Source organism: Primulina eburnea, chromosome 12 (assembly GCF_022965805.1).
Source record: "Primulina eburnea isolate SZY01 chromosome 12, ASM2296580v1, whole genome shotgun sequence".
Taxonomy (NCBI): Eukaryota; Viridiplantae; Streptophyta; class Magnoliopsida; order Lamiales; family Gesneriaceae; genus Primulina; species Primulina eburnea.
Window position 1 is genome coordinate 34,185,308 of NC_133112.1, and position 51,899 is coordinate 34,237,206.

Genomic DNA, 51,899 nt, shown 5'->3' on the forward strand with positions numbered 1-51,899 from the left:
TTTTCGATCTCACATCAGAATTTTTAACGTCATATGAGCATTGCCACATTAGCAATTGGAACATAATAATCTAAAATTAAAATTTAATGTATCAAAACTAAACTTTGAAAATTTAATCGTTCAAAACTCAAAATTGAAGAAATTAATAGAATTTTTTTTGCCACTAACCCAAATTGGTTAGAATTGAAACCCAACACATAAGTTCTAGTTAAGATCTAGCTTTGTTAGATTGAACCCAAAGAAATATTTTGATTGATGATTTTTCACCAACTTCCTTTAAAAAATAAGACATGAAAATGGACTTAAATTATGAATTCTATTTTAGGGTTTTGATTTTTTTTGTGGGCATGACTCTTTACCGTTATTTTTAACTGTTAAATTGACGGAATGACCGATTCGATCAAAATTTTGAAACACACAAGATTAAATGGAGAAGACCAAAATACGAGAGCGCGCAAACATGAGTGAGACTCACGGATCTTAATCTGTAAGACATGTCAACCATACTTATATTCACAATAAAAAGTAATATTTTCATAAATGACCCAAATAAGAGATCCGTCTCACAACTACGACCCATTAGACCGTCTCACACAAGTATTTGCCTTCAAACATTTAAGACTTAACCAAGAATATTTTCCCTCCTTACTCGAGTCAATGTTACGATTATAAAATGTGCTCGATTTTTTTCTGCTTACATAAAACCCTCTTTTCTTTTTTTTTTTTTTCTTTTTTCTTTTTAATTTTAGACCCTCAGAACAATTATTGATTGTTTTGAAACAGTTTTTCTAAATGGATGTAATTTAATGAAGTAGGTCAGATTCCTTTCGATTTAGTGGCAACTTTATGTCATCATTAATGCTAATTGATCGCATTGTTTGGACTTTGGAATACAAAGCACGGGGATATGAACGAAAGTAGATTCATTTCACGTAAAATAATTAGATAAAATAAAGGTTAAACAAGAAAATGATTTTAAAACAATTACAAATTACGCGGATGTAAGTTCTTTATATTTATCAATATAAGTGATATTTTATAATTTATATAATTGCTATATTTACGTGAAATACATTTACTTATGTCACTTCTACAAACCAGAAGTATTGATAGGAATATCGGAGGTTCTACTTCGTCGGATATTTGTCTGAAACAAGAAAAATAGCCCCACGAGTACGAATTACAAACAAAGAATTGCCAACTTGAGATTGAACAAAACCATGTTTTAATAATGTGGAAGAAAACCTTGAAAACCAACTTTAAGGCTTGTTTGAGCCTATACAACGACTGGTGTAATTCGCAAACTGCATTTCGGTTGCCCTCGTCGAAATATTCCAGAAGCAAAGACATACACATCTCATCCAAATCAATGAATCAGGGTCATGCAAAAACGCATTGTTTGTATCATGTTTCGATTGTATATTGCATTCAAGGTAATTCACCTCAAGGTACCATCAGCCAAGAACTTAGCTTTATAAACTACTTACACTCTGCTGACATTTTCTTGGTGGTAGAAACAATGGTCCAAGTGCCATTGCTTTCCAATGCTTGCAATTCCTATATCATGGCCTGTTGCCACTCGGCTGTCACGGCAGCTTGGGAATAATTTCGAGGCGCAAAAATAGGACAAACATCAACAAAGGCTTTACAAGTGGTCGACAATTTATCTGAACTTACGAATGAGTCAAGAGCATGTGCAGTGGAAGTTTTGGACAGGGAAGGCACATTATAGCACTGCTATCACACAAATAAGCAGGTTTGTTGTGTGCGTTGTGTTCTATCAGATTTTGGACAAATGTGAACATACCAGAGCACGAATCAACCAAATCGGGATCTGGAATTTTGTGAGCTGGTAACACACTATCAGTAAATGTATCAATACCATCTGGATGAACAGAAACATTGTTTAAATGTCAAAAATGTGGGAGGAGATAAGTTGCTATTCATAAACTTTCCAGCCATGGTTCGCCGGAACGGTTGCGGTGCTTTGAACGACAACTACCGTTCCGGTTCCAATGTTATGTTGCGGAATGCTTGTATAAAAAAATTAATAATTCAAAAATTGGTAAAAAATTTAAATATAATTATATCATACTAAAAATAAAATATATGAATTTATTATAAATTAATATATCAATACAAAACTATTTTACAATAATAGCACAATAACAAATACACACAAAAAATCACTGCTTTTGAATCTTGAGGATGTTTTCGGATCATCAATGATATTTCTTTGGGAGCTTTATAACATGCCTGCACATTTCCACTAACAATTGCAATATGTTCTTTCAATTTTTACCTTGATGCTTGGAAATTGAGATAGGAAAATTTAAACAATAAATTAAAATCCCTGAGCTTGAGGTAGAAGATGAGGGAGAGAAAACCTTGGAGAAAAGAAGGCTTGAATCGATGGAATGATAAGGAAAAGAAGAAAATGATTAGAAAGCCCTACCCAATGCAATATATAATTCCTTTAGTGCCTGAAAATGCGTTTCTTTTTTTTTTTACAGATTAATGGGCGCATATGCGCGACTTTACGGGCGCATATCGCGCATATGCGCCCCGTTCTGCCTAACACGCGCAATGGCGCGAGATCTGGCGCATATGCGCGCCACATTCTGCCGAAAAACTCATTTTTAACTTTCGAATTAGCAAAAGTGGTCAACATGAAAGTTGTAGCCCTATGTGTTTTCCTGCATCTCCAATTAGCCTCATGTCATTTGAAGGCCTGAGTAAAAGGTTATGCTCATTTTCCTAACATGTGTCAATGCAAGAATAACGATACACATGACACACTTCGGGCCACTTTTGGCTCGTCTTCCCTAATGATTTGAACAAAACTCAAAACATGAAAGTTATAGCCTTATATCTAATTTTTCTAATGGAAGTATCCTCACAACAATTGGATCAATATACAAGACATTATACTAAAAACCACAACCACCGCCACATTTCCCGTTCCGCTCGCCGTTTCGTTCCGCATCACCGTTTAATCGCCACTAAAAAATCGAAGAACAACGCTACAAAACGATCATCGCTTTGCCCTGGAACTTTGGAACGGCGGTCACCGTTCCCATTCCGCAACGGCCGTTCCGGCGAACCATGTTTCCAGCTACATTGCATTGTTTGTCTGACTATTAAACCAATGCACACATTATCTGTCACGTCGTATATATATTTAGGCAATCCTGAATATAATGCTAAAACATCCATCAATTGATAATTAATAATGTCTGGTGGTTTCCCATATGGATAAACTGAAGATGAATAGGACTCAAAACACTTGAAGTGTCATGTCACATAGCAACTCATTGAGGTAAAACATTTTCAAGCTAAGCTAATTTCATGGCATATAATCAAATGAGGCGACCGTACCTTCAACGATGGAGGAAACAAATCTAAATTCAACCAGACAAATTGTTTCTAAAGGGAATGATAGCTATTCCATGAAACAAAACAGCAGCTGTCGTAAGGGAGATAAGACGTACAGAAAACCGTGATAAATCAGCCGAAGGTCGCCTTAGCCCAAGCTTATTATACAAATGACCAACCAAAAGAAAAAGAAAGTTCAATGCTTTGTTAACTCTTAAAGCAGCAAATACGGAATAATAAGTGGAATTATGTGTATTAGAGAAGAGACGGCGACTCCATGAAAATCTCCAGTAGCCATGAAATGAGTTTTTCATGATTCTTCAAAGTTTTATACGACATGCGGCACTGCATCTGCTAAAGATGTTTGCCTCAAAGTTTTCCATGCAAAAATGCCACCAGCAGAAATAGAGAAGTTATCAATTTCAATCTATTATACATAAGGACTAGTGGTGTGCCTACCTCTTCAGCCTTGAGTCTCACCATTTTACTCATGTCATTTAGAAAAGACCGAACAACTTCAGGTGATGAAGCCATAATATCCTTATGAGTGAATTCAGCACAAGATTTACTTCCCATTATCTGCATATATTGATTATTTTGCATGATAATGAAAATGGTATTGATTTCAGTTCTTTGACAAATGTTCAAGGTAATTGGCATCCAAGTAAAAAAAGGTTCAAAAAGTAGTGACTAGTGAGAAAAAAATTGCATAACCCGTCGTGAAATAATCGCAAGTTCTAAATGGTGATATTCAAAATTAATCCTCTACACCTCAAACTTGGGATTTCATTCACTATGAACATTACAAATCCACCTTGTTTTCTACCGCCGTCGGAATTTGAATAGCCCAGATCAATTAATAGCTCAGATCAGAGCCAATATGCCGGGTACTTTCCTTACTAGCCGGGCATTTCTCCTCTTCCCTGGTAGTCAATAGCCCGGGCCTTCGTCACAAGCACACGAGTACCTTGCCACCCTGGCCACCTCGAGAATTGTTCCACACTCGAGTGTGATTGATACAAGCTGTCTAATTTGTCAGAACAACTTGGGCTTGAAATATTCTAGAAGTCATCAGAAAATATAGTATGAGCAGCCGACTTACCATACTTAGTAGGTGGCATGGGAAACGAGCTACCTACCCCCCTTTTTTCTCCTATAAATAACAGGTATACTTCTCATTTAATGATACTGAAATCCTTGAACTCTCAAGCACTCACATATATTCTCTGATATATTTGCTTGTGTTCATCTTCAACCTACTAACTTAAGCATCGGAGTGGCTACGTCGGATACTTCTCTGACGCCCATTCACGAGTTCCTTTCTTATTTGCAAGTGTTATCAAAGCCATTATCTTCACTCAAATTCCTAAATACTAAATTATTGATTTGATCCGGTGGAGCCGTGGAGCCCCTTACCCGACTCTTCTATTTCATCGAGATCACATCACATGACATGCTGCAAGAATCTTATCCAGAACTCCCAGGTTTGCACGTGGAGCAGAATTTCTCTGCATTAAGTATTGTCAACATCCAAAATTGATCTTATAAACCTGATCTTACAAGAAGAATGCTGACATCTTCATGCTGATCGATGCAATCAGAAGATTCTTACAGCAAGAAGATGTCAACAAAATTCAGCAAATGGAGCTCATGCTTTAGAAACAAGATGCCTCGGCCAAAACTATTGGCTCAGTTGAAGCTCAGCTTGGTGAGCTGGTGACCCACTTTCTGAATAAAGCAAATAAGGGGGAAATTAGCAGTTGGCCAGCTCAAACTAGCAATAGAGTGCCAGCACAGCCTAGCAGACCACTCCAATCAACATCTAGACCAGCTCAACCAATGTTCTCGACTCCAAGAGTGTCTAGTGTTCCTAGAGGCAGCGGTAGGAGCTGTAGGAGTGAATTTGAAGCCATCTGGCTTAATTACAGTGAAGCTCTGTAGCAACAATCTCAGCCAAGACAGCAACATCATCCATAGCAGATGGAAGAGCCAAAAACTCACCTTACACGTAAAAGAAAGCATCCAAACAATAGATAGATTTTGTTTACTTAGAATTTTTTTGTAAAGGTCTTAATTCTCTGATAGAAAGCACTATAATTGTAAATAGTTATGATTATAAATAAAATTGTATTATTATGGTCTGATTTTAGCAAATCTCTCATTTAGTTAAGATCAATATGATTTACTGTTTATGTTTATTGGGTGCTTGAGTATTGTCTTCATCCAAAAATTGGAATTTGTCGCATATCTAACGGTATGATATTGTCCATTTTAAACCAAAGTTCTCATAAATTTACTTTTGGACTTTATCCAAAAGATCTCGTACCAAATGAGAAATCATTTCATCGTATTAACTCAAGATCTTCGTCATTATCTTCTAATCCAACGTGATACTTTGATTTCATTCTCAATCAAAACATTTCTTTGATTAAAAGTGAGCACTTGTTAATCTCAACTTATTTCGACAGTGAATCTTAAAATAAGTAAAGGTTAAAAATAGGGGAAGTTGGTGAAAAATCCCCAATCAAAATATTTCTTTGGGTTCACTCTCTATCCACAAAATTGTGGTATTATGTCACACAAAATGTGGTACACTTCATGTGGAAATGTGATACACTTCCTATGAAAATGTGATACTAAAAAAGTACCCAAGGAGTGAACACAAAAAAATTCGACAGTTAAAGACGGAAAGCCAATTTATCGCAATAACATCACTATTGACATTTACTTCTTGTAGTGTACCTAAAGGACAAGTAAGTTGGAAGTTGTAAGAAGTGGGAAACTTATTTAAATATATCAAAATTTTAAGGGTCTTTTTTTATTTAATATTAAATTTAGAAGATAAAAACTTGTGTGAGACGGTATCACATGTCGTATTTTGTGAGACGGATCTCTTATTTAGATCATCCATGAAAAAATATTACTTTTTATGCTAAGAGTATTGTTTTTTTTATTGTGAATATCGGTAGGGTTGACCCGTCTCACAGATAAAGATTCGTGAGATCGTCTCACAAGATACCTAATGTAAATAGAAAGAGATAGTTGTAGATGATCAAATATTTTCCAAATTAAGAATTTGAATGAATAATCAAATGAACAAGCAACCATAACAAAATAAACACTTCGTGAAATGAAGCATAACCAAAGCAAAGATTAATCAAAGTCCAGCATTGAAGGGCACGGCAGTGGCAGGCAGCCAAGATCGCCCCGCAATGAAATTCCCCACCGTAAACCTCCCAGCCTCCGTCGGATTTGTTATAACTCGGTAGCCCCTCCACCGAACCCTCCGACTAGTCCCGGAACGCGGACCAATATTCCGATACTCTCCATAGTACAGCGTATCCAGAGCGAAGTTTCCATCCCACTCCAGCCACCCCGCCGGATCCACCAATGTATCCAAATACGTCTGCAAATAAACAGTCCTTGAATACTGCTTCCAAGGACGTCCCAGAAATGATCTAAAAGAACTTAGAACAGGCACCAACTCAGGCGAAGCCATGACTCTTGAACTATGGATCGAAATCCCGGTATTCTGATTCGGGTCAGTTCTGCCTTGGGCTGTTACAACGTTTTTCTGCTTGTCCATGGGGCGGCGGGCGTAGATCATGCAGTTCTGGAGTACAACGGCGGCATTTCCGAAGATGAAATCGACGGTGCCATAAATATAGCATTCTTTGTAGAATTGGCGCTGCGAATGGACGTAGAGTGTGTCTTGGTAGCCTTCGAATGAGCATTGGTAGAAGACGGAGAGGTCGGCTCCAGAGCGTAGGGCCACTGCCTGATGGTTCTGTGGACCGGCGGTGTTGCGGAAGGTGATGCCACGAGCTATGAAGCCTTCGCCGGTCACCGCTGAGAGATTTTTGGAATGTGTGAGCCAACTCTCAAGAATAGTAATGCATGTGAATCAAAGAAATTAAGGGCATTTGAATATTAAACGAACAGAAGCATTTAAAACAAAGTAATTTAAAGTCGATTGTTATACTTTTCCTGAGCATAACTTATATAACATAGAAAAAATTTATAAGAGTATCTTACGATTCAATTAATTTATGACACATATCTTATATTCAATCCGACCAATGAAAAAAATATTATTTTTTATGTCAAAAATATTACTTATGACTCCACGTATTAACCGAGTCGACGTGTTTCACAGATATAGATTCGTGAGACCGTTTCACAATATATCTATTTTTTATTATATAATAATAACACTAACATATTAATTCTACTTGACACATGATTAATTAAATCATTTCTCATTCAATGCCTCGAAACGGGAAAAAGGGCCATATTTCAAATTCAAAGTAACTAATTAGTTACTATAATTATAAGTCAAACAATAGGGAGGTGGCGGCGCGGCCGCCAGAGTGACTCACCGACGGTGGCGGAGTTGAAAGTGGTTGAGCCGCCGCCAACGCTTCTACTTCCGGTGATAATAGTTTTCTTTAGTCCATCACCAACAAGCATAATATTCTTCAATTTAGTATCCAAATTCTCCCTATAAACACCCCTCTTTACATGTATAACAAACCTCCCACTTCCGCTCCTCCTCCCAGCTGCATCAATGGCTGCCTTAATAGTCCGGTAATTCCCCGATCCGTCCTGTGCAACCACCACATTCGGCCTAACAGACCCGGCCTGCAGCAGCCTCCGGTCCCCATGCGAAACCCATGTAGGAAAGCCACCCTTATAGTAATCACTTGTTTCATGATTAGTGCGATTATCACCAAGAGCCAAGCTGTTGCATATCAGCTTGGAAACATCGTTGGACATCAATGGCAGAAAGAAATCAGAAACTCCGAGCTCCAAGAACCCGGTCCGGCAAGTGTCAAGGTTCGTAAGCGAAGTGCTGAGCCATGTCTGCGCATCAAAATCAGTGCACTTGCTGTTGGGGTCAATAGTTTTGTTGAGCTGCTCGATGGCGCTTTCATACAGCTTCAAGCAATCAGCCCAGGCCGCCTTTTCACGCTCATTCCGGCACTTGGGGCCGAGGCTTTTCGTGTTACTTTGAGCTATTAACGCTCGTTCCAAAGCCAACTCAATGGATATTTTTCGGAAGTCAGCTTTGTGTTTTGGCAAGAAATGGCGCGGATTATTACTCAAGAAATGCTTGCATGGCTCGGGGTATGGGGTTTTGTTGCACCACAAATCAATATAAGGGTTTGAAAAGGACAATGCGGGGAGGAAGAAGGACATTAAAGCTACTAATGTGAAGAATCTGAGCTCGATCGCCATTGATGAGCTCTGGTTTACTTTGAGTTTCTTCGTGTGTTACTGAATGGGCAATAGACCTGAAAAAGCGTGTTTATATAGATGAAGAAATGGAGGATTACAGGTTGTCGTGTTTTGTTCCGAGAAGGACATAGTTGACTATTTTGCGAAGGCCAATTCAAATGCAAAAATTGGAACACGAGTATTCTGGATGGATTTCTTAGTTGATTAAATATGTTATATTTAATTGCCAGCTAAAACTTATGTTACTGTATTGGGTTTAATCGTTAATTGTGATAAAAAAAGGGAATATTTAAGTCAATGACCTTGGTGAGGCACAAATTTGATATATGATCACCTCCTCTTTTTAAATCATATAATTTAAATTTTTACCCATATATAATAGATGTAATAGACAATCGAGGATATGAGCTATGTGCACTGAGATTTTGGATATATGGCTCAAATGAAAGTTGTAGAGATTTGTGTATCTTCGAAATGAAAGGAGCATCGTTTGATTCCATCAAGAATCGAGATCGAGATAGTTATGCACATTTTCTTGAAACTGCTGATCTGTTACAGATTTATGTTTGCGAATTGGTTTGCTTCCATGTGTTCTAGTAAATTCTGGGTATAAACGATTGCGATTTTGAATATGCTTTCAACTAGAAAAACTTATATATCCATTTGTCTTTCATTTCCAATTGCTAGATATTGATTTAAGTCAATAATGAGTTATACATTGATCAAATGAATATTTCATGCTACCCCTGCAGGCACTGCCTGCAGGGGTGCATCCAAGGGCCAGAATTTTTTCTGGCCCATTTTATTTTATTTTTTTTTTTAATTTTTTCCCCCATGAAATGAAATCCTGGCCCTTGATATGGTGTGGGGCAGTGCCCCACATCCAGCATCGAATCAAAGCCAAATCTAGAAACTGTATCAAATCGTGTTGTACATGGATTCTGTTTTCGAGTGTAAGAGCCTGTTGAATTGATCGAATCTCACTTTGATGTTTTCTGATCTAATATTGGGAATATTCATACAAAAATCTACACACTTTAATAATTTTTGGAAATAAGTTATATTATTTTAGCTTTGTTAGAGAATTGTGGCAACATTGAGAATTTTTGTAAATATTTAATCATTTCAGGACGAAGATTTTGAAGGAAAGTTGATAGTTATTGGGACGTTATTCAAAGTCGGTGGTAAATTATAAATTATGCTTACCGTATTTAAGCGGTTCATGTATTTTATACGAATTATATCTCTCGTGGCAAAAATTTGTGTTATACGGTCTAATGTGTCATATTTGTGAGATAGATCTCTTATTTGGATCACCCATGAAAAAGTATTACTTTTTATGCTAAGAGTATTACTTTGTATTATGAATATGGGTAGGGTTGACCCGTCTCACATATTATGATCCGTGAGACGGTCTCACATGATACCCACTCATCTCTCGTTGATTTATATGTTTATTTATTTAGCATATTATGCTATTTAGTTTAGGACATGATATTATGACATTCACGTTGAACTCTATCATTCTTCTTAACCGTGGTTCTTTTATATTGTATTCCCGATACACGTGGTTATCTCGAAATCAACGAGTGACTTTCGAGCCTAGTTCTTTATGAGATCGAAAATATGATTGTCTATTTATTTGATGCATTTTCTTTTTGATATATGCATTTGAAATATCATCAAACATAGTTCGTTATTGTGTCTTCCTGTTATATTATTAAATATGGAGGCTGAGTCGCTATCAGAAAGAGTTAGAACATAAATTAGTCTGTTTTGAGAGTGTTGTTAACTAGGAGTCGCAACATGTGATTACTTACTAAAAGAATAAGGGGACTTAGAAGAATTACAGCATCATTAAACTTTTAAAAACACCTTAATTCTTGTTATATTACTTATTGCTTTATTTACTCTTTTGTATACCATACTGTTTAAAGCCTCGCTGAAAGCCATAATATTTCAACGAGTCCAACCAATATTTTTCCTCACTTTGTTAAAACAACACAAAGATAGTCAGGTGTTATCGACAGGGGCGGATCTAGGATGTGGGAACTGGGGGGGCCGCTTAGTTTATTTTGCGACGGTTTTTCAACTACCGTCGCTATAGGGCGACGGTTTTTGAAAAACCGTCGCAAATTTTGCGACAGTTTTCGTCACAACCGTCGCTAAGCAAAAAAAAAGGTTTCTTCAGGTTTCGAACTCGGGCGGATCAAACGTTATAATTGGCTTTAGCCACTGAGATACATGGACATACCACTCATTTTGGGGGGGCCATATGTATATATATCTGTTTATATATTTAGTTTAAAAAAATTAATATATACTAAAAATTTTTTTTAAATTTTTTGGGGGAGCCGTGGCCCCCGTTCGCCCTACACTAAATCCGCCCCTGGTTATCGAGCCATATTGAGATTCTTTATGGCTGTTAATCCAAGAATTAAATAGCAAAGAAAAATCTTGTTATTTGTGTATTCACCTTTTCTAAACAGTTTCATCAATCTTAACAGTATTGACATGATTATAAAAATTGCTGACATGACATTAGATATTGTTGATACTTCTAATTATAATGTGTTGGGTTAAGCGTGCATGAGTGAGAGTAGTACTGAGATGAGTGACTTCGTGAGAAGTTCTTGTTATCAAGCTACTGACGTTGCGTCGCTTGATCTTGTTGGCTATATTGTTGGATATGATACAACACCAGTAGATAAACACACATCTCCAAACTCATGGTCTAATAACCTAACCATTATCACTCAAGTAGATGCACTCTATGCAGCCACAATTATAAGAAATTAAAGTTATGCATTACTAATATCTATAACTTTTGATTCTAACATACTGTAGAAGTTTGATCAAGATAAATATTATATAATAGTAAAATACTTTGTTATATGCTGAAAAAGTCAAATAAAATTGAATGATCCCTGTGTTGTGATAGTAAAAAAAACAATTATGGAAGAAAATCAAATTAGATTCCATAATGTTTTTATTTTATCTTGTAAAAGTAGATCTTGGTTTCTAAAATTGAAACTAACGTGGAGAAAATCTTTGTTAATAAAAAATAAAAGTCCGAATTTTAGGGCTGCTGTGGTGGCACGAACTTTCATGTGACGACCAAATCGAATTCCCAGTTTCCAAGGCATCAACTTGTTGGGAACCAGAATAATTCAAGTTAGTTATTTAACACTTGTGTATACATGTAAATTTACTATGCTACTAATCAATTATATTTATCAATAAAAAATTGATACTCATTTATTATATATTTAATTTTGATAACATCATTATACTTAATAGATGAGTATCAACTTTTTGTTAGATAAATAGGTGGGTACGATTGATAGATAACTTAACAAAACTTTATATATTTATATATTTATATATATATATATATATATATATATATATACATATATCATGAACATTTATTTTAGATTATTTTAAAACAAATAGTTAAATCTAGATTATATAAATTAATACTTAGGCTATATAAATTAAGTTGTCCATGTATCCTAAATTATTTTAAAGTTTAAGATTAATTTGAAACTATAGTTATGATTATGATTACGGTTCCGACTTCTTATTTTTATGTCTAAGAATTAGAATTAAACCATAAATAACCAATTTCGATCCGGTTTGTGACGGATACCTGCGAATGAAAAAACCAGAAGATGATAATGAATATATCAAATTTAGGCTAGTATTGAACATTATATCATTAATAAGATTTTGTCGCGCTTTTGATATTTTCAGAAAATGTCACTCTTTCCCAAGATACAACTTCAATTTACGAAATTAACACAATAAATCACAAGTTCAATAATAAAAAATGATATAAACTCTTTTTTTTTTTTGAAAGAAAAAGACGCAAAATAAATGCATGAAAAATGTTCAGAAATATGATGGAAAGTACGTATGTTAAATGATGTATTTGATCTTCTATATATATTTATTGTTGCTTACATGTAGATATACATGTTCTCTCAAGATATAGGGGTCTATTGAACCAAAAGATTTGAAGGAAACATCAAAAGACACCACTTTGATGATCAATGATATCATAAAACTCGAAAATGATTCTTGAAACCACTTTCAGGAGCGTGGTTTTTTCTTTGGTGTTATCGTTTTGAGTTTTTTCCTTGCTTAACTTTCAGTTAATTAAGCATAACAAATTCCAACAGATTCCGCTTCGGATTCATATAAACAAAAACAAAAATCGATTTTGAATTTAATTGTAGGCGATTTCAATAAAATCATAGTCAAATCTATTTCAGATAGTTTTGCATTCGCATTTTATAAGATAATGTCAAAGATCTTTAAAAAAATTGGAATACAAAGTAACATGAGAACAAACGCGTGAATTCGAGCTGTGAAACGTTGAGTCAAGCAACTTAACGTACTCTATTTGGCTACAATTTACATAGGAAAATAGATAATTTAACTGAAAATTGACAATTCTTACATAAAAATAATGACGATGTAACATGATTTACAGCAAGACATTGACTTTTTTTGTTTTCAATCAAGAAATTCTCAGCATGTCTTTACACGTATTTTAAAAAAAATATTTGTTCCCTTCTGAAATAATATTTCCTATAATTATTTCAGAATTATATATAGTTTGTGTTCAGTTGACCGTATGAACATTGAAATTACACTGAATATTTCCATATTTAATGAACCATTATTTAATATTTAGCTCTAGTTGCTAAGTATATAACTTTTATTTTTATTGTGATATTAATTTGGCCAATACCTAGTTAATCTGGACCATGTGGATATGAATTATTCATGTTGTATCTCTAAGAAATAAATGGTTGCAAGTGTCATGCCATGTTCTATTTATTTTTTACTTATTTATTTAATGAAATGTATTACCAAAATCTATTTTATTATATTTATAATACCTAATACTACCATGTCATATGGCATGCACTTTCCAAATTTTTTAAAATGAACCACATAATTCTTTATTTTTTATGTAGATTTTTGAATTTTTGAATTGTTATATTTCATTTAACCTTATACATCAGCGATATTTGCTTTAAACGAGTCAAGATGTAACTACGTGAGTAAAACCCTCTCATAAAAAATATTTTAAAAATAGTAAAAACTTATCATACTTAAATAATTATTATAGTTAATTATTTAAAAAATTATAAAAAAATAATTTCAAATGTTTTACATTTTAATGTAGTTTATAAATTTTTTAAATAATTATCTAACACAATAAATGTTTATATACAGCACACGTTACATGTCAATGAGCCCAATAATCTTTAATATTTCTTTACTGTTCTTTAATACTTTACCACCTCGTAGAAACTATTTTGGAATGAATAGGTCTCTTATAAGATGGTCACACGAATATTTATTTGTGAGACAGATCAACCATACCAATATTTACAATAAAAAGTAATACTTTTAGCATAAAAACTAATATTTTTTCATGGATGACCAAAGTTAGATATCCGTCTCACAAAATATGACCCGTGAGACCGTCTCAAATAAGTTTTTGCCTTTTGGGAACTAAAATTTATTTTCAATTTTATCCATGCATAATATTTGTTATATAATTTTGACCAGGGACGGAGCCACCCCAAAGGCTGGGGTGGGCTCCAGCCCAGGCTAGATTTTTGGGCATACTAAAAAATATGGATTGATTTTTTTTTTTTTTTTTTTAATTTTAGCCTTGTGTTTTGAAGTTATTAAAATTTTTAGTCCATAGCCCATTCCCAACATGAAGCGATCTCAAGGAAATGACTCAAATTTTAGCCCATAGCCCATTCAAATTTTTTAAATATTTGATTTATATTATTTAATGTTGTTTATCGATTCATTCAGCCCAGTCTCAAATTATTTCCTGGCTACGTCCCAGATTTTGACGATGAGTGGTTATTGATAATCAATATACATTTCTCCATCTTCTTTTCATATTTTCTCCTACTTATCTCTTTTTTATCTCAAAACTCACATGTTTTTTTATCTCTTATATTTTTCTTAAAAATTTATTTCTTCAAATAATTAAATTATGCGAGCACGTGAAAATCATGTACGATTGTTGCTAGAATTATATTAAACATGAGGTACTTAGAGTTTAAAGTTTCGGGTTTTACTAGGAGTGGGAAAAAAAACCGAATTTTCGGTATACCGAGATTATCATACCGAAAAAATATCGAATTTACCAAATTTTCAGGTATACCGAAGATTTCGATACGGTACGGTAACGATACTGAATTTTTCGGTACGTTAACGGTATGAAATTTGAAATTTTGGTATATACCAAAATACCGAAAACATATATATTTTAAAATATATAATATTTTAAAACAATAAATTTAAAAAATTAAAATTTTTTCGGTATAAAACGATATATTCCGATACCATACCGAAATTTCGGTATACCGTACAATTTCGGTATAATCGGTATGCTAGTTATATATACTGAATTTTCGACATACCTAAAATCGGTGGTATCAATATAAAAATTGTTTATACCGTAATTATCGATACGATATATAATTTCGATACAGTATGGTACGGTATACCACCCCTAATCATAGCATGTTTTATTTAGGTGGGTAAAATTATCCCTCTTAATAAATCTTTTATTATATAATATTTAGCAAAAAAATTACAATAAATTCAATAAGATTAAATCTAACTACAATATTTGTTTCAATCTTATCTAAATAATCATATAACACTATGAATTTTAAAAAAAATTATTTGTAAAACATAATCGCATAACACTGATACGCATATATTTCTTATCCAAATATTGAATTGGATTTATAAATTGCAAGTCTAAAAGTTGGCATTACCACGTAAATGTTGGCTAGGTCTTTATAATAAATTGATAGGTTGACTTTGGCAAATGAGCAATTGGATAATTTCCTGAAGATTTCTCATCACAAATATTCCCTTATTTAATTAGAAGGCAAAAATTTGTGTGAGACGGTCTCACGGGTCGTATTTGTGAGACAGATCTCTTATTTGGGTCACCCATGAAAAAGTTTATGCTAAAAATATTACTTTTTATTGTGAATATGAGTAGGGTTGACCCTGTCTCACAGATTATGATCCGTGAGACGGTCTCACATGAGACCTACTCTAATTAGAAAGAGCAAAACGTATGTAGTACAAATAAGGAAAAAAAAAGGAACTATACATTGGGATAAATGTTACATGTCGTGAGACCGTCTCACATAAGTTTTTGTCAATTACCTAATACAAACTTTGTTTAAGGACTAAATACCCAATATCATTAATTGAAACTTACAAAAGAACATATTACATCTCCAAGCCTTACAAATAGACTTCTCAAATTATCTTCTTCTTTGACAATTTCTCAAAATATTTTTTGTTTTATTCTCATCATCTGGATCAGTACCTAAAGACAAATTATTCAGTATACTCCTGCATACATCCACTAATTCAATCTTAAAGATGATGACAAAAGTTTTCACAATAACAAATAAGAAATATACATGCAGATAGAATACCAAAATTCAAAAAGAATGAAATAACGTAATCCATATCAGAATATTTTATTATTCAGCATTTGACCATAGGAAAAAAGAGTTGGCTCAGGCAGAATTTTGAACCGCAGGAACCAAGAAGTGGCTCATATGACAGACTATTAATGATATCGTCATTAAACACTCCGACCATAGGAAAACAAGAGGTAACTCACATTCATAATCACATGCAACACTTTGATCCGCATGAACAAAGAGGTAGCTCACATGACATACTATTAATCAGATCGAATATCAAAAGAACATAACCGAATGCAGAATTCCAACAGATAAGAAACAATAAAGCACTAATAACAATAATATGCATCCAAATCCATAATCGTGGATCTTTTGCGAAATAACGTCGAAATTGGAGTGTATGCACCTGACATCCTTATATTAATTCTAATAACTTAACCAAAAGTCTCGTGAAACACCAAATCTATAAACATAAGTTATATGTATTAGCTAACATATCTTAAAATAATATTTTTAATCCATTTATTTTACGAAATATCAATAATATCTAAGACTCCATATCTCTAAATAATAGGCTTATATAATATTTTCTATTTACTAATTGAAGTCATGATATTTGTATGACTCATATTTAACAAACGTGAATTTGATATGTATTTTAGAATAATCCAAACAGATCATAAAAACTTGTAATTATATACTAGAATCGAAATTTAGAGTATCCGAAAGATATAAATTTGAAGACGCCATAATTGAAATGATTTCCAAATAAACAACATGTAAGCTTAAACTTTACAATTAAATTTCAAAGATTTCTCAATCACAGTTTTAAATTTAATCTAGAATGCGTATTCCATCAAATTCAATTTTTATTAAATATTTTAAACCTAAAATCCCATTAAAAGTGAACCTAAAATAAGCACAATGAACTAAAATAAGGGTTTGATTGTGAGGATTTTAAAGCTAATTATTATAGAATTTTTTTTTAAATATTATTGGTGTATATATTTGGATAGTATCACCAAACCAAAGTTCAATAAAGAATTCAACTAACTTAAAATACTAATGACATTTATCTAAAAGGTCATTTTATTAATTAAAATATAATACCATTTCATGGTATATAGAACATCTCTTATTTTGTTTTATTTTTTTTCAAATATTATCTTGGTTAAATCTTATATTATTTTATCTACTTACATAATTTCATTTTCTTTTAAAAATACTTGGCTAATATTTGGGATGTTACAATTTTGGAATTATTGAATCCGGCTTTCCTATAATTCAAGAGCAACTATAGCATGAATGAACTTAATTATAACATAACACATCTTCTCAAAGAGTTGCAAAATTTTGACACATTTCCATTGGAGACGTCCAAGAAAGTGAGACAAGAAATTTCATGGATCGAAGATAAAATTTCTCTCAAACTCTTATTTTCTATGGGACAGAGACAACATTTGATTTAATAGCGGTTGACAAAAGTTTTCCTCCACCAATTTTATGATTTGAAACTTATATTTTTAATAATTTGAAATTTTATACATTTATTCTTAAAATATACATGTGTTATTTAATCTCTCATGTGATATAACTAATACAAGCACACACACACAAAAACTACTTTTAATTTTTTACATTTATTATATCAATTCATTTAATATGGGATACGGTTTTGTGTTACTATGATATAGTTATTCGTTATTATAAATTGTATAAGTAATATAGTTTGATTTATGTATCACATTGATGAGATAAATCATTCAAAAATATATTTGATGCTTAAATTTTGATTAGTTCGTTGATATGATCTAACTGTATATGGAAATAACATAGATTCAAGTTTAAAATTAATTTTTCATTATCAAGAGGTTATTTTTATTTTTTTCTATACATTTTATTTTTTTATTTAAGAATATTATTTATATTTTCTTTATTTTATATGGTTCACAAATCCCTGGCATACAATCTCTATCATTATCAAGAGCCAAGCTCACGTTCCCTAACATTTTTCCAGGGACCCTAGTCCAAATTCCCTAGCACTATCAGAGACCCTAGCCCACACTCCCTAACACACTATCAGGGACCCTACCCATATTCCATAGCACTATCAAGAGCTCAAGCTCACGCTCCCTAACATTATCAGAGACCCTAGCCCACACTTCCTAGCGCTATATATTAGGGATCCTAGCCCAGATTCCCTAGCAATATCAACCCAAGCCCATATTCTCTAACACTATCAAAGACCCTAGCCCACATTCCCTAGTATTATCTGGAGCCAAAGCCCAAGCTCCCTAACACTAGCAGGGACCCTAGACCACATTCTCTAGCACTATCAGGAGTCCAAACCTACACTGCCTAGCACTATCAGGAGTCCAAGCCCAGAACCCTTAATACTATTAGAAATCTGAGCCCACCAAGTGGTTGGGAATTCCGAGCCCTAACGCGACTGAAGGATATGAAGATATTCTCGTTAATATATAAGAGTCCCGATAAATGCGGGATTCAGGTAAATCTAATTAAGATAAGACAAGAGTCCTAGCCGCCATTGAGGTAGAGTCGTTGTGTATGAAGTCTTCTATATATCTCAGGTAGGAATCTACCTCAGCAGGAGTCCTACTCTAAGGCTACGTTTGGTTGAAGGATAAAGTAAACTAATGATTAGTACGTAAATGATAAAGAAAATGATTGTGATAGGATTGTAATATATGGTGTAAAATAATATTATGTTTGGTAAGATTTTTAAGTGTAGGATTATTTTGAATTTTTTGATGAAAAGACGAATTTGCCCTTCCCCTTCGCGACGGCGACAGTGGCGGTGGTGGCCGGCGATTGCCGGGAAATCGTCGACGGTTTCTCTAAAACCGTCGCGAATAGCGACGGTTTTTGGGAAACCGTCGCCGATCTTGTTTACATTAGCGAACGTTTCTTAAAAACCGTCGTTAACAGCGACGGTTTTAAGAAAACCGTTGCTATTGGCGACGGATTTACCGTCGCCGATCTTATTTAGATCGGCGACAATTTCTGAAAAACCGTCGCTATTAGCGACGGGTTTTGAGAAAACCGTGGTTATTAGCGACGGTTTTTGAGAAAACCGTCGCTATTTGGGACGGATTTTTACAAACCGTCGCTAACCGGATGGTCGGCCAACGGCACTCATAATGATGAGTTTGAATTTAGGAGAAGGGTAAAATTGGAAAAATAGGAGGTATTAAGAGTGGGATAATTTATCACACCTAAATTGTCAGTATTATTTGTCCAACACATAGTAGCTACAGTGCGGGCTTTTCAATTTTATCACGGGCCCTCGTATTTCCTAAAAATCCAACCAAACGGGTGATTAGCCGGGATAAAATAATCTATCCCGACTAATCACCCGAACCAAACGCAGCCTAACAAGATAACTAATCTCTTCCCTCTATAAATACCATATATGTGCTACGGTTTTACACTCTCACATTCTCTTGCCTTCTTCATGTTAATATATTTATCTCCTCGCTAAATTTGCTTTCCGAATTGACTTAAACATCGGAGGGGTCACGTTGAAAAACTCTTCGGCGTCTCCTAACCCTATTTTTGTCTGTGTAGAGCCTAGAATTCCGATCCGACCCAATCAGTTGTGAAGATTTGAAGATCCGCTCTCCATACCGGACCCGAGATAAAATTTTGGCATCATCAAATTTATTTTTTAAAATTCAAATTTAAATTTAATGTTCCTTGAATTTGTAAACTACATTTAAGTATCTACATTGATTATATCATTCTACTTAATTTTGATTATGATTTTAAGTTGTGTGTTACTTTTATATATTTTATGTTCACTATTCTCTATCATACTAAATAAAATATAAAAGTTTTAATATAATATTATGTTTTTTGACTTTCAAAAGAATGTCTGTAAATTGTTGTTATTATTATTATTATTATGTGTCTTAATATAACTTTATTATGTGTCTTAATATAATCTTAAACCACGTATCTTAATAGAAATTTAATATAAATATTTTTAACAAATACAAAATAATAATTACAATTTAATCAAAATTTATTCATTTAATAAATGATAAAAATTTGAATTTTTGAAAAAAGTTTATTTATTGTTTAAAATTTGATAAACAAAATAATATAAGATTTTTTTAAAAAAATCTATTTTTTTATCAATAACAGTGTCACTTAATTAAGATAATAAATCAATTTAACGATAAAATATTGTCTATATTGTTAGAGTGTTATCTCAAATGATATAAAAATTTCGATATAATATTTTTTTATAAATATTTAAAATTTAAATATAAAAATTATATTATATCCATAATTTTAAATAATTATTCAAAACTAATACTTATTAATTTTAATTATTAATTACATAAAATAACACATCGTGTATAATACGGATGGAATACTAATAAAAACGAAAGACCTTGTTTTGCAACCTTCATCTCACACTAAACCCCTTGTAGATCTTGAAGTTTGAAGGTCACCTTGATACATACCATGCTGCCTCAACTTTAAATCTTCCTCGTCATTTTCCCATCCCCTGCAAGCTTCATCCAGACATATATACGTACAACTAATCATTATATACACACACTCGGCCCTTTCTGTCAATATTTTAACATTTTCATAATTATCTGTTAAGTTTTCCACCTGGGTTTCTACATTTTGTCTCGTTAGTTAATTTTTTTTTTCTTTTGAAAAGGTGACGTGATTTCGTTTTCTAGCTACGGAATCTTGTTTTTTGAGCTTTGACTGTACTGAACAATGTTTTTTGTCTTGTAGCTGTTTATGGATGTTCTTGATTTTATTTTATTCTAAAATCGCTGGATGTTCTCGATTTGATCTGTTCTTTGGTTGTGCTTATGTTTTTCATACGCACTTTCAGATACTCCACCTTCCCATTTCAATTCTTGACAAGCTGCGAGTAAAAATAGGTGCGATAGTTTGTTCATGCATGTGCAAACTCGAATGCAGATGTTCATATTAATATTTGGGTTTTACTTCTTGTTTGGCTATTTTATTAAAGGTGATGGATGTATTTGACATTTGTTCATCGTATTTCTTGAGTTTCTTGGATTCTACATATCTGGGTCTGTGTGTTTATTGAATCTTGGGATGTGTTCCTTCTCTGAAAGGGTTCTTATTTTGATAATTTTTTCTTTCAATGGTGACTTGGCTGGTTGAAATTTTCACATCTAATTCCTCTGTTTCACAGAAAATTTCAAAATTTTTAGTTTGAATAACGATAACTAGATACATTTCTCTTCTTATATATGATCATATCTGAACTTTTAGTATTTCTCTGCGAAATAATACAACCATTGGGCTGATTTAATTTTTAAAAGATTCGAGTCGTCACTATCTATAACTTTTAATAAAGCGCGATTGTTAGATTTTTGGTTAGTTTACTTTTTTCCTCAAAGTGACCAGGCATGGTGAATATTGATTATTGGTTATATTATGTCGGCCATAGAGCTCTATGTAAGTGTAATAAATTGCGGTACATTGTGTTTGCTTTCAACGTCGATTTACGTGTAGTCCTTTTCGTTGTCATCTTCGGATAGTTCGTTGTATAGAACATCTTTGTCCACATTCAGAGCAATCTTATTCATATCGTTTTCATTTATTATTTCTTGAAAATGAATCATAAGAAGTAAGTCAAAATGATGAATTGATATCTCAAAAACTATTTAGTGGCCGCAGACCGTGATGAGATTGTAACAAAATACAGTAGCCAAGCCAGGAAAGTTGAAAATTTTCCAATATAGGGAAGGTAATATTACCTTTTAAATATGTTTGTGTAGAAAAATATACTCGCCCGTGTGAAGTTTAGGAGGGAGTGGGCCGACTGAGCCCACCTGCCGCCCCTCCCTCCTCCATTGATTATGGGGGACACCTGATATTTTCCATGGACATACATGAAAGGCATGGTTTTGTTGCGTTTTCCTGAATTTTAATGAATCCGGGTCCATTTGTTTAATGCTTCCCATGCTCGTAGGACCATAATGTGTGGTTGTACATTGTTTTCTTTAAGCTGCTTCCATACTATATAAACAAATACAGCTATAAACTATTTTCTACACAAGTTTTGTGTATTATATATTAGTTCAATCTACCAGTCTTCATGCTCTGTTGATGTATCTTCAATCTGGAACATAGCATTTAATTGTTGAGTTCTAATCCAACATTTGTTCTTAAAAAAGTCGTTGCTTTTAGTCTGTTATTATCCTGTCTTCGAACACAGAGATATTTCTTGGTTTGAAGGTACCAAGTTTGGTAAACAGTGCAACTGAATTTTCTTTATGACTTTCGTTTCATTTCTTGGATCTCTTTTTGGCTGTGTTTAATGCATCATTTTTCGTGAACTGTTTCAATGCATCGTTTTATTGTCGAGTAGTCTGTTTGGTTGGAACATCAATAGGCGGTTGTATCCAAGAATTAGCTTCTCATACGTAACATAACTCTCTGTAACACTCAATGAATATTGTATGAAGTTTGAATTCATAAATTTATTTCCAATGGCCGAGCGAGGAATACCCAATGTTTTGGTTGGTTTACTGCATCATATGTTAAAAATTCAGGTCATTTTTTTAAGAATCATGCATAGATCTTTGTCTGTTTGATAGCATATTCTTTCGGTTGCTTAGTTACATTCATTTTGCTGGTTCCTGTAATTCCTTTTCATTCATTAACATCTTCTTTTTTATGTTTTTTCTTCAGGATATCTTCTTGATTGACTGCTTTCTCTCCAGCAGTGATCGTTTTCCCCCTAGAAATGGTTTTTCATTGATAAACAGGTCGATTAATCGAGCTTTGAGAAAGAAATCTGTGGTGAAATGGATCTCAAATCAAATCATACATCCCCCGTTGTAGCAGATAGTGCCCCTATGAGTAACACCAGATTAGGCATTCACTCTGCCCTGCTTCCATATTCCACCAATGCTTTTTCTCCCAAACTCTTCCTAAACATCCCAAGAAAAAAGACTGGAATACTTGATGATGTTTGGTCGAGCCTTTTCGAAGCTATGAGGTCGTCATCTCCCACACATAATAAACTACCGAAAGAGCATGGTATGCAGATAACCGTAAATGATGATCTTGCTTACAGTGAATGGATGGTATTATTCCTCCTGCCTTTTTTATGTAACTTTGACAAGATGAATGTTTTCTTGTAATGTCATGGTTCCTTCTGCAGCTAAAATACCCATCAGCACTTGCATCATTTGAGCAAATAGCAAACGATGCAAAGGGAAAGAAAATAGTGTTATTCATGGACTATGATGGGACTTTATCTCCCATCGTGCACAATCCAGACCACGCTTTCATGTCAATCGCCGTGAGAATCTATTATAAGTTTTGTTTTACCCTTATCCTCGAGTCCTTTTTCGGAGCTGAACGATTAGTCTTGCAGATGCGAGCTGCTGTCAGCAATGTGGCTAAGTATTTTCCGACTGCCATAATTAGCGGAAGAAGCCTTGAAAAGGTGATTAGCTCTGCTTGTGATTGGTTATTTTGTTAGTACTATTGTTACAATGGCTCTGTACTTACTTTCTTCTTGTTATATGTCATTCATTTAGGTGTATGAGTTCGTAGGATTAACTGAAATTTATTATGCCGGGAGTCATGGGATGGATATCTTGGGTCCGGTCCGGCCTTGTAATCGTTCAACTGACAAGCAGGTACTGTGTGATAGATCCGTCGTTCTTGAGAGTATGAGCTCTAGCCATTTTTTTGCAAATATGCGAAGCTGCTATTTACATATTGAACATTTGATTTCAGGGGGAAGAAGTTAATTTATTCCAGCCAGCTAGAGAATTCTTACCAATGATCGACGAGGTATTGTGGCGTAATGCGTGAGTTCTAGAATTATTGTTGTTGGTTAGCACTAAGAAATCTTAACATATTCTGCTAAAGCCAGGTTTTCAGATCTCTTGTTGAGATCACAAAAGATATACCTGGAGCAACAGTTGAGAATAACAAATTCTGTGTTTCCGTTCACTACCGCAATGTGGATGAGAAGGTATGTGTTCGGTGTCACGATTTTGGGTATATGGTCAAGTGCAGTGGCGGATCTAGCCGGCGGTGAAAGGATGGTTTCTAACTCTTAGAATCCATTCAGTCCTTTCCACCTCGTTCCCTTGATCCCGTCTTGCCCCCTTGCACTTGTGGTCAAGTGATTTTAAGATATACTATACTGCTTTGAATAATGAAATCTGTGTTTTTCTTTATTGAGTTTGCTTAAACAATTGCAGAGATGGAAAGAAGTTGGTGAATATGTCCACCAAATTTTGAAAAAATATCCCCATTTGCGAGTGGCGCATGGTCGGAAGGTATTGCTTCCAAGACTTTATTGATCATATCGCCGTCTCTTTTGTTTCTTTGCTTTTAGTAATTCACTGTTTTGTTCAAGGTTTTGGAAGTTCGACCGGTTCTCAACTGGGACAAGGGTAAGGCTGTCAAATTTCTACTCGAATCACTTGGTAAGAAATATTTTTCATTGGAAAAGTAGTTCTTGTTTGTTCTAAACTCGGAACTTCTTTGAAACCATTTATACCCCTATCACCTTAGGTTTGACGAACTCGGATGAGGTTCTTCCATTGTATATTGGGGATGATCGAACCGATGAAGATGCATTCAAGGTACAGCCAAACTTAAGAAGTTCTATTTGTCTTTGGCATTGGATAATCACAATGAGGAAAACTTTACCTAACTATGATTTGCAGGTCATGAGAGAGGCGAACCGAGGTCATGGGATTATAGTTTCTTCTGTGCCAAGAGAAAGCAATGCATTTTACTCTCTAAGGGATCCATCAGAGGTACACTAACAATAACCAAATTGATTGTGCCCCCTAGAGTTCATTCAATTGTCCCATCTCCACCCGCAAATCGTCTAGTTTTGGGCTCGTCCCTTACGGATTCAACAACCAATTTGTTACTTCTTCTACATGTTCAGGTAATGGAGTTTCTGAAAACTTTGGTGACATGGAAGAAGAAGAAGAATCCGATCAATTAGCATTCGAAAAGCAAGCAGAATGGCGATATGTATATGATGTTTGTGACAAACAGGACAGGAGCAAAGGTGCATTTTTCATTAGAATTGAAGCAAGCAGTGACTGAAAGGCCATCATCTTTTGAATTCTTTCTTTGCACCAAGGATGCTCCACACCCTAGTGTTTGCTTTTTCACAAGATATATGAAAATATTTAGTGTTATAGCTTTTTTTTTTAAAAGCACCTTCTATCATTTTTTATAAAACGAGAAGCGTTCGATCATATAAAAGTTACACCTCGATTAATAACTATTAATTTCGGCCAGTTTTTTTTTGTCATAACACAATTTATAAAATGCTCATCATATATAAAATTTGAAATTAAATGAAAAACTCAAAGATGCTTGATAAAAATTCCAATTAGCTTATTCTGTCTTTAAATTACGACTTAATTCTTATTTTCAATACATAATGTATTCTGATAATTTATTTTAAGAAAAAATAATTTTCTTTTTATCAATACACTTTTGTCATTACAGATCTAAGCATATTCATAATACAAAAAGTTAAAATTCTACTTTGTAATAATTCAATGCATAATTCTGAAAACTTAAAATAAATACAAAATTGAGAAAATATTTTTTTGCTCACTGACTTGTTCAATTTTGAGTTTTGCTATGCTAAATTTTCAAATTTTGTATTCGATACACTAATTTTTAATTTTCAACTATTTGGTTCAATTGTTGATGTAAAATGGAAAAGGCTCACACGACCTACATAAAAAAAACTGCACTGCTGATTTGTCAGATACTACGTCACTAATTAGACCAAAATTGCATAAAATTAAAATTTAATATACTAAACCAAGATTTGAAAATTTAATATACTAAACTCTAAAATTAGACTGGTTAATAGGGAAAAAAACATTTTGCCTGTCAAATTTTATAATAAACTAATTTCAATTCCCGCACATCTCTAAAAGTTCCTTATTCAAATCCATTATTCATTAATATCATCTGGCAAAATTCCAACTCAACAAAATAGCTGTAGTCAATCACAACCATTTCTTAGACACACATTATAAAATAATGAAATAACTATGTTCCTCCATCCAATTGGTCCTTTTGCATCCTTATGCCACCAATGGAAACCAGAAACACTAACATAAAATCATAGAATAAGACAATGTTCTACAAATTTTTGATTTATAAGATTTTATTTATGTTATTAACTGAATCAAAATAGTTGAAATGTAAAATTTAATGTATCAAACTAACATATATATATATATATATATATATAAGCATTTTTCATGTAAAATTTTATGATAAACTAATTTCAATTTCGACATATATCTCTAAAAGATCCTTATTCAGCCAATTATTTATTAATATTCCAAGTTGCTATTATATTAGCAACGGTTTTTATATAACCCGTTGCTAATATTGCGACAGTTCAAAAAACCCGTCGCCATTTTGTACGACGGATTTTTTTCCCGTCGTTATTTTATGCGACGGTGTTTTTTGCCCGTCGCCAAAAAACACCGTTGCATAAAATAACGACGGGTGTATCAAACAGTGGCAATATTAGCGACGGTTTATTATAAACCGTCGCTAATATTACGACGGTTTTTTTTAAACCGTCGCTAATATAGCAACGATTTTTATTTAACCGTCGCTTAAATTGAGAAGCGCCGGGTTATTATAAACCGTCGCCAAATAGTGACGGCTTAAGAAAAACTGTCGCAATAATAGCGACGGTTTTATTAAAACTGTCGCTATGCCTTCCGATTTTTTTGTAGTGTATTCTTCACACGGACGAGGATCGTCACAAGCAGGTAGTGGTTCACCACATACAGGCAGCAGGTCGTCACAAGGGAGCAGGGGTTCACCGCTGGAGAGGGGTACGACCGCAGGCAGAACCGAACACATTAGCAGATCCTTCTAAGTTCGTGCACCATCAAACCATACAGACACGTACTTAACAAGAGGCGTTGGAGACGACTACAAGTACGACGACGAGGCCCAGCCGACTTGGATATTTTGTTCTACACTTTTATGTCATTTATCTTTTGTGTTTTGGACCTACAATATGTTACTTGTGTATGACTTGTCATTTTAGTTTTAAATATCGTGGTGGTGATGATTGTTGATTGGGGGTCGTTAGCTTCATCCAGAAATATTCTGATGTGTATCCACTTTTTTATTCTCCAGTTTAGCTCTTCTCGAAAGCTTGATTCGGAGCTCTCTAAATCATTTTTTTAAAAAAAATTATATGTAGTGTAAAAATTTAGTTATTATGCAAGAAAAAAAATTGAGCAATAGTTTACAATAAACCGTGGGTGAATTTTGCAACGGTTTGAGTTAAACCATTGATAATTTTGTGACGGTCGGGTTAAAACCGTTGTAAAGTATTTCAACAGTTTCACGAAAACTATTGTTAAATTTAATAATGATTATTAAAAAAAAGTTGCTAATATACCAACGATTTAAGCTAAGCCGTTGTTAAATATACCTACAATTATAATAGCACAGTTGCTAGAATAACGATTTAAATTAAATTATAGTCATTTCCGTTGTTACATGAGCGACGATTTTCCAAATAAACTGTCGCTAACTGAGCAATGATTTTAAAACCGTGCCCAAGTTCAACGAGGAATTTAGTTATAGTTTAAAAAATCGTGGCTAAAACCGTCGTTAAATTAACAAAAGTTTTTCCTGTGACTAAATGAAGTTTTTTTTAGTGACATTTCGCGAAAATATTTTTGAGAGAATAAAAATACATGTTCGGCAACAATCATTTCCATTTGTGTACTTTCTTTCAACTCGCCTTGTAATCGCATTTCTATCACCATGGAAATTACAAAGATTTATGGAGCGTTTGAACCTTTCCAAAGGAAAATCTAAAAATCATTTGTGTTTAGAGGTTACAAGCAGAGAAAAACGGTAGGCCAAAGAAATCTTTCCAACAAAGTCCACTTGTGTTGTATGCTAATACACATTAAATATAATATTATTGTGTGATTCTAATAAAACAATAAGAAAATAGACATTGTTTACATAAAGAGCCTTGGCACTTGTATTCTTGTCTGAAATATGTTGAGGAAAAATCTTCTACGAAACAAGAACCAGTTCCTTCAACTTCATCTTTTATAAGCAGACTCATCTCATAACAACCTTCAACTTGGCCTCAATTTGTTCCCGTACTCTCCACTGTAAAACAGTTGCTCAGAATGGATATAAATAATATACACAAGATTCTTGTAGCAACAAAACAGTCACCTGTAAATCATTAATTTCCTCATCAGTTAGAGACCGTTCCATCGACCTATACGCTACCCTATAGCAGTGACTCGTCATTCCTTTCTTATTGGTGAAGTTATCGATCAACGTCACCTGAAAGATCATTATTAATGATATTTTCCAGCTTAAAATTCTATCATACAGATATCCAACTGCGATTTTCATTTCTACTGCAAAGCCTGAAATTTTGAAAATGCTGGCAATTGATTGATGAAGTCCTATTAACTAAGTACTTCAGTAAAGGGATAATTTCTTTAAATAGTTAATAAATGGCACTTCACAGTCACAAATATCAAGGATATCGTCTCATGTATTTCTAATATATGTACTTATCATGACAATTTCACCAGAGGATCCACTTACAAATGATGTAGCAGAGCAACTCAAAAGAGTATCATACTCTTCACTAAATGTTCAATAGTCAAGAACTACTAAATCATTGAATACAGGCCTACAACAAAGTACAATACAAGCTTACCTCCTCCACAAGATCCCCAGCAACACCTCTGATAATTTCACAGAGGTTATTTTCGGTAAATGCATCGCTAATCCAGAAACTCACGTCCTTATAACATGGGGGGTACTACAAAGTTACAATTGAAGGTCAAAATGAAAAGAGATTTCGGAAGTAGCTCTGATTTTCCATTCGATACTGATAAAAGCAATCGGACAAACTATATCTAGGTAATGATAGTCATACCTTCGAGAATTGTTTGAACTTCACCCCGAGCTGTCCCTTGGAGAACTACACAAAATAATAGATTAGTGTTCAAGTCCTATAAATGATGTAAAGCAGCAACAAAATTTTAAAGGAAATAAATAAATAAATACTTGTGAAGTAAACCGCTGGTCGTTGGTCCAAAAAAGGCGAATATCTGGAATGTCAAATAGAACCATAGCCAGTCGCTCCAGTCCGAGCCCAAAAGCCCAAGCAATGTTGTCTGTTCTACCACTTCTCTTGAGTATTTCTTGTTCCATTACTCCACAACCCAATACTTCCAGCCACGTTTCCTGATAAATATCACACGCAAATATGACTAGGTGCCACTGAGACAATTTCCAGACAAATGAGAGGAAATGGAATTTTAAAACAAAACAAAAAGAGAGCATTAATAGTAACTCATGTCAAAATGGGTTTGACTCAAACTTAATCTAACAGCCAGATAAGCCTCCACGCGTTAAAAAGAAAATTTCTCAAAGAACAACCATTCTACCTGAAAATATATTTCCAATTCAAACGAGGGATTTGTGAAGGGAAAATAAGCATCAATCCAGCGCATCTCCACGCCACCTGACCAAAGGAAACACAAGCATTGACCTTTCATAAAAATCCGAGCATTCAGGCTCCATCAAACTCTTAGACCAAGTAAAAAAAATCCTGTTGACCTTACATTGACTGTGAAAAAAATCTAGCCATTTACCTCATACTCATTAAAACCCTTAAAAGTCAAATTCTTAAATTTATTTGACCATTGGTTCCAGTACATGATTTTGTAATATCCTTCTTTGTGTTTTCAGTTTCACTTTCCTCTGCTGCTTCTTTAGTCTCACTTCTAGTGAGGACGTGCTCAATAAGGAATATATGAGTTTTGCAGAAAAAAATGTAAAAACATAAATACGAAAATTTAGAACTGAACTATAGTTGCTATATCCCAACTCCAAGGAACCTTCAATGTTAAAGGAACCATAAGCACAAACGGTATTCAACTTACTGTCTCTAGCTGCGATGAATTTGATTCTAAATATTACAAACTACATGGAATCTGGATTGCAATCAAAATTACTCATTCAATCATCCAAATTAGAACTTAGATTTCATTCCCAACGTACCAAATAAATGTTGTGCCAAACCCTCAAGACATTTCTTTAGATCCTCAGCTACATATGACGTAGCATTAGTACCAGAATCTTCCCAGTCCCTTGGAGAGAAAACTCGGACCCCTTCCATCTGATAATTAGGCACCATTAACATCTTTGAATAGAAGGACCAAAGTCAGCTACATGACATGATAGCAATTATACCCTCAGACAAACCTGATGAAATACCGGGTAGTGAGTTGAATCAATCGAATCTCTTCTGTAAACATCTCCAGTAACAAGGAAATGAGTATGCCCCTCCCTTAGCAACTGAGCTTGATGTGCACTTGTATGGCATCTCAGGACAGTTTGAGAATCCACATAATATGTATCATTATAACTCCTGCTCACATGATCAGCAGGCACTAATACATCATCAAAATTCTGCATGAAAACATAATCTTATTACGTCATTCAATTAATATAAATAACAAAATTGCAAGTTCAATGCAATTAAGGAGAAAGAAGAAAATAACTCACAACATTATCCCAGAAACCGGAATCATAAAACTGCAAACATTCTACAGAATTCCATGCTAGTAACATCCGTCTAACTTTTCTACCCACACTAATCAGCTAGCTTACTGCTGAGTATTATTAAACCTTTAATGTTAAAGCTACAGACTATGAAGTTGGACATTGATACTAACAATGAAACTGATTTGATCCCAGTTATACAGAACTCCATGCAAGTCTTAAACAATCCTTGCACTGGGGGTTACAATTTCTAAAAGCATAAAGCATTCCTTTCAAACCTTGATATGTCTGTTTTGAATTTTGTGTGCTTATATAAGCATGAAAATTCAATAGGTGCATAAATTAGGAGAAAATGCGAGAATAGAAACTTCTACTGGCAGGAAGAACTATCAAACATGAATTTCAATTATGACAGGAAAATTAGCAGATAAAACACGAGCATTAGGGAAGCAGGAAGTAAAAACCTTAAATTCCTTTCTGTGCATACTAACATACCGCTTTTACAGATACTAAAGGGCTCAAATCATCAAATTTATCAAATTTGTTAGGATGGTTGGTATCAAAATAATCATAGATTGCATTCTTTAGTATGCCAAGAGGATGTTGATCCCTCCTATGAAGCTGCAATCCCAGCTTTGAGAAAATTGAATCGGGAACATTATTTGTTGGATCATCCTTCACTATTTCTGCATGTTTATGCGTAAGGCCATCACCAATCAATACTAAGATAATCAGAAAAAATAATCTACATCATCCAGACATGAAAAGGATCAAGAAACTAATTTATTCGACTTCAAAACCCTTTGCTGACGCATGTTAAACAAGTTATTGCTCAAAATAATCAATATAAATAGGCAATCATTTTTCATAAGTCGGTTCATAAACATTAAAACATCCACATATTGAATATTGTTATCAATCCAACTAGATAGATAAAAAATCAGAATTAACACAGCGGAGCTGAGCTATATTAGATTAATAAAAAAATAAAACTATATTTATAAATTCGGCTATTTCTGAAAGCATAAAGAAAAGAGTGGATCACACGACCTTCTCTAGAAATCTTAGCACCACCAAGTTCGAGAAGTGACGTCACAGGATGCCGCCATTTCTTGCAAGCGTTAACTTTTTCCGAAGGAATCGGGGCGAAGGATGTTGAGAAAGATGAAAGTTGTAGGCCAAAAATAATGCTTCTTCCAGCGAGGAAATGGGAGGGCTTCGTAAGAAAGACGGAATGGACAAGTGAGAGCGACATGGAAACTGTGTTCCCAAGCTGCTGCACTGCCCGCTAACAGGTGGAGGGGGCAGAAGGATTTTGGGAGTGGAATTGCTTGGACAGCTCTACGTAACGCTAAATCACACGAGCAAATCTACAAAATAAATACGAAAATTGTTAGTACAAAATAAAAAAATCGAAACTTCGAAAAAATTGATAAAACTCCTACTTATCCTACTTAGACGAAAAATCGGTATATATAGAAACATAGCGACTGTTTTATTCTAATCCGTCGCTATTTGGCGACGGTTTAACCAAACCCGTCGCTATATAGCAACGGTTCAACTACAACCGTCTCTATATTAACGACGGTTTTTACAAAACCGTCGCCCATATAGATCGGCGACGGGTTTATTTAAACCGTCGCTATAATAGCGACGGGTTAAACCGTCGCCGATGTATCGGCGACGGTTTTATTTAAACCATAGCTATTATAGCGACGGGTTTTGGTGAACGGTGACTAATATTCTTTCAACTACGACTTAATTCCTATTTTTCAATACATAATGTATTCTGATAATTTATTTTAAGAATAAATCATTTTCTTTTTATCAATACACTTTTGTAATACAGATCTAAGCATATTCATATTGCAAAAAGTTAAATTTCTACTTTGTAATAATTCCATCCTAAACAAATATATATGATAATAAATAATTAAATTACTATACTCTATAGTAAAAATTTAAATTTACCACCTAAAAAACATTTTTTTATGACAAAATTCCAACTCGCCCAGAAAAAAAATGAACGAATATTTTTTTTTATCAATACTCAATACACTTTTATAATACAGATACAAATATGAGTTATATTCATTTTTAAAAAATATATGCATAATTCTGAAAACAATACTAAATACAAATTGGGTCTAGTCTGTTCAATTTTGAGTTGTGCTCCACTAAATTTTCAAAATCTGTGTTTGATACATGAACTTTTAATTTTCAGATATTCAGTTCAATTGTTGATTTGACCAGAGAAATACAGACATGACTCCATAAAATACTGACGTGTCATAAAAATTGTTGACTTGTCAGATATCACGTCATTAATTGGATCAAAGTAACCAAAATTTAAATTTATGTATCAAATCAATATTTGAAAATTTAATACATTAAAATCTAAAATTAGATAGATTAATAAAAAAAAAGCGTTTTACTTATAGAATTTTATAATAAATAATTTCAATTTCGGCGCATCTCTAAAAGTTCCTTATTCAATCCATTATTCATTAATATCATCTGACAAAATTCCCACTCAACAAAATAGCTGTAGACAATCACAACCATTTCTTAGCACACATTATAAAATAATGTAATAATTATGTTCCTCCATCCAATTGGTCCTTTTGCATCTTTGTACCATGAACGGAAATCAAAATATTGACATAATATCAAAAAAATAATGACATTACAATGTTCTAAAATTTGTAAGATTTCACGTTAATAAATAAATCAAAATAGTCGAAAAGTAAAATTTATTATATCATACTAACATACATACATACATATATATATATATATATATGTTATGAGTGAGTCTCGTGTGAAACCGTCTCACGAATCTTAATATATGAGACTGGTCAACCATACTCTTAGCATAAAAAATAATTTTTTTCATGGATAACCCAAATATATATATATATATATATATAAACATTTTTCATGTAAAATTTTATGGGCAAAAACTTGTGGGAGACGGTCTTACAGGTCGTATTTGTGAGACTAGTCTCTTATTTGGGTCATCCACGAAAAAGAATTACTTTTTATTGTTAATATAAACAGGGTCGACTCGTCTCACAGATTAAGATCCGTGAGATGATCTCACATGAGACATACTAATAAATATATTTATGTTAAACTAATTTCAATTTCGACATTTCTCTAAAAGATACTTATTCAGCCAATTATTTACTAATATTATCTGACAAGATTCCAAGTCAACAAAATAACTGTAGCCAATCGCAACCCTTTCTTTGCACACATATAAAATAATGTAATACTTGTGTTCCTCCATCCAATTGGTCCTTTTCCATCCCTTTGCCACCAATGGCCACCACTTCTCCCCACGCTCCGCCCTATGATCTCGAACGCGCCACCTCCTACGCCCCCATTCCCTCCGCCCCCCACTCCTCCTCCGCCCTCGCCGACAACCGGAGGTCCAAGAAGCTCTTACTCTCTATTCTGTTTACACCTTTTCTTCTGTTGTCCATAATTCTCTTGACCAAGGATACTGGTTTAGAAACCAAGTCTTCAACTTCAGCTGCTGATTTCTCTCCGGCTAGTGATCGGACGGAACCACCGTCAAGAGGGGTTGTGCAAGGGGTATCGGAGAAGGGTTTCCGTCGGGTGGGCGGCGGCGGCGGCCTGACTTTTCCATGGACTAATGAGATGCTGTCTTGGCAGAGGACGGCTTACCATTTTCAACCAGAGAAGAACTGGATGAATGGTTGGTTTACTCTTATCTTTTTCTTTTAAAAAAAATTAAAATCACTAGCTTTTGATTCTGATTCAAGTTTTTTTATTTTTATTGATTGTTTCGTGATGATCCTTCTGGCAAATTTCTTCTGTTGAATCTGGTGGTTCATCCATCCTTCTGCAGATCCTAATGGTAAGTTTATGGAAAGAAACTTATTTTTATTTATTCCATTTCTTCAACTTATTTACTTTTTCATTAATTATTGGACAACGTCCCACGCAGTCGGTGAACTCGATCCCCAAGAATCAAGATCTTAGATAAATTTATTTTATATTAGCAATTTTCATACATTTTAGATCAATACCCTCAAAATTCGAGTGATTCAAATTCTAATTTTAAATCAAATTGATAAATTAAATTCATCTGTCTAAACACAAGACTAAATATCTGATTTTCGATTTTTTAATTTATTTTCCTACTTTTGGGATGTTCAAAGTTGAAAACTAATTTTTAGGTTTTTTTTGTTGATACGCCACGTGTGAATCTACTAATATTTGATATGAAATTTAATATAAATTTATTAAATTCTTTGTATAAAATAAAATTATGAAATAATAAAATTTTCCCACAAAATTTTATATTTGAAATTTTGTTTCATGATCTTTTATTTTGATAGAATAAGAGTAAAAAATCGATACATATATTATATATATTGTGAAAATAAAAAAATAATAATATAATATTATATTTGGTAGTAATCCACTTAGATTGGAAGCTATTTTTGTCTATATATTTTAGCCATCTATATCTCATGAAAAGTAGCTGCAAAATATATAATTTTTTTTCCTTTTTTATGTCTCTGAGTTGAATAATTCTTTTTTACCATTTATTAAACATTGATAAAAAAATAAAAATAAAAAAGTGACTGGTGGCCAGTTTCTCTTCGACACGTCCAAACACTAAATGCACACGTTTTAGTAAAATAACATATGGCTCTGAGTTTAGGATTGTAGATTGATGTGACTTGGATTGAAAGTGACTACTTTATTAAAAAAATGAAATAAAAATATAATGGCAAAAATTAGTCTGAGACGGTCTCACGTATCGTAGTTTGTGAGACAGATCTCTTATTTGGGTCACTCATAAAAAAATATTACTTTTTATTTTGAATATCGGTAGGGTTGACCCGTCTCACAGATAAAGACTCACAGATAAAGATTCGTGAAACCGTCTCACAAGAGACCTACTCAATTATAAAATAGTCAGATCTATCAAAAATTATATGAAATCTAGTTAAACTAAGTGGATGAATATATGTTTTTAATAAGTATTTTTTCAATTCTGACTTCGAATTAGATGAGTACGTCTCATTACGACGATAGTACGAATTTATAAATTTGATATGAGTGGATCTAATTTATATGTGCGATGTGACAGCTCCATTGTTCTACAAAGGATGGTACCACTTGTTCTACCAATACAACCCGGACGGAGCTATTTGGGGCAATATCACATGGGGCCATGCAGTATCAAAGGACCTAATCCATTGGCTGCACCTCCCTTTCGCAATGGTCCCTGATCAATGGTATGATATAAATGGAGTATGGACCGGGTCGGCCACGATCCTACCTGATGGTCAGATCATAATCTTGTATACCGGAGACACGTTCGACCTCGTTCAGGTGCAGTGTCTCGCATACCCTGCCAACTCATCAGATCCTCTGCTTCTTGAATGGATCAAGGACCCGGCTAACCCGGTCCTTGTTCCTCCTCCAGGGATAGGTTTGAAGGACTTTAGGGACCCAACCACTGCCTGGCTTAGCCCGGATAACGAAAAGTGGCGGATCACGATTGGGTCGATGAGGAACAAAACCGGTATTTCAATTGTTTATGAGACAAAAGACTTCAGGAACTATGAGTTGTTGAGTGGCTATTTGCATCAAGTCCCGGGTACTGGTATGTGGGAGTGCATCGACTTTTACCCGATTTCGACGACTGAGTCAAATGGGCTGGACACGTCATCTAACGGGCCGGGTGTGAAGCATGTAATGAAAGTTAGTTTGGATGATGATAAGAATGATTATTATGCTCTTGGAACCTATGATCCGATGAAGAACAAGTGGATACCCGACGACCCTGAATCGGATGTGGGTATCGGGTTGAGATATGATTATGGTAAATATTATGCCTCGAAGACATTTTATGACCAAAATAAAGAGAGAAGAATATTGTGGGGATGGATTAGAGAAACTGATGCTGAAGATCTTGATGTTTTGAAAGGTTGGGCCTGTGTTCAGGTAACATGCATTTTAGTACTCAAATCTTTATTTCATGTTTCATTGTTTTCACGTTTAATCCATCTTGAATCATATGTGTTCTTTCTGTTGTTCTAGTCTATCCCGAGGACCGTAGTATTCGACGAAAAGACAGGAAGCAACATACTTCAGTGGCCAGTTAAAGAAGTCGAGAGCTTGAGATCAGACAGTGTTGAATTCAAGGACGTGAATCTTGGTCCAGGATCGATCACCCCACTCGAGATCGACTCAGGATCCCAGGTTTGTACAACGTCCGGTGATCAAGCCATTGCTTTACAACATATATACATTCCCAAAACTATAGAACTTAACAGAAAAAGTGGTTTGGATATGTTGCAGTTGGACATCGTTGCGTCGTTTGAAATCAACAGTGAGACGTTAGAAATGACGAACAGAGCTGATATTAGCTACGATTGCCCCACAAGTGGCGGTGCTGCTAATCGGGGGACGTTAGGACCATTCGGGATCGTGGTGCTTGCCGACGATAAGCTATCAGAACTAACACCTGTCTATTTCTATGTCACCAAAGGAACTAATGGGAAGCTGGACGTTCATTTTTGTGCTGATGAGTTGAGGTTAGTTTATCTGCTAGTGTTACAACAAATGAACCATTCGCGATTCTTTACGACATCTACTGACCGCGAACGTTGTGTTTAGATCATCTGTTTCTCATGATGTTGATAAGATAGTCTATGGAAGCAAAGTGCCAGTTCTTGATGGTGAAAAGTTCTCCATGAGATCATTGGTATGTGCTTGTACTTCGACCCACGTTTCTCTATTTCGATCCATGGAACTAACAAAAATACGTCTTCAGGTGGATCACTCCATCGTGGAGAGTTTTGCTCAAGGAGGAAGAACAGTGATTACATCAAGAGTTTATCCTACGAAAGCGATGAACGAAGCACCGCGAGTTTTCTTGTTCAACAATGCTACAACAGCAAATATCACTGCATCAGTCGAGATATGGAAGATGAAATCAGCTGATATTCGTCCCTTCCCCTCAGATCAGCTTCGACACGAGGCGGATTCGAGCCAAAAGTTTTCCAAAAGTTTATAATCTAATTTTTATTTATTGAAATGTGTAGTAATATTGTAGCTATATGATGCCTGCCTTGTGTTTTTAAGTTCTAAAATGTAAAGCTTTTTTGTCTTGAGCGCCTTTTGTTTTGAGTGATTTTTTTTGGTTGGAGAAGAATCTTTTGTCACATTTGCGTGTAATAATTTGTTTACTCCGATTGAAATTTCCACGGTAATGAAAAGTTACAACTCATTATTTAGTACAAATCTCATACTGCGATGGCTCATGTGAATCTGACAAGTGTATTACATCAAGTTAAAATATAATTGGATTAAATTCTGAATTGATCTAGCATATATTAATATTTAATAATAGGGTTTTTGTGAGACGGTCTCACGAATCTTTATCTATGAGACGGTTCAATTTTACCAATATTCACAATAAAAGATAATACTCTTAGCATAAAAATATTTTTTTATGAATGACCCAAATAAGAGATATGTCTCACAAAATACGACTCGTGAGAACATTTAACACAAGTTCTTGTCCATATTTAATTACTAGAACTAGAATTTTACTACTTATTAACTTAAAGTTAGCTAAATAATAAACGCAAGAGAATAAAATTATTAATCTGAATTAACTAATTAGTACAATTGTCATTTATATATAATATTATTCAATTATCAAGGAGAGATTCGAACAAATTTAAATAAAAGACGGAGACACACAGTTATATCAAACTTTAATATGTTAGACACATATTATAATCCAATTAATTATTAAATTCTTGCATGATAACAGTGAGATCCCTAATTTATTTATTTCTAATATAATTTAATTAGATCTAACCACGTTAATTTTTCGTGAAATTTCAGTTTACACCTAGACAAAAATTTGTGTGAGACGATCTCATAGGTCTATTTTGTGATACATATATCTTATTTAAGTCATCCATGAAAAAATATTACTTTTTATGCTAAAAATATTATTTTTTATTGTGAATATCTGTAGGATTGACCCGTCTTACCGATAAAGATTCGTGAGACATTCGTGAGACCGTCTCACAATATACTAATCTTTCAAGTTAATCAACCAACATATAAGTACGTGATCAAGTTATCTAGACGAAATATAAACCAACATGAATCAATAACTGAAATCAATAACAATAATCTATTCGTTTAAGCTTAAATTTTGATCACGATCCTTCGCGCTTTTTAACATCTTGAGGTTTTATAATGCTGGTGCTGAAGTTTGAGAAAGATTCATTCGCAGCCCATGACGGTCATTGAAGAACGTAACTCCAAAACAGATGAAAATGGAAGATAAACAACCTAGTAGCATCCAAAACACGCTCATAAAGCCAAACCACAAGAAAAGGAAGTGCCCATTAGTTACTCGAAACAAGACAGCAATTATTCAGATCAGCACGACTTACTCACCAAGCTCTTCAGACCAGTATTCATTACCCAAAACCGACATACTAATCAAAACTGAATACGAGTCTTCCTACCCATACAAACACGCAACAGACGTGGAAAACCAATCGGATTCAAAACAGCAAACCCGAGTTAAAGATAAGCTTCGAAAGTCTCTGAGTTATTGGTTTCTTGATCGAGCATCTGAACCACTTGAGCAACTCCTGCAGCAAGTTCTTTGTTGATTGAGGATTCTGGCATATCGAACGTTCTCCTTCGGAAGGACAGAGATTTTCCATGAGGCTGTGGATCCACCACGTCGAGCATCGCTTCTAGCTCGTTAACCATAGCCTTTTTCACAGCTCGAACCATAATATCAGCACCCTAGTAGAGTGGAAACAAGAAGCACAAAAAAGTACATAAGAGACCAAGGGGCAATGGTGAAGTTTCCTGGAAGAAAAGTGTTGAACCATTATTTTTTTGATTACAATGCGGTTGGGGGGGTTTTTGCTTTTACGTTGGAATTTAACCCAAGCCTCTCCCTTATTGGGTGAGGTTTATACCACTACACCACTAGAGGTGGTGGCAGTTAGCCATTATTCAACATCAGGAAGAATGTAAAATAATTGAGATTATGTTAATAATGATGTAATAACTTCACATATCAGTGAAAAGGTTTTATGGTCGAAACCAATCAAAGAAATGGGAAAGAGATCCATGTCAATATGCAGAAACAAATTATCTGATAAAACAAACACAGAAAGGAAAAAACAGTTATCTCACGTTGCTTGATGGACCAAAAGGTCCATGATGTACACGAGAAGACATTGATCATTAATCACATGCAGAAATCACCTAGCATTATTATATCCAGTAACATCAACATAAGTGCATGATAACTTGGCGCTAGTCGAGGCGTGTCTATAAGCGAGATTCACTTGCTTCTTCTATATTCTAAGTCCTAGATTCATAAAAAATACTCACACACATTGATCATGACTTTTAACAGAGCTATTATGGCATGCTTCACTACAGGATTATGCCTTGACTTGGAACTAGGCAGAAGGAGCTGCTCCTCACTCCATCAGTCCCGTGCCTAAAGGATTGAGTAAAATTTCAAAAAACATAATTAAAACAAATAATGACCAACACTTTTAAGCTACCTCAATGGCATCAACAGTGAGAAGTAGCACGATGATCTTCTCAGAGAACCTCTGCCTCTCCTCTGCATCACGGGTAAGACGACGATGATAAGAGAAGTTGTTGAACAAAGACCTAATCTCCTTCAATTTGGTCTTGGCAATGGCAAGCTCTCGAAGTCCACGTAAAGCTTGAGATCTTCGAATAAGGTACGCCCGGAAACTAATCTGAATCTGTGTTGCTGCATCTAGTGGAGACAATACCCTCCTCTTACCCTTGCTCTTTTCCAATCTTCTGGCAAAAACCTACATGCACATAATTCATTACTACATCCAACTAACTGTACCAATGTCTAATCAAATACATACTTTCCAAGATTGGTTCTTAGACCCTTGACGTCAGAACATTCAGAAATTCAGTAACTTTGTCAAGAAATATGTTCATTTCACCAGATTTCAGCACTACAGAATACAGAACGTCGGTTTATTTCACCCTACCTTGTGAGGCACTGTCCCCATGAGGTGATCAAAGGTCCAGATTTAAATATATATACACCCCATGAAGTGATCAAAGGCCCAAATTTAATCACCATGTAAAATCAATGGCTGAGATCCTGTGAGGGCACTGCCTCCACAGGTAGCATCTACTCTACCCAGTGCCCTCACAGGTAGCATCTACTCTACCCAGAACGTCAGGATCCTCAATTTTTTTTGTCACCATTTACGAAATACAATATCCAAAAGCTACAAAGTACACCAAGGCAAACTTACACATCAGAGTTAAAAAAATAATTTTTTAAAATAAAATCTCACAGACAATTTTTAAGATTTAAAAACTTATAAGATGATTTAAACGTGTTTAACCAAACCTCCTCTTAATCAAAATGCTACAAAATATAGAGAATGAAAAAAAAAACTATTATATAAAAATTAAAATGCAAAATAAAAAAAAAGCACCAACCTGCCTTAATACAAGGGGCCCATGATCATGATGATCTTCAATCTCAGCAATGCGAGCAGCGGAGCCCACTGATTTGCCCTTCCCTTTCACTTTCTCGCATTTCTTCCGCGATTCGCTGCTTCCGCCGCCATTACACACCTTCGCAGTGTAAGTTCGTTCGAAAGGCAAACAACCCCCACCGCCCTTCCCCTTAATCTCCGCCGTCCATTTGTAGTTATTCTCCAGGCCCTTCTTCTCCGCCGTGAGCTTGTACTTCCGGTCAACTCCAATCTTCTCCGGGCACTTAATCTCCGCCGTCCAGGTGTACTTCCTCTCCCCGGTGTTCTTCTTACCTCTCTTCTCCCTCCCCAGCCTATCAAACCCGAACTCCAAATCGGAAACCCGATCACCGAGCGACTGTAAGTACAGTTCCGTCCCCAGACCCAGTCCGACACGGCGGATGACGCGGCGAGTGGGAGCGTGAAACGGGATTTCCTCCGTTCGAATCAGATCCGTAAATGCCTCGAATTCATCCGACAGAATGGGTGGGTAGGTAAGGACGTCAAGAACGTGATCGAATCCATCTTCAACGTAATGGGATGAAGGGAGAAAATCTGGGTATAGCATTACGTGCTTAAATTGATTAACAATGGAGGTTTCTCTCGTGAAGCAAGATGGCGAGTGATCGACGATCTCAAATCTCCTGAATGTGCTCATTTTCAGTTTGAATTCAGATGCGAAATAGCGACTCTGTCAGCGTGTGTGTGTGTGGAGATATGAAGAGACGAAAGGCGGAGTACTTTGCGAGTTGGTCAAAATGATAGGATGCGATGCAAGTGAAAAAATTGGTATGGGATTTGGAAAATCGAAAGCTGACTCTTTGGAACCCATATTTTTCAAATTTATAATTTTTAATACATTATATATTTTGTTGTTTGATATTTTAAATCTTTTTAAAATAAAAATGTTAATTTTAATTATAAGGAGGTGAATAATTATCTTACTAACAGTGTGTTTGGCAACCAGGATTTGAGAAGATTTCATGGGATTTGGAATTAGATTTGGAATTGGATTTGGAAATTCAAGTATTTGAAATTCCATTTGGTGTTTGGTTTAAAATTTAAAAATAGTATTTACAAATCCATTTCTTGTTTGGAGAAAAAATGATTCGAATTTGGAATTTTAAAATTTTACTAAACTACCCTTAGAAATCATATAAACATAAGTAACTAAAAAAAGTTTAGAAATTAATATTTCTTCTCTATTATTTGTATTTGTAAATTCAAAATTAATTATTATTTATTAATCATAGTGCACATAAAATAATAATTAAAAAATCATCAAACAATTTCAAATTTTAACATGAAATTAATTATTAAACGTAAAAAGAGGTTTTCATAATTACTATAATTTTTATTATATTAATCAGTAAATAACACAAGAAACTTATAAAATTTAAACGAAATCTTTCAACTTCTAAAAAAAGTTAAAAAGAAAAAAAAATCTAATCATTTAGAAATTTTTTATGGAGAATGATATGTTGGATAAAAAAGTAATTTTATGTTTTTAAAATCCAAATCCCACCAAATCTTATCAAATTTGATGGGATTTGGATATACTTGTTGAAATCCCATGAAATCCTAAGCAAATTCGAATCCTTTTTTTTTAACATCTTGCCAAACAGTAAAAATAGGATTTTGAAATCCAAATCCCATGAAATCCTCCCAAATCCTGGTTGCCAAACACACTGTAAGAATCATTCGAAATGTAGTATTTGATCTTTGTAAAATTTAAAATATCTGAGTTGTCAAGTATGATTTATCTGACTAACGTGGTTTGTAAACTATTGTATTAGTCAGAAGTTCACTTGATACACAGAAGAATAGCTGTTGCATGTTCCCACTTCGTCATCAAAAAACAAAATTGAGTTAAAGTGTTGTCATTTCTTACAATTTTTCTCAAAGTGACAAGTGTTCGATCTATTAATTGATACTCTTTTAATACCAAATATAACGACTGCATTCAAAATTCTACTGGTGATACATTGAAATTTGTTGAAAGAATGATAGTGTCTTCTACATAAGATCTATAGTCGTGGTTGGATGGATTTGATGTGGAAATGAACTTGTTGAAAAAGGTTTGTTGGTGCGGGTGAAACAAAGAGTTCGAGTTTGAGTTCAAGTTCTTCACCAAATCTCATGGTTTCCGAGCTTAAGTCATTTTCAGGAAACCCTAGTGCAAAGGAATTCCAAAGTTTCTTGTAGAGCATGGAAACAAAAATCTACCTTTTGCAGTTGTTGGGGGCATTGCATGCAGGAAAATGTAAAAACAATAAGGGATTGATGTACGTGGGCATCCTCATCAATGAGAAGAATGTGATGATTATGGTGGACACTAGTGTCACTCACAATCAGGGACGGAGCCACCCAAAGGCTGGGGTGGGCTCCAGTTCAGGATAAAAAAAATATGATTATTATGTATTTTAATTATATATTAAGTTAAATTTTTGTAAAACTCATTAGTAAGTCAAATATGTATTGTTCTTTTAAGCTTCAACTTAAGTTCCGTTGAATAGAGCTTAGGATGAAAAAATTTCCTTGCTACGCTCCGGCTCACAACTTTGTGAAAAGTCCAAAGGTTATCAAAGGGTGTGGCCAAATGTGAAACTTCAAGCGGGTAGTTGGTCAGGGCCGTGTGATTTGATGGCAATTCCCTTCGACGATTTTGATATTATCCTTGAAAATGAGTTCCTGGTTCCGGCTCATGTTGCTATTATGCCTCATCTAGGTGGATCATTTATTGCTTGTGAACATTGTCCACCATTTGTTCAACGAGTCTATGTTGTGGCTGAGTCGCTTGATAAGAAATCAGGGTTGCTTGCAGCCAAGGGCGGAGGCACCTATATATATATACCCGGGCTAAAGTGGCCCAATTTTTTTTTAAAAAAATTTATATGTAAATTTTATATAATTTTGGAATAATATGATATTAGCCCAGGTATATCAATTTAAAATATTAAAATATTATAGCATTTAAAATTCTAGCCCGGACAGAACCATGTTTCTAGCTCTGCCACTGCAGTTGCGTCCATACAGATTGAACGTGGATTGAAACATGATTAGGAGGACGCATATCTTGTTGCACTTGCTAAAATTAATCCAAATATATATAAAGAGGTGCCTGATGTTATAGCTGAGTTGTTGGACAAGTTTGTAGATGTGATGCCTCCTGAATTACCCGAAGTGTCGCCTCCAAAGAGGGTTGTGGATCACAAGACTGAATTAGAACCGGGTGCACTTGTGTATGCGAAAACCCCATACAGAATGTTCCCGATGAAATTGACAGTCGAGTAAACAGTTGGGTGAATTGTTGGACGAGTAGGTCACTTTTGAGACGGTCTCACGAATCTTTATATATAAGACATGTCAACCTTTCCGATTTTAATAATAAAAAGTAATATTTTTTTATGGATGACCCAAATAAGATATTTGTCTCATAAAATACGAGATGTGAGATCGTCTCACACGAGTTTTTTGCCTTGTTGGATGAAGGATTAATTCAACTATCTAAATCTCATTTTGAGTCACCTATGTTATTAAAAAAGAAGCAAGACGGGTGCGTGCAGATGCATGTGGATTATAGGGCGTTGAATAAGGTCACAATAAAAAAAAAAGTTGAAACACAATAATAACTTGAATTTTAGCTCAACAGTAAATATATCCAAATATATTCAAACCGATTTTAAAAATAGTCACACATTTAAACACCAGACATTACCAACTATATATACATATATGCTTCTATAAACATTTATTATTATTATTATTATTATTATTATTATTATTATTATTATTGTTGTTGTTGTCCTTTTGAATAACATATGGACTACAAATAAAATTAAGAAATAATTTATTTATTATGAATTGGAGATTTACGATGCGGGGGTTGATAGTCTGTCACTAGCAAATCTTCTTCACTCAAAATTGAGGAACGATAAACCTTTTCTCCAGCACTTCTTGAACCCTACATTAATAACATAATAGCAAAAAATCAAATTGTGATTTAGATTATTTTTTATTTATTATAGACTTATAAAAAATTAAATATATTTTTAAATAGGTTGTTTATTAAAAAAATAAAAAAATATTTCAATTTTATACAAAAATAAATATATTTTTGTGATTGTTTAATACAAATTTTTTTTTGAACCATACTTGTGTTTCCCATCACATACCAATTTAAAAAAGATCATATTTGAAACGGTTTATATATAAGGATTTATATATAACTTTAGGATAGATATAAAGTAATTGTTATAGAATTCGTTGATCATAGTCGAGTTTGTACATCAGTGTATTTTCGGAAAAATGACTAAAATTACGACACTAAGTGAGATGTGTTTGCACTGCCACATTCAAAATGTCAGTTAGACCCGATTCATCATTTAGTCATATAAATATTAGTTTCATGGATGTTCAATTATATAACATCATTTATATGCCATATCATAAATTTGGTTCCATAGTTTGTTAAAATTGGATGTTAATCGTGTATTTTAAAATTTTTAGCGACTTTGGTCCCTTCTTTAGCAACTTTAGTCGTTTTTCTATGAAGACACCGATATACAACTGCACACATCAGCGCAACATCAATGCCCCATAAAAAAAATAAAAAATTACAAAAATACAAAGAGAATGTAATAAAAATAAAATTTAATAACATAAATGAACAAAACCAAGAGTAAAATATTTAACATATAGTACCAATATGAACTAAATTTTAACTATTAAGAAAAAATAGTGGTACATCTCATTAGAAAATCAGACTAATTAAAGTTATTTATTCGACATTTTTAAAAAATGTTGATAATATTTATTGTTTATTTAAAAAATAAAAAGTGGTGGTTAATTTTCATTTTTATGAATTAAGTACCTGAATTATATGATGCTTGTGCACCAGCGCATACGGTGCATGATTGTACAATATTTTTTAAATTAATTTGATTTATATTTAAATAAAAGTAAATATCATAGTTGTAAAAATTAACGAAGGATCATACTGTCATTTGAATTGATTATATTTATACAAGGGTCTTATCTTAATTTTAAAAATTACAAAGGGACTAAAGTATAATTTGAAATATTGAAATAAAAAAAACGAAAAGGAAAAACCAAAGTATAATAATTACATCATATATAAGGACAATTTTGAGATAAAAAAAATGATGCTTTTTTTTTAATCTTAGAGAGATTTTTTGTATAGTGGCTAGAAAAAATTATGACGGCATGGAAATCAATCAAAACATAATCTTTGAGTCATATTACAATTTAACATATTGGAGTTACACATGTTATCATTGGTTATAACTTTCGGTAAAGCATGCAACAAGTGTTTGATCCTACACACAATTCTAATTTCGATTTCTTATTTGAAGGAACTAGATCGAACCATAAGTCCTCGATTTTGATTTCGATTTCGATTTCGGAACCCAAATCTAAAAGTAGTTTGAGTTTCATTATCTGAGAGAGAGTTTTGAATTTAGTTCATGTTTATTTAGAACCATGTTCGAATGTATTGTTATATTTTTTTTCTCCCTAATACATTTCAATTATGCTTATACAGGTAGGCAACGACCACTTCTGATGTCTGATGCCTTAACTTTATTACACCCCATTTTTGATAGTCCAATTATGGAAAATATTTAACAACCTAAAACAATATTTTTTTTGCAATTTAATTATCATGGTTGTATTTCTATTAAAATTATTTTCTATTTATTTTAAGAAACAAGCAATTAAATATTACCTCTGATTCGGTTGGCAAGTCTTTTTGAAGAGAACCTGCACTGAAATCTTTATTTCCTGCACACCAAAAGATTTCTCAGAGGGGTTTAATTTGTTTTTTTTTCCTTAATGTTTAATTGAATATATCATATAAAATTAACTTACATTTATTTTTATTTTATCTCAATTTATTATTTTTATAAATAATTAATCTGACGAAAATTTGGATTAATACTTTATTAAAAATAATAATATTGTCAGTATTCTTTCTTTTATAAGATATTGAAGTGAATTTTCTTGATAATTTATTGTTATGTCATAAAAGAGAAATTTAAGAAGCTATGGGACAAAAAAAGTTAATTTGAATATTTATTAATTCACAAGTCTATACATTTCCATGAAACAATGAGTAAGATTCATTTTTTTTAAATGAATAAATTGATGATATTAAAATTAGACATCGCTTGAAATAAAACATGATTAAAAACTAAAAAAAAAATAACAATTTCATGAGTAATACCTATTAAATTTTATTTTGTATGTTTTATATTTTATAATTATTAATCAATAAATCTTTATTAAAATAGTGGTTTTGAACCTTGTGATACTACAAGTCTACATGTTACCAAACGTTAGAGTTTAAATAATTAAGAATCTTCTATGTATATATGTGAGTTTTGAAACGATTAGCACCCACCATGAGCACCCGTCAGTTGAGCTGGCGTCCTGTACATTCCACAGGTGCGCGTCTCGATGCTCACATAGTTGTTCATGGTGAGTGCTTACCATATCAAAACTATATATATATATATATATATTAATATGTATATATATATATATATACATATATATATATATATATATATATATATATGATGATTGAACGTAAACTTGGACCTTGGGAGCCTGTCTTTTGCATGGAATGATTAGGAGTTTCTGCTTCTTTTGGCAGTGAATTTTTTGGGATACTGTTAGCACTTGCATCCTTCACATTTGGGCTATAACTCATGCTGATTTCGACTCTCTCTTTTATCTGCATGTAAATGAATAAACCCCTGAGCATTATTCATTACACCATCTCACGCATAGGCGAAAATAGTCTCTTTTGAACAAAAAATTCCGTATTTTTACGGATTTTGTTTTTTAGAAAGTTCGGGTTTTGTCACATCTCTAGTTTAAATCATCTTCTAGTCAAAGTTTTATAGATTCGCCCTCACGAACTAAGTCATCTCTCCGGCGAATTCTATGAAAAGATACCATCAAAACAAGTATGCATCGCCAAAACAAAAAAAAAACTCTTTCATCATATTCAACTGTATTAATACAAATCGACGAGAGTAAACAGAGAGAACATATACTAAATATTGATCTTTTTTTGTAGTTTTACATTATATCATTCATCTACGGGATTTTAAAAAAAATTCATCCTAAATTGAAATACCAATTTTCAGAACTAAATATATCATAATAATCAGTTGTAAAAGACATATTAAGAGTAAATTTTCCAATTAACACATGGTTAATTGTCAAATCTTTGCAAATTATATATGGTGTGTATTTTACAGATAATTCTACACAAATTTCAGTTGAAAAAGTTACCTTGTCCAGAGGAGATTTCTCGAGGGTTGCGATCCCAAATTCATGTCGAACATTGCACGCATGCAAGAAGAAACACATGAGGAAGATGATCAAAAGATAAGATTTGACAAACATATTTAAAAATATATATCGTATTTTTCACTTGCATCTGATATGTGGGTAGTCTTTAACAACAGTCAAACCACAGATTTATAGAGCCAAATGAGAGAAGAGAGCATACAAACGCATTAAATAAACCTCACGTTCCCTTGGTCGGGCTTGAGTAATTTTGAAACGTCTTATCAGAATTATTTAAGGAAATCACGCTTTCACAGCTAGCTCACTCACATTTGATGGTTCATCATATTTAACCTCAAGAACTATATATATATATATAGGGCCATTCCTTTTATGAGGCCAATGAGGCCATCGTCTCAGGGCCCGATTCTTGAGGGGGTCCAACATATATATTTTAAGTTGATGACGTGTTGAAATAATTTATTTTTTGGCTCAATACTAAATAAAAAGAAAGTAATATGATTATTTTTTGTTTATAATTGATCAAACTCGATTTTTTCTTCAAATTCGGTTTGAACAATTTAAATAATATCAAGAGATTTTGGGGCATTTGTTGATTTTGGAGAAATTAACAGGTTAGTCTTTAATTATCTTGATGAAGTATTGTATAGAACTTCAACAATTTTTTTAAGATACTACAGTGTTTGACAAAACTGAATGATTTATTCTTAAATATTTATATTACCTATAAGATTTTGTTAACTATCCTAATAACAGTTGCATAAGTAGAAAGAAGTTTATTGAAATCGAAGTTAATAAACACTTATCTTCGATCAATAATGTCACAAAATAGACTAAATAGGCTAACTATGTTGTTAATTGACAAAGAAATGATCGAAACCTGGATTATACAAATTTGGTATAGTTCCATACATGATTCAAGACTCGAGTGACGTGCACCACATCGGGGCAAATTTTGTGAGGACTGAAAAAAAAGCTTTGATATTTATCCAAATACGAAATTTGATTCACTTGACTGTCGAATGGATATCAACATACGTCCTAAAGGAAGAAGCTAGACTTATATCTGGTCAAATCTTGATTGAAAAACCTAAAAAATTAATAAATAACAAAAACTATCATTGAAGTGACGAACTTCAGTAATTCGACTCAAACCTAAAAAATTTAATATACGGCCTTAAGTTGATATAACACGCATATGCAGGTGTTGTAGTTAATATATATATGTATGTATATGTATATGTATATGTACGTACGAATTTGTTGTATACATTTTTAAGTTCATGCAAAAATTAGGTGTTGGAAGAGACAAAAGAAACTGTAGCAAAGAAACATAGGGTTGAGTGTTTGACATGACTGGTGATTGAGTAAATTAAATTCAGGTGTCCTATGCGCACATTATCCTACAGTTTCTTGAGGACCCAATCTACAGTGATTGCAATCAAAGGCTTTAAACAAGGACAATTTGTTGGGACGATGGAAGAACTAATGCTGCTGGTCGTTCTATTGAAATGAAAATCAGTTTTGTCATTTAATAAGTTTTTCCAAAGAATGAGGGGGCCAAGAAATATGAAAGGGAGATTGGCCATATGACATAAATCAATATTCATTAATTTCAAGAATTTCTATATCTTGATGTCGATGATTACATCCATTAATATTATGAATAGTAATATTTTTGACATAAAAAATAATATTTTTTCATGAGTTGGTTCGGGTCAAAGATTCGTCTTCAAATACAACACGAAAACACGAAAATGAGCCGCATAGAAATAGTACAATTGATCCTTGACTATTTGATATGAAATGGTTAAGTATTGGCGTTTCTAAACCTTTCTTCTTTATACTTTGCTTCCCCCTTTTTGGAGGCAATTATATAGTCAATCATACATATGCTCACCCCTTTTAACAGGATTAAGTCGATGCTATATGTGGGGACACTGCCCTCACATGGTTTGGATGGACATGATTCACACACATATGTGATTTTAAAAAAATTAGTGGACCCCATGTATGTGTTACTAAATTTGGGTCATTGATTCTATTATGAGGTAGTGCCCTACATGTGGGATAAAATCAACCTTTTAAAAGAGTTTATTTATCTCTTCCTTGAATCCTTTTTCGATCATACATGTGCTCACGCCTTCCCACCCCTCTGCCCTCCTAGATAAAAGTGAGAGAGAATCAGAACTCGAGGAAGAGGGAGCGAAATAAATTTTGGGTCCGGTAGATTATCAGTTTGGCTGCTTCATTTCTATAGTTGCTGCCTTTTGTTTTCCACGGACAATTAAATTTTGATTTTCTTTGCGATATTTCATTATGCTGAAACAAAGTTGTCGTTTAATTATTTCGTTTTTGTTCAGTGTTGCAATAGGCAAATTCTATAGTAGGAGACATGTTTCGAATTTTATTTGAATGCAACACCGGTAGGCTTGTCAAATTGGGTCAGGTCCGTCGAGTCGGTCCGCCCCGCCATAAAAATTGAGCGGGTTGGGTTGATAAAATAACAGCCCGTTTGAAGGTGGGCCAAATGGATTGAGCCCGTTTGGGTTGCGGGCCAAACGGGTTGAGCCCGTTTGGGTTGCGGGGTGGCCCGCCAAATTTGGGTAGAGTTTTATATTTTTAAGTTTTATATAAAAATTCCTATTTCTTCCTTATTTTTTCTCATGTGCCTAACTTCAATCACTCTGGTAAAATCTATATGCTTCTATTTTTTTTAAGATGTTATACTCTCCAGTCTCCTCCTTTTTTTTAATGTTTAACTCGAACTAATCCAGAATTATCGAAATAACATAGTAAATAAAGTAATTATGTGTATTGTTGAACACATAATATTTTTTTGAAATTTACAACCGTCTGTTTCCTCGACTTTATGTTATCTTCCAATGTTTCTCACTTTTTAAGAAAATGTGGATGGTGAGAGCTAGGTGCCTTGTGCGAACAAACCCTTAATATCGTTAATTTTTGTTTTCTTGTGAGGACAAATCCTTAAGAAAATGTAGAAAGTGTATACTAAAAAAGATTTGGAATTCAAATTTAAGGGTTTCATTGTATTTACGGTTGGGGATATTACATGAGTTAATTTTTAGTACATGTGTACGATGAAATCTTGTGTGAATTAGAATAAACACTTAATTTTTTTATGGATTATGTTGATTGTTGTATGCTTTCAATGTTTTTAAGTTTTTTATGAAACTATTTGACTGAAATATATTTTTCTTCTATGTTTATTTTA

At 33.7% G+C, this 51,899-nt stretch overlaps 6 protein-coding genes across 9 annotated transcripts; 2 read left to right on the forward strand and 4 right to left on the reverse strand.

Annotated features, from left to right (window-relative positions):
- Positions 1-6,432: 6,432 nt before the first annotated feature.
- On the reverse strand, positions 6,433-8,641 carry LOC140808406 (probable pectinesterase/pectinesterase inhibitor 17). Its single transcript, XM_073165531.1, has 2 exons — positions 7,755-8,641; positions 6,433-7,224 (listed from the first exon to the last, which is right to left on the reverse strand). Exons 1-2 carry the CDS (start codon positions 8,611-8,613, stop codon positions 6,533-6,535), a joined length of 1,551 nt encoding a protein of 516 aa, XP_073021632.1. The 5' UTR covers positions 8,614-8,641; the 3' UTR covers positions 6,433-6,532.
- A 13,541-nt stretch (positions 8,642-22,182) lies between these two features.
- Positions 22,183-25,335, forward strand: LOC140807989 (trehalose-phosphate phosphatase A-like). 3 transcript variants are annotated; one of them, XM_073164978.1, is made up of 12 exons: positions 22,183-22,388; positions 22,833-23,230; positions 23,308-23,448; positions 23,524-23,595; positions 23,690-23,791; positions 23,892-23,948; positions 24,031-24,132; positions 24,365-24,442; positions 24,523-24,592; positions 24,681-24,751; positions 24,836-24,928; positions 25,066-25,335. In XM_073164978.1, the coding sequence occupies exons 2-12, from the start codon at positions 22,949-22,951 to the stop codon at positions 25,123-25,125; spliced, it is 1,128 nt and encodes a 375-aa protein (XP_073021079.1). In that variant the 5' UTR covers positions 22,183-22,388; positions 22,833-22,948; the 3' UTR covers positions 25,126-25,335. The 3 variants fall into 3 exon arrangements, with proteins under 3 accessions (XP_073021079.1, XP_073021080.1, XP_073021078.1); XM_073164979.1 differs by having other exon boundaries at positions 22,868-23,230; XM_073164977.1 differs by having other exon boundaries at positions 22,183-22,376.
- A 2,571-nt stretch (positions 25,336-27,906) lies between these two features.
- Positions 27,907-32,184, reverse strand: LOC140807475 (phenylalanine--tRNA ligase, chloroplastic/mitochondrial-like). The gene is made up of 10 exons (XM_073164328.1): positions 31,788-32,184; positions 31,233-31,423; positions 30,438-30,644; positions 30,234-30,351; positions 29,618-29,694; positions 29,235-29,414; positions 29,104-29,148; positions 28,882-28,986; positions 28,383-28,496; positions 27,907-28,313 (listed from the first exon to the last, which is right to left on the reverse strand). Exons 1-10 carry the CDS (start codon positions 31,990-31,992, stop codon positions 28,263-28,265), a joined length of 1,293 nt encoding a protein of 430 aa, XP_073020429.1. The 5' UTR covers positions 31,993-32,184; the 3' UTR covers positions 27,907-28,262.
- A 1,813-nt stretch (positions 32,185-33,997) lies between these two features.
- Positions 33,998-38,037, forward strand: LOC140807116 (acid beta-fructofuranosidase-like). 2 transcript variants are annotated; one of them, XM_073163821.1, is made up of 7 exons: positions 33,998-34,461; positions 34,615-34,623; positions 35,869-36,728; positions 36,825-36,986; positions 37,086-37,321; positions 37,404-37,491; positions 37,561-38,037. In XM_073163821.1, the coding sequence occupies exons 1-7, from the start codon at positions 34,062-34,064 to the stop codon at positions 37,801-37,803; spliced, it is 1,998 nt and encodes a 665-aa protein (XP_073019922.1). In that variant the 5' UTR covers positions 33,998-34,061; the 3' UTR covers positions 37,804-38,037. The 2 variants fall into 2 exon arrangements, with proteins under 2 accessions (XP_073019922.1, XP_073019923.1); XM_073163822.1 differs by lacking the exon at positions 34,615-34,623.
- Positions 38,038-39,139: 1,102 nt separating this feature from the next.
- LOC140808266 (uncharacterized) lies at positions 39,140-42,121 on the reverse strand. The gene is made up of 3 exons (XM_073165340.1): positions 41,286-42,121; positions 40,349-40,630; positions 39,140-39,569 (listed from the first exon to the last, which is right to left on the reverse strand). Exons 1-3 carry the CDS (start codon positions 41,979-41,981, stop codon positions 39,339-39,341), a joined length of 1,209 nt encoding a protein of 402 aa, XP_073021441.1. The 5' UTR covers positions 41,982-42,121; the 3' UTR covers positions 39,140-39,338.
- A 2,858-nt stretch (positions 42,122-44,979) lies between these two features.
- Positions 44,980-48,958, reverse strand: LOC140808399 (uncharacterized). The gene is made up of 4 exons (XM_073165523.1): positions 48,647-48,958; positions 47,945-48,080; positions 47,070-47,125; positions 44,980-45,287 (listed from the first exon to the last, which is right to left on the reverse strand). The coding sequence occupies exons 1-4, from the start codon at positions 48,758-48,760 to the stop codon at positions 45,174-45,176; spliced, it is 420 nt and encodes a 139-aa protein (XP_073021624.1). The 5' UTR covers positions 48,761-48,958; the 3' UTR covers positions 44,980-45,173.
- Between the last annotated feature and the right edge of the window lie 2,941 nt (positions 48,959-51,899).

What these genes read in the sequence shown, in the direction of transcription:
- LOC140808399 (XM_073165523.1), bottom strand. Translation starts at nt 48,760, where the DNA reads ATGTTTGTCAAATCTTATCTTTTGATCATCTTCCTCATGTGTTTCTTC. An exon ending in AGAAATCTCCTCTGGACAAG is followed by an intron (nt 48,081 to 48,646) that starts GTAACTTTTTCA and finishes ATTTACATGCAG; the next exon opens with ATAAAAGAGAGAGTCGAAAT. An exon ending in ACTTGCCAACCGAATCAGAG is followed by an intron (nt 45,288 to 47,069) that starts GTAATATTTAAT and finishes TTATTAATGTAG; the next exon opens with GGTTCAAGAAGTGCTGGAGA.
- LOC140807116 (XM_073163821.1), top strand. Translation starts at nt 34,062, where the DNA reads ATGGCCACCACTTCTCCCCACGCTCCGCCCTATGATCTCGAACGCGCC. An exon ending in AGATCGACTCAGGATCCCAG is followed by an intron (nt 36,987 to 37,085) that starts GTTTGTACAACG and finishes GATATGTTGCAG; the next exon opens with TTGGACATCGTTGCGTCGTT. An exon ending in TTTTGTGCTGATGAGTTGAG is followed by an intron (nt 37,322 to 37,403) that starts GTTAGTTTATCT and finishes CGTTGTGTTTAG; the next exon opens with ATCATCTGTTTCTCATGATG.
- LOC140807475 (XM_073164328.1), bottom strand. Translation starts at nt 31,992, where the DNA reads ATGTCGCTCTCACTTGTCCATTCCGTCTTTCTTACGAAGCCCTCCCAT. An exon ending in TGCTAAGATTTCTAGAGAAG is followed by an intron (nt 31,424 to 31,787) that starts GTCGTGTGATCC and finishes ATAAACATGCAG; the next exon opens with AAATAGTGAAGGATGATCCA. An exon ending in TTTGGCACAACATTTATTTG is followed by an intron (nt 29,695 to 30,233) that starts GTACGTTGGGAA and finishes TCCTTTGGTCAG; the next exon opens with GTGGCGTGGAGATGCGCTGG.
- LOC140807989 (XM_073164978.1), top strand. Translation starts at nt 22,949, where the DNA reads ATGGATCTCAAATCAAATCATACATCCCCCGTTGTAGCAGATAGTGCC. An exon ending in TTGCTTACAGTGAATGGATG is followed by an intron (nt 23,231 to 23,307) that starts GTATTATTCCTC and finishes TTCCTTCTGCAG; the next exon opens with CTAAAATACCCATCAGCACT. An exon ending in GCGGAAGAAGCCTTGAAAAG is followed by an intron (nt 23,596 to 23,689) that starts GTGATTAGCTCT and finishes TCATTCATTTAG; the next exon opens with GTGTATGAGTTCGTAGGATT.
- LOC140808406 (XM_073165531.1), bottom strand. Translation starts at nt 8,613, where the DNA reads ATGGCGATCGAGCTCAGATTCTTCACATTAGTAGCTTTAATGTCCTTC. An exon ending in TTTCAACTCCGCCACCGTCG is followed by an intron (nt 7,225 to 7,754) that starts GTGAGTCACTCT and finishes AAAATCTCTCAG; the next exon opens with CGGTGACCGGCGAAGGCTTC.
- LOC140808266 (XM_073165340.1), bottom strand. Translation starts at nt 41,981, where the DNA reads ATGAGCACATTCAGGAGATTTGAGATCGTCGATCACTCGCCATCTTGC. An exon ending in GGCCCCTTGTATTAAGGCAG is followed by an intron (nt 40,631 to 41,285) that starts GTTGGTGCTTTT and finishes ATGTGCATGTAG; the next exon opens with GTTTTTGCCAGAAGATTGGA. An exon ending in TCACTGTTGATGCCATTGAG is followed by an intron (nt 39,570 to 40,348) that starts GTAGCTTAAAAG and finishes CCACTCTACTAG; the next exon opens with GGTGCTGATATTATGGTTCG.